At 44.1% G+C, this 72089-nt stretch overlaps 4 protein-coding genes and 3 pseudogenes across 4 annotated transcripts; 3 read left to right on the top strand and 4 right to left on the bottom strand.

The window, feature by feature from the left end:
- Positions 1-21977: 21977 nt before the first annotated feature.
- On the top strand, positions 21978-24221 carry LOC133896350 (pectinesterase-like). The gene is made up of 3 exons (XM_062336938.1): positions 21978-22963; positions 23084-23244; positions 23335-24221. The coding sequence occupies exons 1-3, from the start codon at positions 21978-21980 to the stop codon at positions 24033-24035; spliced, it is 1848 nt and encodes a 615-aa protein (XP_062192922.1). The 3' UTR covers positions 24036-24221.
- Positions 24222-24901: 680 nt separating this feature from the next.
- LOC133894863 (pectinesterase-like) lies at positions 24902-30301 on the bottom strand. Its single transcript, XM_062335045.1, has 2 exons — positions 29053-30301; positions 24902-25999 (listed from the first exon to the last, which is right to left on the bottom strand). The coding sequence occupies exons 1-2, from the start codon at positions 30008-30010 to the stop codon at positions 25281-25283; spliced, it is 1677 nt and encodes a 558-aa protein (XP_062191029.1). The 5' UTR covers positions 30011-30301; the 3' UTR covers positions 24902-25280.
- A 1677-nt stretch (positions 30302-31978) lies between these two features.
- On the bottom strand, positions 31979-40773 carry LOC133895142 (uncharacterized; annotated as a pseudogene).
- Positions 40774-42069: 1296 nt separating this feature from the next.
- On the bottom strand, positions 42070-43176 carry LOC133895654 (uncharacterized). Its single transcript, XM_062336118.1, has one exon. It carries the CDS (start codon positions 42876-42878, stop codon positions 42399-42401), a length of 480 nt encoding a protein of 159 aa, XP_062192102.1. The 5' UTR covers positions 42879-43176; the 3' UTR covers positions 42070-42398.
- Positions 43177-46606: 3430 nt separating this feature from the next.
- On the top strand, positions 46607-47592 carry LOC133896091 (4-coumarate--CoA ligase 5-like). Its single transcript, XM_062336604.1, has one exon. It carries the CDS (start codon positions 47165-47167, stop codon positions 47414-47416), a length of 252 nt encoding a protein of 83 aa, XP_062192588.1. The 5' UTR covers positions 46607-47164; the 3' UTR covers positions 47417-47592.
- A 41-nt stretch (positions 47593-47633) lies between these two features.
- LOC133896089 (uncharacterized) lies at positions 47634-71147 on the top strand (annotated as a pseudogene).
- On the bottom strand, positions 49633-59663 carry LOC133896090 (cyclase-associated protein 1-like; annotated as a pseudogene).
- Positions 71148-72089: the final 942 nt, after the last annotated feature.

Below are 72089 nucleotides of genomic sequence, written 5' to 3'. Positions count from 1 at the left end.
AGAGAAGATGCGCTTCGGCGGCATCAGCCCCAAGCTTAGAGGTGATGCCAAGGCAAATCCCCCTCGCCCCGCGTGTTTGTCGCTTTGTGTCGTCTCTCCCTTCCCCGACAGCTATGGAGGAAGGAGGAGCCTAGGAGCATCGTCGGATCCACCACGGGTACCTCTTCGTCGTCCTGCTTGGATTGGATTTGTGAGGCTAGAGCTAGGCATAATCTCACCATCGCAAAACCCATCATCGCCGGCCACCTTTGCCCCTGCAGATCAGGCATCCTTAGGCAAACGCAAAGCCTCTCTCTCTCTCTCTCTCTGATGTGGTAGAGCAATAGATTTAGATTGAAATCATCCCTTTGTACCATCTTTTTTTTTGCAACACTGCTGCGACAGGTCTCCCCCTGCCGAGTCATCGCATAGTGCCCACCTTGCTACGCTATGCGGCACGCTGCAACGATGATTCATCAGTTGTTGCCGTCGTTGAAGGTGCGCATGAGCTGGTCGTTTGAGACATTGTCTAGGATGACGGCTTGGTCGGTACCGCGCTGGTTAGGCTTATGTGAGCTCTAGGCGATTGAGGAACACACAGCAAGTGTTCGACGAAATGGGCATGTGCTACGTCATCGTCTAGGGCCTCACGCTTCACAGGTAATACGTTGTAACTTTTTTTAAGAACAACTTACATATTAAATATAGTGATTGCGAAGGGGACTTCATGCACATAATTGTTATGCTTCATGTGGATTCTTCAATGAATGGAAGGTTGAAATGCTACTGTCTATGAGCTTTCTATTTCCAGAATTATATAGCTCAAGATGTTTGATTAACTCTGTCATATCTTTTAATACATTTGCATATGTTTAAGAAAGTACACAATTAGAATTATTTAGAGGCAACAAGTTCAGATGCTATCATTTAAAAATTAGATTGGCCTTGACTACTGATTTTATGGTCATTTTGTCAGTCTCCTACAGTTTGGAAGTTCCATGCAAATGTTGCAAAAAAGATTTCTAATATAGTCTTTTGGCAATAATTTACTGTTCCCTCATATTGCAATGGCGTTCTAGAATTAATCCTATCTTTATCCCAGTACAAATATGTCGTTGTATTTTGCGCTTGGCTGCTAGAATTTAGTCAAGTACTACTATGTTTAAAAGGACACCGTTGGCAAAATGGTTAGTATATATATTTTTAATAATGCAAAATCAAAGTTCATAAATTAAGTGAAATATTTCCAAAACAGACAATTGACAGCACTAAAAGATAGCAAACACCATTTTCTACAGGGAGACTTTTCTGACGGCAGTAAAATTTCAAGGTTACTACATTTTGTCAATTAATTAAATATTGCTTACTTTCATTACTACCTCAGCCTTTGATCTTTTACGATAGTTTTCTGCCTTCCTTAAAAAAAAAGATAAAACCATCTTAGCATCAATGTAGTTTTTTCTAGGAAAAAACATTTTGTTACACATTAGTTGAACTTTCCACTAGACAGTTTGAATATAGAGTACATATTTTTCAGATTATACCTAATGTGCAGTGATTAAGAAAGGTATATCCATATCTGTACATATGGCATTTGTATTCTATCTTCTTTAGCATATTCCTGCATTAATTTTTATGCTTACAATACTGAATATAGGTGCTATTTTTCATGAAAAATTGAGACTCTAGAGTGGTTTAGTCTTAATCACTATCATTTTACCTTCTTTTATTCAAATGTTTAGTCTAATATATGGATGCAAAAAACTGAAACCAACATCATCTCTTGAGATTAATATCTGCCATTAAGCTCCTGCATGATCACATTATGTCATTTCTAAACCTGAGACTAATATCCAGTCTGTATGTTCAACTATTCTATATTTGCAATTTCTTTTTTTACTTAGAACAACACTGTTAATTTGCAAGGTACTGCTTCTCTCCTTTCTCCTAAGCAGCAAAACACTAGTGTCATTACCATGTGCGGTTGGGGACAAAGGGATTCTACCCTCCAGATCGCTCTCATTTGATTTGATTCACAATTTTCTTAGCCTTACTCTCCGCAAATCAAATCTACACAGCAATAAAAAGGTGTTGATCTACTTTCTCCACCTATGTTATGCTTCTCTTCTTATACAAACTATTCTCTAATACTTTTTTTCCCTCGATCATGCAGATCTCCATCACCACCTGCAGATACTCGAGTACCTGAGCATTTGAGTTCTCGGTCTTTACAACCAGTACAAGTGCCACTCTGCTGCAATGTTCATTACTCATTCGCGCTTAGATTTGTAGTATTCTCTTTTTAACAATAGTTAGCCATGCAACATTCTGATCTTGATACCGTGTTGTGCTTAATAGCATCAGACTATGAATTAGACATATATAATAAGTATTTTATATGTAAAGTAAAGGTACTATAAGACTTTTATCAAATTTTATCTTACATTTAACGAGTCTGGAATCGATACACTCCATGACCCTTGCTACAGTTTTAGCATTATATTTGTTGAAGGCAGCCGTAGCGAAACACGTTATTCTACCTAGTTAATCTTACTTCTCTCTATCCAGATCAGCTAGCACGACACATTAAATCGCTAGATCCTCCACTAGGACGTGGAATGATTGGGGTGTCTCTCAAGTTCATAATTGAGGCTACGCACCGACGTGGAGCTAGCTAATCCGATACTCCCACATGCGACAAGATTCTAATTTTTCTATCAGTTTAATAATCTGATTGAACTTGCTTTAACTGAAAGTTCCGGGAAGACCATCTCGCGTAAGGGCCTGTTTGTTTCAGCTAGAGATTCTGAAAAGCAGCTTATAAAAGCTGGATTGTGAAAAGCTGGATTGTGAAAAGCTTTTAGACTGTAGATTCTAAAAAAATTTAATGGACAGTTTAGTAAAATGGACTTTCACAATCTATCAAAAGCTGAGAAAAATCAGCTTCTCAGATTATCACAATCCAACCAGCAGATTTTAAAAAGCTATAACCAAAAACTGCCTGTTTGTTTCAGCTTCGGATTATAAAAGCTGAAAGCCAGAATCCAAAATTGAAACAAACAGGGCCTAAGGGCCTGTTTGTTTCAGCTAGAGATTCTGAAAAGCAGCTTATAAAAGTTGGATTGTGAAAAGCTGGATTGTGAAAAGCTGGATTATGAAAAGCTTTTAGACTGTAGATTCTAAAAAAATTTAATGAACAGTTTAGTAAAATGAACTTTCACAATCTATCAAAAGCTGAGAAAAACCAGCTTCTCAGATTCTCACAATCCAACCAACAGATTTTAAAAAGCTATAACCAAAAGCTGTCTGTTTGTTTCAGCTTCGAATTATAAAAGCTGAAAGCCAGAATCCGAAGCTGAAACAAATAAGGCCTAAGATAACCCAAAAGCTCTGCTGACTGCTGGGCAAGTAGCTAGTCCTGTGGCATGGCTACGCTACGTGGCGCCGGCGCTCCGTGACAAGCGGGCCAACTCGATCGACCACGTCTTTCCATGGGCGATCTGCTGCGCGCAACCAAGCGAGTACCAAACCACGCCTCCAGAAAACATTACTTATTTTTCTGGACTAAGAGGCCATATTTGTTTTTGCTTTAGACTATCACGATCTAGATTTTGGATTCTATAGAGAAGCTTGTTCTCACCAAATTGCAAATTATAGGATTTCTTAGTATAATTTAGTTTATATATTGTGAAAATCAGCTTTTTAAAATGTGATCTTTGTTTTTTCTTTTACTTTTGAGACTAGAATTTGTACTCAAAATAAAAAACAAACGGTGCCAAAGTTCGATTGGCTGCATCCCATGTCTCTCGCCACCACACGTGATGCTCATGGAATTTTTTTAATAATATTATTTTACTGAAAAATTACAAAAATAATAGTTAAATTAAAAAATTACAAGAATAGGTACATGTTACCGATAAAGGATCTATTGGTATTTCGTATAGTAATAGCCTACGTGACAATGTGCTCGGGGGCTTGTCGGCATTCCGAAAGACGACAGGTTGTGGGCCCATCTAAAGAGTGGTGCCACATAGGCAGTTCGTGTAGAGTAGCAGCATATCGGCATTCGAAATGCCGACATGCGAGCTTGTCGGCACGCGAAATGCCAACGCGCCTGTCGGCATTCCGAGTGCCGACAAACCTTTATCTATTCCACGACTGCCGATTCCTCTCCCACGCGCGACCGAAAGAGCGGGCGACAAGCAGCGACGGCGACGAGCGGGGCGCCGTGTGGCGGGAGGCAGCATGGCGGTATGAGGCAGGCGGGAGGCGGCAGCGTCCGGCGAGAGCGGCGGCAATTAGCGGGCGGGCGGCTTCGGTCGGTGTGCAGCGGTGTTGGTAAGTGTTTTTTTTAATTAGTTAGAATTAGTTACAAATTTAGAGTAGTTAGGAAGTAGTTGTAGTTAGAAGAATTAGGAGTAGTTAGAAAATTAAAAAAAAAATAGTAGTAGTTAGAAAAGTTGTAGGTGATTTAAGAAAAATAGTTGAAATTAGGAATACTTAAAAAATAGTATGAAAATGGGTAGAGATTATTAGAGAAATATCTATTATAGTATATAATTTAAAAAATAAGGATATAAAATTTAGAGTAGAGTGGAGTAGATATGGTCTAGAATTAGCTATAGCTAGAAAATATAGTATAGATAGTTAGGAAATGTGGAATAGTTTATTTTTTTAAATTTCGGTAATGTAGAATTAAAATAGGTTATTTAATAGCATCTTGAAAATTGGATATTATTAGATGTATATAATTTTAGTCGATGAAGGAATTGCATATTTGAATTGTTGTGGATTTTCAATAGTTAGACAATATAGGCTAGTTTGAAGTTGAATTGTTATGAATATGTAGTACAAATATTTAATAGTTGTAGGATATTTAGAATAGAAATGCAGTAATTGTTTTTGATAGCAATACATTTAAAATGGTATAGTGTGAATAGAAAGAGTAGATTAGCGGTGATATTTGATAGTTATGTAGAATACAAGTAATGAGATTAAATAGATTTTGTGATCGTAACTGTTGTATATTGGTTACAATTATTTAATCTGACTTAGTATAGTATAGTTGTTGAATAAGGTATGTCGACCGTAGTAGGGTTCAGGGTTTTTATGGCCTTGGATATGTCATGTATTATGAGAGTGGGGTGGATCTGAGTAACTTTCAGTATGTAGACACATATTTGTATAGTTTGGGAGAGATTCGACAGCCCCAAGTGTTAGGATAGTTGTATAATCTGCTGCAACTTAGTCCGGCACATCAGCAGTTGACAATGAATATTCTGATTCCTAGACGTCGAGGAACCGGCTGATAGTGGGAGCTCTTGGAGGTTACATGTTCGAAGCAATATCAGCAATTTGTGTCACTGGGGTTGAGACATGGTTTTTCTCACTGCATCCTTGTAGAAGAGAGCAATGTTCGACAGAAGGTGGACCTATCATCATAGAAGCTGTTAGTGAAAATATTATCCCTGAGGAGGTGCAGGAGAGTGTAGTTCTGGAGGTAACCTGCAGACTAGTGCAACGGTTGAGATACAGACTTCAAGAGAAGAAGTTAACAATGGGGAAGAAAATTAGGCCACGATGCGTGCTGATTAGGGAGAGCGGGACAAGGCACTAGTGGATCAGATGGAGGCAGATAACAATGAGTTCCGCACATTTGTGAACTCTGGTACAGGAATTCTAGAAGAATGGACGAATTTTGCATTGGACAAGTTGAAGGTGAACGATGGACATGAATCGGCATGGGAGTATGATTCCATTGTGGTGATCAAAGGCCAAATGTTTCATGACAAGGTTCTTCTGTAGCATGCAGTAAAGAGATAGTGTTTCTCGGAGAAGAGGGAGTTTAAGGTGGCAATATCTAATCTCGGACATACGATGTCAAATATTTAGCTAAAGGTTGCACTTGGTAAGTTTATGGATTCTTGTCAAGGTGTGACATAGTATGGGTAGCATCTATTGTTAAGCCGCATACTTGCAACTTGAGCCGACATCTGCACGCGCGCAGGAATATGAGCGTTGATTATGTTGCAAATGTGATGTACCCAGAGATTGTGAAGAAGACTAGTATGTCTTCGTTTGGAGTTATGCATACTATCAGCACTAGGTTTGGGTACGAGATTTCATATGACATGGCATGGAGAGCAAAATAGAAGGTGTTAGAGAAGAGGTTTGGTGCATATAAGAACTCATACCACAACTTACCTTACCTGCTAGAGGTTATTCAGGGGAGGAACCCGGGCACCTGTATTGCTTTTCATGATTTTGTCAATCAGGATGGAGATCGAGTTCTTCAACGGGCGTTCTGGTCGTTCGGCTGTATGATCGAGGCATTCCGATATTGCCAGCCAGTGATGTGTGTGGACAAGACATTCCTCACAGGCAAATACAGGGGGCAAATACTCACAGCTATCAACGTAGATGGTGAGAACTAGGTTGTACCTTTGGCCTTTGCATTCGTCGAACGCGAATCTACGGATAGTTGGTTGTGGTTCTTGTAATGGGTTAAGAGAGGTGTTGTTGGTAATAGACCTAATATGTGTGTACTCCACGATCGTCATGCAGGCTTGTTAAATGCTATTAACACATTATAGAGTGGTGCGGGCGGGGTATTACCGTGGTCAGATTTGCATAGCTGTTGGTGCATGCGGTATCTCAGAGCAAACTTCTACAAACAATTCAGGAGTGAGGTTGATGGATCTTTTTAAGAAGCTGTGCAAACAGAACCAAAGGAGGAAGTTTGAAGTATTGTGGGAAGAGCTAGATAAACTAATTGGTAAGCATATGGACGGAGTATTGAAGAAGCCAGTTGTACTAAGGGAGGAGGAGCCTGAGGGCCTAGAGCCTTTACCACATGAGCTATAGAGTGTGACCAGGAGAAGGAAGGGTGGAAGGAGGGTTAAGTGTTTCTCCGATTGGATTAGACACGAAACACTAGAGAAATTGGCACTCATTGCGGATACTGATGGTTCACGTTTTGGAATTATGACAACTAACCTCGCTGAAGTTTACAATTGGGTGATGAAAGAGAATAGGTCATTGCCATTGGTGGCAATTGTGGAGAGAGTCACTCGTGGAATGCAGTGGTATCTCCGAGAGCGTTATAGTAAGGCCGCACTACATATGGGCAACCCACAAATAGTGTACACGGAGAAGATAACATCTTACATGACGAGAAGAGCAGGAAGGGCTAGTCCCACATAGTTCATAATGTTGGTAACCGTCAGCACGTCTTTGAGGTGACGTTGTGTGACAAGGGCAGACTGGGAATCGAAAGGCAGGACATTACAATGGAATGCAGGTTATGGCCAATGGACAACAAGTGCAAGTGCATATGCAACAAGCCATCACTGATGCATTTGCCTTGCTCTCATGTGCTAGCATGTTGCACGAAGGGTAGCATAGAGTCGGAGTATTTTGTGTCACCGTACTATCGCAAGGAAGCAGTAGAAATGACTTGGTTCGGCGAGTTGCTTGGGTGGCGGGTGGTGAAGGACTTCACGAAGCCACCTGAAAATGGTCCGTATTGGATTCCAGATCCAAACAGCAAGGTCGACACAAAGGGGCGACACAAGACTTGGCGTATCAGGAATGATATGGATAATGCTGAGGGAGCACGTGCCCGCAAGGTGTGCCTGGTATGCGGAGGTCTGCATTCAAGGGGGCAGCACGAGTAGTATCCAGGTTAGGCGTGTCCCGGTACACTAGCCGAAGAAGAAGAAAAATCCTTCGAACGAGACTATTATTTGAAGCAATACATGACTGTTTTCATATTGTATTACTAATTGGATGGCGCTCTATGTTTGTAATATTCGTCTGTCTATGTGTTGAACCCTTGTAACATTCAAACAACATGAGTATGTGTTGTAATATTTTAAGCATGTTGTATTATGTACTATTTGGAGTTATTGGACAATATGAGTATGTGATGTTATATTTGGACCATGTTGTATTATGTTTTATTCAAAGTACCTGATAACCTTTGTATTTGGTGTAATATTTAGACCTCGTTGTAATATTGCCAACTTTTGAATGTACTCATAATTCTTTGTAGATAATGAGTTGTACTCTATGATGTTTTTTATACGCCTGCTATGTTTCTCCTCATATTATGTTTTATTTATGTATTATTCTTTGTGTTTTATTTTTCCTGAGTTTAATTTTTATTTTGCATATTCTTCATTGCATTACTCTGTGATTGTCGTATTCATTATGTTATGCAGTATAATCTTTTTTCTTTTAGGTATGAAGGTCATCGACCCTGTGATCGATGCGACGCATCAGACACACTTGGACAGCACAAACCTGTACCCGTCCTTGCGCTTGCGTACTCCGAACCACTTTCTGCAGGTTTGACTAATGTTGGATCCCGAGGTAATAACTTTGTGCATTATATTTTTTGTAGGTTGAGGGCATCGGGTCTCCTTCTTTTGGTCTGTCTCCTTGACCCGAATAGGGAATGGGCCCTCCTGTTTCCCTTGGATAGGGCATTGCTGACAGCATTGGTCATCCGCTGGCGGCCTGAGACGTACATTTTTCACATGCCCGTAGGTGAGATGACTGTCACGCTGTAGGATGTCTCCATGCTACTGGGATTGCCCTTGGCGGGGACTGCAGTGTTCGGGCCGGACTTGCACGCTGGGTGGAGGGACGAGCTCTTGGCTAGGTTCCACAAAGTCATCCCTGAGGGTCAGTAGCCTGAGCAAGTGGGCTTCGACTTGCCCCATAGTCCATCAAAGGTCTGGGTCCAGCAGTTCTGGGTGGATTGCCTGACGCTAGAGTTAGAGGACTAGATAGTGTGACGGCACCTAGAGGCGTACCTGCTATGGCTGTTCGATTGGGTCCTCTTCACCAACACACACGCAGACACCGTCGACAAGCGGTTCCTTTTATTCACACAACAGATTGCGGACAACCCCCTAGAGCAAGTCCCTCAGTTCAGTTGGGGCTCTGTAGTCCTAGCGTAGACATACCGGGCATTGTGTGAGGCTTGCTGCAGGAGGAGTGAGTCCAGGTCTATCACAGGTTGTCCATTGCTCCTGACCCTGTGGTTGTACGAGCGCTTCGACATAGGGTGCCCGCACCTGAGCTCGTACGACGCTTATGATCAGTTTTTCTACTTCCCCGATGAGTTCAGCTTGCACGACGCAGTGGACAACCATGTGATGGATTCGCTCTGGTGCAAGCACGACATAAGTATTACAAGTTAACATATTTTTTTTTCAGTATTGTTATTTCATGACGCATATATGCCTGACATTTTTCTTTTTCATGCAGCTGAGGTTGGCAAAGGGGACGACACGCTCTTCGTACCCTCAGTTCGTTGCCGCATTCGACTAGTTACAGACGGATAGGGTGCGCTAGACACTGTACGACCATGAGGCGGTCACGATGCGCGCGCCTATTAGCCTCTCCGACTTGTGCCACAAGGACCAGGCTCTCTGGCTTACACAGTGACGGTTGGTGTTCGATGTCACGATCGAGCCCTACTACCCGGACAGAGTGTTCAGGATGTTCGGGTATCACCAGCACTTCCCCCTGTCGTGATTACGAATGGACAACACTCACTTGTAAGTATATGCTGGTACAAGTTCTTTACTATCCCTGTTATCTGTTCCGTAATCGTAACTTCGCCTTTCAGGATGACGAGAAAAGTTCAGGTCATCGCGTACGATGCAACTTGGAGGGGTAAGTTGCAGGCGTGGGTGGACGTGGCTGCACATGTCCACGTCCCCAGCAAGCCTTATGAACCTAGGATGGAGGACACATACTTGAGCTGGTTCCACAAGGTGACACAGGTTAGGTGCTTCCCTGTGCCTCCAGAGCCACCGTAGCACGAGCCTGAGGTCACCGACACGTTCGCTATGGAGCCGGCGGCGACATACCACGCAATGGTACGTGAGGATTTTTCATTGTACTTACTTTCATTCTCATTATTAAATGTGGTCGCTCGGGCATAGCAGGCAGACATGTGCAGGGACGTCGGCACGGAGTTACTAGACTTCGTGGACCGCTGGGAGTCGGTCCCACCGCGGGTTGACCCAGGCGAGCTGATGGCCGATCTGCGTCGGCTGGCATGGCGTTGCCTCGATGGGTTTCGACGTGCTTCGTGCTAGAGGGTATCAGACATCGTCGAGCCTACCACACAAACAAGGTCACTATCACGTACTCAGGCTACGCTGACACGCTTCCACACGAAACCCGCCTTGTCGTCTCAGCCACCACCGCTGCATTACATGCTGACTCTGGGTTTCTGCTCGGGTACTTCAGTTCCAGGTTCGTCACTATCAATGGTATCACTCGGGATTGTATCTTTCAATTCAACTATATTGTGATCCAGTGACCAGGTGCATCACAGAGCAACTGCCAGACGGAGGACAGTAGGCGTGCGCATCAAGTGCGCCCATGGCCATGGAGATGCCCCTTGACTGCGCCATTAGACTGTACTTGTACATGTTTTATGTTATTTCTATTATGTGATTGACATGCCATGTAGGATATTTATGTTGGTACTATGTTATCAGCCTTGGTTTTATTACCTGTGTTCTCCTGCCTTCCAAAACCTTAGCATCGTGCAATCTTACCAGCTTTCAAACGTATCTGCGTACCATCTTGACTGCAATGACACAATAGGGGTACCACTTATAACTGTTACATAACAAGGTACAATTTATTCAATTATAAACAACACGTACAATGAAAAATTACATAAGTGTAACACAATACCTCGGGATGCATTGATACTACTTATACTGACCACTACGATAGTAGATACACGTAGCATAACACGAATTGACAATACCCTCATATACTACAACTACGATAGTACGATACACATAGCATACTGCACATGAATGCCCTATGTGAAATACATTGGTGGAAATAGTACAAGTTAAATGCTAAATCAACACTTGGGTCACCGCTAGAACACATCCATATTACTCCCAGTTGTTCCTCCGACCTACCATGCGAGATGGGATATAGCGGCTTCTTACGTTGCTGGCTCTCTCTTGGCACAATTATTCTTGTAGTTCCGCGATAATGATGTGCAGGTGATGGATGTATTCTTCAATTTGTGGTTCCAACCGTGGGTCAATCCAGTATTGGAAACCACAATCATCTGTCTGAAAAAAGTGGTATATGAGATAAGTAAATGGTATAGTGAAAATCGCAAAGAATGTGCGTTTATTTGGTCTTACCCTAAAATGTGGACAATGGAAGAATCGACGACCTACGTCACTGAAATGCTCATAAACTTAGACTATAGCATCATCTCCATGCCGACATGGCGGCCAAAACGCGCAAGGAAGAGCATTGTGGTTTTCGTAGTAATCTCTACCATAGACGTCTAAATGGGTGTGGAGGCGGTGGATCGATGGGGCCATCGAGAGGATGAGGATGCGCCATTATCTCGATTAAATACGAGGGTAGCAAATGTATGTGTAGAGAATAGATTGGGTTTCGTTTATATACAAGAAGTTCCGGAGGCAGTGCAAAGACGTTGCATCATTTGAGAGCCTATGGCCTAGATTGCACCGGCCTATTTGGGGTATCACTAAAAAGTCTATCCGCTAGACTGCACTGGCCTATTAGAGGTACCACTGAAAAGATGTTGCGGTATTTGAGAGCCTATGGCCTGACTGCACCGGCCTATTTGCGGTAGTACTGAGAAGTCTATTCGCTAGACTACACTGGCCTATTAGGGGTACCACTGAAAAGTCTATCCGTACATGTCTACGTTCTATGTATTGCATGTTCAGCCGTTACTACTTACCATTAAGGCATGCTTCATTTAGCGATGGAGTACTGGATGAGAAGCCTCCATCTTTTCCACCAACCGAGTAGATATTTTCTTGCACCCGTCAAACTGTCTTTCCATAAGGTATGCTTCATTTAGCGATGGAGTACTACATGCTATTGTAACTTGTCGTAGAATGTGTACCAGCAGGATACAAGTCAGTGCGTATTGCCTTACGTACTATACCTATAGACAAGCAATGAATGCTTACGATGACCCTTATTTATGATGTATTTTACTTTCTTCAATGAAATAGTCAGGTTTTATCATTCTACCAATACGTTTTTTTAAGCCCAATGCTTTCATAAGATTCTCTGTCTTCTACATAGAGAGAATAATAACTCATTACTGAATTTTTAGAGCATGATATGACCACACCAAGCAATAGCTTTCACAAGAAATCTCTACCAAGCATCAATGCCATAACTTTTTCAGCTTTCACAGGGAATCCTATACTTCAGCCCCCAGCCAAGCCCATGCACTCAGTCCATGCACCAACCTCCAACCACTATAAATAACTCCACCCCATCACTCTTTTCTCAACTATATCAACTACAATGTCTTCATTAGCTCCACCAAAGAAACATTAGGGGATTTTCATCCCACAGGGGGTTGAACCATTGATGTGCTTCTGTGGTAACCCTTGAAGGCTTCACTAGTCCCAGGACATCTCCTACACATATGGCTACTCTTCTCCATGTGTGCCAACTACAAGTACGACAAGCCTCGACATGGACCATATGAGTATCCACCGGTATAGCAATTTAAATCACTCATGTGACACTTTCCATATGATTTTATGCATTGTCTTACTAATCTCGCATCTTATTTCATTTGTCTAGTCTCCTCCACCTATCTGTGACTTCATAGAATGACTGGATATGAAGCAAAATGAGTACTAGAAGCAGTGGGTCTAAATGACCATGTGGTGGAGGAGGAAAGCGTAAGAACGCTAGGAATACGAGCAATAGCAGGAGGAACTATGACTGAAGCGTCGGGCCGAGGAGCGCATGAGTAAAGTGGCGGAGGAGCATGCCGCGGCTGAAGCACACGTAGCAGAGAGGGAAAGGAAGCAGGAGGGGGCCTATCGCGCTAAGGCAAGAGGCCCCGATGCCCTGCGAAAGGGAAAATATCCTAGGTGCACTCAGTAGAGAGCATCTATTATAACTCGACTTACTTTCATTCCCTAAGGCATGTTAGATTTAGCAGCGGCACGATATTACGTTAGTCTTTAGGTGTACTATACATGCCAACATTTATTGTCGTCATACCTTTTATGGTTAGAGTCCATTCCCGCACCGACGATAAACCCCATGTAATATTTTTCAGCGCATGTAACATTCGTGTCTGATTCTATGATAATTGTACTCCCCGATTATTATTGTTCGATTAATAGTTTTTTGCCAGTATTCTTATAACATAAATTTATTAAAAACAAAAAAATCAAATTCAAATGGAAAAGTAGTTATCAACAATCCTAATTGTTAATAAAAATCTATAAAAAGAGGCATGTCGACAAATAGAATACTGACAGGCCTATCAGTATTCCATTTGCCAATAGGCAAAATCGGCTCTTCACTCCCACGACACCCCTATCGGTGTCTATCCGGGGTACTATCGGCATGTGGAATGCCGATATGCATTTTGTTCGCTTTCCACGTGCCAACAGGGCCCCAGGCTCAGTGTCATGTAGCCTGTCGGTATTCGGAATGCCGATATGAACCTTATCGGTATTCCGCGTGTCGACAGTTAACTATTCTTGCAATTTTTTAAATTTAACTATTATTTTTACAATTTTTCAATAAAAAATATTATTAAATAAAAAGATTCGTGCTCATGCAGGCCTCCAGACTGGACAAACGTCGACTAGTGGTAGGTAGCTATAAGGTCACTCCCCATACCTTATTTATTAGATGATGTATAAAAGAGAGTAAGAAATTGCTTTAAGAGTAATAAATTTCTAAGATGATGTCTAAGAAATTACTTTTAAAAAATAAGCTTGCAATGCATATATGTGTTGTTTTAGTCTTTTAAGAATTTTAAGGTAATTTATTGTCTCACAATCATTTAGAATTACTCAAAAAGCTAGTTTCTTCTATAAGATCACTTCCAATACTTTGTTTCTTAGTGATGCCTAAGATAAGAGATAGTAAGAAATTGATGTTAAGAAATAAGTTTTCAATGGATGCATGTGTCTTGCTAATTTATTAAGGTCTCCTAAAATAATTTATTACCTTCAAATCATCTAGAATTGTTAAAAGAGCTAGTTTCTTTCATAACAAATAGGCTCATTCTCTTTCATCTTTAAATTATTTGTCACATCATCTTTTTTTAGATGTACACCTAATTAATGTCTAAGAAACTAGCATTAGGAGTGGCATAAGAAACAAATTCATTATCTCACATCTGTAAATTGCTTGTCACATTATCTTTTTTTTAGTGGATATCTAATTAATGTCTAAAAACTAATATCGAGAGTGGCCTAAGTATTATTGGCCTCTTTGGAACGCAAGATTATTTTAGAATCCTATGTTTTTCCTGTAAAATTAAATTGATTTTTGTGAAATTTCTATACAATTCTTGTAAAATTTCTACGTTTCAAATGGAGCCCTTGGTCTGCATGGATTGGAACGCTCTTGATTCTATGCATGATATACCAATAATCACGCAGCAGTTTATTCGTATTCCTTCGAGGAAAAGGCAGTAGTATATTCGTGTTTTCTTTCGGCAACAACAGACCGGTTTCTCTTCTTTTTTGCGAGGAAGAGCAGCCCGGTTGTTCTTTGCCATTTCTTTTGCAACAGCTATCATCCTGGACTTCTTTTGTATTGACACCGATGTATCGTTTGTGCGTTGATGTGATACGGAGGAGTACCGGGATGTTTTCCAACTAGAGAGCGAAATGAACGGTCCGAAAATGACATTATCGCGCATGAGTGTTTTTTTTGCGCAGAGAAAATCAAAAGGCTTGGAATCACTCAAAGGGGGGGAGGGGGGGGGGACATTTGCTATCAAGCAAATATTCACTATTTTTTAGAAATCCCATTACAATACGTAGAAGCGCAAACATACTCACACCACCACATACACGTACTCACACAACACTTATTGAAGACGGGAGCTGGGAGTTTGCAGATTGACGAAGTCACCGTATACGTCTCGTTGTCGATGGGTATATCGCCTACCATCGGAAGAAAATTCTTACTAGCGAACATTTTTCTTTTCAAGTATTGTTGAGTGCAAAATTGAAATATAAACTTAAAATTAAGATGAGTTTACGAGTTCAAAACAATAATTTCAAGTTAGTTTTGGGGTTGTAAAGTATTTAAAATCTAAGTTACAAGATTGTATCTATAATTTGAAACTTTCATCTAATAGAGAGTGTTCATTAGTTAACTAATAAATGGATGTGTTCAATAGACAAAAGCTCGAATGATTCTATCAGAAGAATGGATCTGTGACCTCCTCAATTATAGAAGGCCTCCCCACTTTCTTCTTCACCCTCTGGCTAATTCATCACTCTTATTCTTCTTTGCTTCTGAACTTGACATCGATGAGCTATGCACACCTACACTTAGGGATGAAAGCGGTACGGATAATTCCTAAATTCGATCTGATCCGAATCCGATTTTTAAGAATATGGGGAGGAGTTTTAGTATCCAGACGGATTTGGATTATCCGAATCCGAGTGTGTGTAAACGTGGATTAGAATTTGGAAATGGCAAAATCCAATGGATATGGATTATCCGACAACTTAAAACGGATTATCAAAGAGTTAAATCGGATTATCCGAATTTTGGACCAAACCAGCCCAACATGCCATGTCATCGAGCCTGCCCAGCTAGCTAGTGCACATGCCCAATTTAGCGGATGCTCCCCAAGGCCAGCACTACAACTGCACCATCGCTGGATCATAGGCCCAATTCATCAGGATCACATGGCACATGCCCAATTTATGGCTGCATCAAGAGCCTGGTCAATTCATCAAAAACAAGATCCAATTTGATGAAGTCGGTGTGGCCAGTGTGCTCACTGAAGCTGAAGTTGGTGTCGCCCTGGAACAAGACCCAATATGTCGCTGCAAGTCTGCAACTGCACCGTCTTTGATCATCCGATTGCTTTGATCATCGCAACCTAAAGTAGTAACATGCGACTATGAAACCTTAGCGGCTAACGCTGGAACTGACTGCCGTCCTACTCACCCTGCTGCCATCCTTCTCCATCTGGAGTTTTGGATGCATCTATCATGTTGGCTGTTGGTTTGAGGTAACACGCAACATGCTCCGAATTTCTAGATTGCATATGTGATTTGTGCATGCCTGTGAAGATTGGAATAGAATGTGCATGTGCATGTGAGTGAGTTCAAGCAATACGTAAAGAAGAACACCTGGAGCTCTGGATTGCATGTTTTTTTTGCCATGTCAATTAATGTATACCTTACTGAAAGTGTTGTTGCCTAATTATTAAATGTTTTTACTGTTCCATAGGAAACACCTGAAAATGACATCTAAAAGAGATACAAGTGCAGCAAAAGGAAGCGAAACTGTGGCTACATCACCCCCAGCTTTAGGTCAAGGGCTTACAACCATGGGTAATGGCGCTCAAACTGAGGCTACTAATGTTGCTATTGTTATTGATCTTGAGGCTATCAATGCAAGAGAGAGATAGAATTGGCAGAAGAAGACCACATCACCAGCCTGGGATCACTTCGGTAAGTATGACAAGTTAGTTGACGATGGTGGCAAGATCGTTAAAGAAGAATGGGCTAAATACAATTACTACTCCTATGAAGCTAAGAGTAATAGCACAAATGGTACATCGGTGTTTTTTGAACCACACTAGGAAAATACATAGGGAGATACAAGGCTAGCAGCTGCTCAAACTAGAGAAGAATGATTCTAGTATCATCACTTCTTTCGAACCTTGTAAGTATGATCCAAAGGTCTCTTTAAGAAAACTTTATTTGGCAATAATCATGCATGTTACCCTTTTAATATTGTTGAGCGTGAATATTTCATTGAATTTATCAAATTCATGCGTCTAAGTTTTCCCATCAAGAGATGCATCACTGTTAGGAAGGATATAATGGGTATATTTCTAGAAGAAAAGAAAAGGCTATATCAGTATTTCAAAACAGTTAATTGCCGCTTTAGCACAACAATGGACATGTGGACATCAAACCAAAATAAGGGGTATATGTGTGCCACTGTTCACTGAGTTGACAAAAATTGGAATATTTAGAAAAAGGATTGTCAATTTCATGCGTGTAGAAGAGCTGCATACTGGTGCTAACTTGTCTCAAGCATTTATTGGAAGCATATTCAAATGGTTTATAAAAAAGAAAATGTTCTCTTTTACTTTGGACAATGCAGCTGCAAATGAAATTGTTGTCAAGGATGTCATTAATGTATTGAAGAAGAAATCACCCCTAGTTTGTGATGGTTTCTTCTTTCATGTGAGATGTGCAAATCACATACTTAATCTGGTTGCTAGAGATGGTTTGCAGCAAATTGGAGATGCAATTTGGGTTATTCGAATATTTGTAATGACTGTGAAGTGCTCTCCCTCGCAGTGGGAGGATTTCATGAAATGTGCAGCGTAGTGTGATTTGGATACAACTAGGGGCCTTTCACTGGATGTTCAAATGAGGTGGAATTCAACCTACACCTATTGAGGGATACCATATATTCCAAAAGTGCTTTTGAGAGGCTTTATGAAACTGACAAAAAAAGGTATGCACAGGTAAATCCATCGGTTGAAGATTGGGATAAGGCACAAACACTTTGCAAATGCTTGAGAAAGTTTAATGATATACCTGAGCAATTGCCAGGTACATCGTATCCAACAGTAAATATGTTTTACAAAAGCTTTTGTGAGATAAAGGCTTCAATTTCTGAGTGGTGTAGTAGTGCAAATGACACTATAAAAAATATGGCAAACTCTATGAAAACTAAGTTTGAAAAGTACTGGAAGAAGTCAAATATTGCTCTTGTTGTAGCTTTCTTTCTTGACCCTAGGTACAAGAAAAGGGCAATAGAGTTTTATATGAGAAAGATATATGGTTCGGTGTTGTATCATGGTAAAGTAGAAGAGTTCGCCGTTGTTGTCAAACAAATGTATCAAGCATATGCTTCTTCTTTTTCAAAGAGTGTCATTGGACCTAACTCTAGTGCCAATGCAGAACCAAAGCATGGCCTTGCCGTGCTTCTCATGCTTTTACCAGTTGTTGGATGCCTCCTATTTGATTATTTTATTATTAATAAATAGTAGAACCAAATGATAATGTAAGTTCCAATTTCAATGGCAACGGTAAAAACAAAACTGAACACTATGGGAGAAATGTGTTGTGGAAAACATTAATATCATTGTTGTATAGTAAGCTGCAAACCCTATCATTGTACATACTGAAATGGAAAATAAAATATATGGAATGAATCTTTTTTGGCTAGATCTTGTAATCCGCGAGGACCATGGTTCATTGTTGTTGGTCTTGATAGATGTCTCTGCCATGTGGCTCTACATAGATTGTGCATACATTACCTTTGAATTGTTTTTGAACCTACGTTGAAATAATGATATTTTGGATAGTGATTATTTGCACATTAACAAAATTGTGTTAGGAAATCACAAATAGAAAAGGCCATTAAACCATGAAGGTATAGTGTGCCCATAAACCATGAAGGTATATTATGACCGTGCCAAGATTCATATCTAGGGGGGTGGTAGTTATTGGCACAACATGTCAAACAAAGATTCTACATCAAATAAAATGTTATCTGAATTCATATAACAGTGAAGATTGACTTTGCACCGATCTTTTCAATCTTTTCTCCAACATATGAGTGATGTCCTTCGTACTTTTTTATGTCATTAACATCCTCTATCTCTCTTTTGGCTAGTGAGCATCTTATGGTTGTCAAATTCTTGTCATCCATCCACACCACCCTTTATCTTGTTAAAACCATCAAATTCTTAGATATATACACAATCACCATCAAGTTAACCGGGAGAACCACCTTTCTCACCCTTCCTTTATGAAGGTAATTAACACCACTTAGCACCACCTACTTAACTCGTAGGTAAGGTATAGACTAATGAACTTGTCTATGTGATTATGGCCTCAAGTAACCTGATTGTCCTACAATCTTGGCATCATCGTAACTTAATTGTTATCAAATTCATCGCTTTCTCCCCTGAGCTTGTCCGAATCTTGGGACGAGGTTCTTTTAAGGAGGTAGGTTTATCATAGCCCAAAAATCTCTTATCATGTCAAGGAGTACTCATAAGTATTATGAGCACCATATTTGAATGTTTGTGCAATAATGGAATGCAATTGAGTTTAAACATAAATTGTTAAATTACATGAGAAATGGTACCTTGTGAAGGAACTTCAATTTTGACCACAGAACATGTGCTAGGTAATAATTTTGTAAATTAGTAGGCCGCAAATGATGAATTGTAGTGTTTCCCCCCTAATTTTTGGGAACTATTAGGCTCTCTAAAAATCCAGAGAAGTTCTAAAATTAGTCAAATTCGAGGAATTTTAATCCATATCTATATTGCCAAATCAAGTAAAACAAGTTAAAATTGGTTGCTAGTGAACTCTAGTTTTCCACAAAAAGTTTTGGGATTTTTCTCGAGCCCTGGCTACCTTGGTCAATTTTACGAGGAAGGCTAAACCAAAATTCGGAATAAAAACAAAGTTACATAGTCTAGTTGTTTTTCACTGGGCTACTCACGGTGTCCTCTCTATTAGGTGGGCCCAAAGCCTCATATGCCCCACCTGACAGCCACCCCTGCCCTGCACCCTCCTCCACCTTCCTGTATCAATTCCTTTCTCTCCTTTATATATTCACTGAAGGGATATCCATCCCCTTCTTCATCTGACCTCATTGCTCTCTCCATGGCAATCATGGAAGCCAACTTCCTGGACCACCCCCGTCCACTTGGCCCCTAGCCCTACATGTGATGCTACTCCACTCCCAAGCCTCCAAGCATTCCAACCATCCAATTGGTTTGCACATGCATGGTGGATTGCACGAGATCAAAGTGAAATACAACACCTCCCATGGCCACTCTCTCTGCTCACTCTGTCCAGCGCGGCTGTAGCAAGCCTCCTCCCCACCCTCTCTGATGCTCTCTTCTGGCCCTCTCCACGCGGGCTTGAGGCATTGTCACATGCTCTGGCCTAGTCTGCTCCCCATCACCGTTCCTCACTCTCCCAACGTGCGCTTTGTCCTGCTGCCGCTCTGATTGAGAGGAGAATCGGACGTTGTAACTCTGGACATGCTTTTTACCGTCCATTAGCTATCAGACGGTGGCTCTATTTTGGCTGATGTGGAACAATGAAATGTGAGAGAACGGGATGCTGTTTAGAAAGATAGAGATTCTAAACTTTGAACCGTGTTGTCTCTAAACTATGAAGTGTGCTTTATGGTTGGCTTGTGTTCTGCATGTGTCTGTGGTTGGCGTCGCTAGCTGGCTGTACAACTTGCTAGCTTCTCTCTATGTTTCGATGCTGCGTCCAGCCATGAAGATGAAATTTTGTTTACTTTATATTGATTTGATGGTTGTACATTGTGAATTATTGATCCATGATTAATTCTCTACGTATGTGCGTATTATCCGAATATTAAAGTTTGGTTCCGCTCCGATTCCATACCAAGTCTGATATCCGAAAATATCCGTATTCGTATCTGTATCCGTGCATTATCCGCTCCGCTCCAAATCTGGCAAAAAAAAAGGATTAGGATATTGGAAAGGTATTATCCGATTTGATCATATTCATTTCTACCTACACTGCCTTACATGTCATTGCCTAACAAACCGTCTCACATCACAATTACACTTAAAACTGCCTCCAACTATTTCCACCACTTTTGGCTGGTCATCCCTAGCTCAACCACCTTCCCGCTCCTATGCACCAAATATTGTGCCACCGCCAGCCACTCTTCCCATATCCCTACCCTTGCTTACCGTCGCCACGATCCAATCTCTTTAGATTGATAGGGAAATTAGTTCATTTTTCCTTTCTAACCTAAGGGATTTATGGTCTAATTCGCTACATTCAGACAAGCCCTTAGAAAGTTGTGGTGATTCAGTGAACTTCATCCTAGCTAATCTTACCCTATCCTTAACTTTCTCTAATTCGATAAGTATTCATTCATGAGCAAAAGAAAAAAAAGGGATGCAAATGTAATGAAAAAAAGGGAAACCTTGATAGCCAAAGAAAAAAAATGGGCCAACAGAGCCCAAACGAAAAATGGTGATGTCTTATAGGCTAATAAGTAACAACTACCCAAGATTGCACTTGCACAGGTAGGATTCGGTTGATGTTACAGTTTGTCTAGGTAGGAGTTGAACTCGTTTTTCAAATTATGTCAATTTTTTTTTAACAGGGCCTCTTTACTTGGCCTTCTTTGAAGACCTTTTTACAGGAGGTGCGACATCCGGTGGGCTCGTCTGCAATCGGCAGCTTTGCCACTACGCTCCTTGCGTGTTCGCAAGTTATGTCAATTGACAGCGCGATGGAAACAAGTCGATTGGATTATTTTGTTTTCTTACCAAGATCCAAACTTCGATTGATCTTGCTTGTAAAACCTGACGAGGCGCTTTCCATATTCCACATTCGTGGATTTTTTTTTTGGTGGGGGGGGGGGGGTGGGGGGGGGGTTGATCTCATGACCCATCATTGGGAGGAAGGAGAGGCCCTAACTGACGAGCTCGAGCTGACGAGGCACGAAAGGCACACAAACTCTGACAGTCTTTCATGGCAATATGCATTGACCTGCTTCTGATACTCGACTCCGGGATCCGGCCATGAATGTACAACACGTGCATTCCTATAGAGCATGGGAAGGAGGAGGGAGAAGCGTGTTCGTTCTCAGAAGTAGAACGCGCGCAATTCTGCGAACAGGCAAGAATAGGCAGCTGGCCAGTCATGTCGAGGTCAAGCTAGCGGCCGTTGTTGGTGGCTTGTTGCGTGGCAAGAAACGGGAGCTTCGACCATCTCCTAAATTAACCAGACTTCCTCAAATCTCTCCGCGCCATTGTTTCTTCAGAATCACAGATAAACATGGCATCTGCCTTCACTGTTCACTCCCTCGCTCTTTCTCCATCCTCTCTGCTTTTGGCCACGTAAGGGCAGAGGGAGAGGGAGGGAGAGAGAGAAAGGGACAGAGGCAAGAAGAAATCGCCGACCATGTCGACGGCCTTCTCGGACTTCGGTCCGCTCACGGAGCGGCGGCGCGCCGAGAGGCAGCGGCAGCAGCGCAGGCGCGCCATGGTCGCCGCCGGCGGTGCGTCGATCATACTTATCCTCATTGTCATGGGCGGTGCGGCAGTCGCGTACAACGCTAGCTCCAAGGACAACGACGGCTCGTCCTCCTCCTCCTCTTCACCGTCCGGCGGCTCCGGCGGCGGCGGGTCGGGGTCAAACTTGCTCAGCGTGTCTAAGAGCATCAAGGCGATGTGCGCGCAGACCGACTACAGGGACGCCTGCGAGAAGAGCCTCGCCAAGTCCGCGAACTTCAGCGCGTCGTCGCCGAAGGACATCGTCCGCGCCGCCGTGGCAGTGATCGGGGACGCCATCGAGAAGGCGTTCGACCGGTCGGGGCTGATTACCAGCGACGACCCCCGTGTGAAGGCCGCCGTCGCGGACTGCAAGGAGATATACGAGAACGCCAAGGACGACCTCGCGCGAACGCTCAATGGCATCGACGTCGGCGGCACGGACGGGCTCACCAAGCGCGGGTACCAGCTCCGCGTGTGGCTGAGCGCGGTGATCGCGCACCAGGAGACATGCATCGATGGGTTCCCCGACGGGGACCTCAAGAAGAAGATGACTGACGCCATGGAATCCGGCAAGGAGCTCACCAGCAATGCGCTGGCCATCATCGAGAAGGCCTCGTCGTTCTTGGTCGCGCTCAGCATCCCAGCGGCTAGCCACCGGAGGTTGCTCGAGGACAACGTCACCGTGCCGAAGCCGGACGAAGAAATTGAAAACCAGCCGATGGTCAGCCACTCGGGAGGCGACGCCCCACAGTGGCTGAATAGGCAGGAGAGGCTGCTCAAGGGCAAGTTCCAGACCAGCCTCACGCCCAACGTGGTGGTGGCCAAGGACGGCAGCGGCAAGTTCAAGACCATCAACGACGCGCTCAACGCCATGCCCAAGAAGTACACCGGAAGGTGCGCGCATGCGCATGCGTGTCGTACATGTGCATGCATGCATGTTCATTTCTCGTATCAAACCCAGCTGTGAAAGATTGAGCATATGCCGATGATTCTTCTGCTCTTTGCGCGAAACAGGTACCTGATCTACGTGAAGGCGGGAGTCTACGAGGAGTACGTGACAATCACCAAGGAGATGGCGAACGTGACCATGTACGGCGACGGCGCCAAGAATACCATCATCACCGGCAGCAAGAACTTCGCCGACGGCCTCACCACCTTCAAAACCGCAACCTTCAGTAAGAAGAAGCGTCACCGTTTGCGCGCCTCATGCACTTCGCGTTTCCTCAGTGACAACACGCGTTCGCGCGCTTTTAATTTGAACGCAGATGCGCTGGGCAACGGCTTCATTGGCATCGCCCTGGGGTTCCGCAACACGGCCGGCGCGGCCAAGCACCAGGCGGTGGCGCTGCTGGTGCAGTCTGACAAGTCCATCTTCCTCAGCTGCCGCATGGACGCGTACCAGGACACGCTGTACGCGCACTCCAAGATGCAGTTCTACCGCAACTGCGTCATCTCGGGGACCATCGATTTCGTCTTCGGCGACGCGGCCGCCGTGTTCCAGAACTGCATCCTCGTCCTCCGCCGGCCGATGGACAACCAGCAGAACATCGCCACGGCGCAGGGCCGCGCCGACGGCCGCGAGACCACGGGCTTCGTGTTCCAGTACTGCCGCTTCACCGCCGAGTCGGCGCTCAAGGACGCGTCCCGCCCCGCCATCCGCAGCTACCTCGCCCGCCCGTGGCGCGAGTACTCGCGCACCCTCATCATGGAGTCCGAGATCCCCGGATTCATCGACAAGGCCGGGTACCTGCCGTGGAACGGCGACTTCGGGCTCAAGACGCTGTGGTACGCCGAGTACGCGAACAGGGGGCCTGGTGCCGACACGGCCGGCCGCGTCAACTGGCCCGGGTACAAGAAGGTGATCAGCAAGGAGGAGGCCACCAAGTTCACCGTGCAGAGCTTCTTGCACGCCGAGCCGTGGATCAAGCCTACCGGCACGCCGGTGAAGTACGGCTTGTGGGCGTGAGAAACTGAGAACATACTTTTTGGCGCGCATGTGTGACTCCGAGGAGACCAGAACATGCGACACTGACGGAAACAGAGGAGATGATCCGATCGTTATGCATGTTGCGTGGTAGGCTACCAAGTCTGGAGCTGCTCAATTGGTGGGGGCTTGTTGAACGATGAAGAGATGTTGCGCTACTGAATTACTGACCATCATGTCCCATGTACATTGTATGACTTGGACTGATTCACTTGTATGTAGTGCTTTGGAACTGTACATGTATCAGATTCGTTTCAGTATACCAGACCATCTTCGTTGCAGAAAAGCATTCCATCTGTCTATTATATTGTTATTTGAGTATTGAAATAAGTCATCGTATTCGCTTTCAAGATCACGAAATTATCACGTTAATCAAAAAAATCTAGACCATTCATTATTACAAACATCTAACCGTCTAGATTAAATTAAAGAATCCATATCAAATATGATTAATAAATAGCTAAATTTGGAATTAAAAATTATGAAAAATTAGCAGTTCGATTTACATACGGATTGGGAAGTAAAATATCTAAATAAAGAGTTCAAATAAAATAAAATAAATTATAATGAAAATTAAGGTTAGAATAGAAAAAAGAAAGATCCATATCAAATATAGCCTTAAAAAAATCAAATTATTATAAAAATCAAATACCTAAATAAAGAGCTCATATAAAATACAATTAATCAAATGTTATCATAACAAAATATCTCAGCAAGAGTAACCACGCTATTAACTTGTGCAAGTTATCTAAATAAAAGGTTCTGCTCAGCCAGCCAGCTTTCCCAAAGAACTGATTTGCTATTATAGGGATTTCACAATGTCACGACAGAACTTTTACAACGAAAAATGCATGGATGCGGCTATGAGCGCCTAGTAAAATTTAAATTCAGGTCAATTTCAGGGGAATTCAGTCGTGATACAATGGACTGGAGGTGATCTCCAGGGTTATCTGAACTCTGAAGAAAAGGCGAGCTGTTGAAAGCAGAAGTAACAGATGCAGTACTGATTGCAGGTTGCAGCCCCTCTGTCCTCAGAACAAAACAGAGCACAAACCTGCAAAGAAAACTGAATCTCCGCCATTGCCACCGACTTGTGTTTAAAATCCCCAACCAAAAACTAATTAATCCACCATTTGTTTCTTACATTTCCCTCCACAGATAGTATAATGTATTGTTCGATGTAGTATGATGGTAATAGTAGCTCTAGATCCCTGGCACCACCAGCACTCAGGACGTGAGTCCGGCCGTGTACTTGACGCCGGTGGTGGGCAACCACATGTTGCCCTCGATGAACTGCGCCACGGTGAAGTTGCCGGCCTCCGAGGGGCTGGCCATCACGTGGAACCCCGGCCACTTCACCCGCGCACCGACGCCGGCGCCCGGGCCGGTGTTCATGTACTCCCCGTAGTAGAGCGTGTCGAGCGCGAACTCCCCGTCCCACGCAAGCCACCCCTCGGGGCGCACCACGGCGCCGATGTATGACTGCATGAACACCACCCGGGAGTACTGCTTCCAGGGCCGGCCGAGGTAGGTCTGCGTCGGCGCCGCGGTCCGGTTGCCGTCGCGGCCGGCGGCCAGGAGGTCGTCGTGGGCGGAGACGTTGCAGAACTGGAACGCGAAGCCGGTGGTCATGTTGGCGTCGAGGCGTCCCTGCGCGGTGACGGAGTTCTTCTGGTCCGGGAGCGGGAGCCGCGCCAGGAGGGTGCAGTTCTGGAAGACGGCGGCGGCGTTGCCGAAGACGAAGTCGACGGTGCCGGTGACGCGGCAGTCGCGGTAGAACTGGCGGAGGGAGTGCGCGTAGAGCGTGTCCTGGTACCCCTCGAAGGCGCAGTGGTAGAAGACGGAGAGGTCCGAGTCGCACCGCAGCGCCACGGCCTGGTGTTTCGCCGGGCCCGCCGTGTTCTCGAACGTCAGGTCCCGCGCGATGAAGCCCTTGCCGTTCACAGCTGCATGCAGGTGACAGAACCGGGGTCACGTCAGATTCGTGGCTGCCCGTACTACAAGTACCAACTCTGCTGCTGTTGCTGCATCAAACTAAATGATTGGATTGAACTGCTCGTCAGGTCAGTACTCATTCAATAAGCAGGTCAATAGAGGCCTCCAAGCTCCATGCACGCATGTGATCGGCACCTGTTCATGCCCCTTGAGTGCAGAACAGGCGGTGAGGTGAGTCTCGTCTGATTGGGGGAACAAGGGCCCACAGGTCATATGGACAATGACGTTAATCAATTCGGTCATGCAGTGCAGCACCAAACTAACGCGCCCCTACTAATCTAAGCATAAACCAGCTGAAACAAGGGAGTTTCAGGTGCACAAGATTATATTGCTGAATATATATACAAACTTAATCTGATCCTTTACGCCTAATCACAACGGTCTAAGTTGGAGGTTAGAGTTCCAATCTCACTTATGTAGTTTTTTATTTTAACCAAGTCAGATTAGACCTAAGCCGACCTAAGTGGAATGAGAGAACACCTCCAACATGGGTCATCACTCATATCAGATCCGAGGAATATGATTGAATTTAGGCATATGTTCATCAATATGATCTTTTCCACCTGATATTTCCTCAGCTAGTGCAACGTAAATGTTTGGCACACCAGCCTGCTCACAAAGGGGCGAGATAACAAAAGCTGCAAGGGTTCATGATCCAATCCATGTGACTGGACAAAGTCGGAGATAAGAAGGCGAGTACATGCATATGCTAATCCGCAGGATGGCTGGATGCCCACAGAAGCAAAAGATACAGACTCTCGAGGAGCACCAGAGCCTGTTTCCTCGAATTGTTGTTGTGTCGGTGAGGTCTCGGCCCGCTCTGCGACTCGTAGAAAAAGAGATATTTAACTTTTTACCACTAAATAGCACGTCTTCAAATGAGACTCTTCATTGTGCTTTATAACTTGTCACTGGAGAAAGATAACTTCTTACTCATTTTGTCACTTTCACTGCTTGATCAGTGGCACCAAGGTCATTCCCTTTTTCCCCCTAGCTGATTCTTATCCCACCCTCTCTTCCTCTCCGTCGTTGATGCCATGCCCTCTACAGTAAGCTCCAGCTTCTCGGCCATGCTTGCGCCGGTGTGCCGCGGCGCGACTAATCCTCGGGGCCCCTTGTAGATGGAATGTGATCTTTTGACTTTATCAACTGGTGAAGTCAATTGACTTCAAATTAACGTGAACAGTTGAATTTAAGTGGACAGATCAGATCTGATACTACACTATATTTGCTACACTGTTTATCCGTGACTATACCGTGCTAAAGTCAGAGAATTTTGATCCCTAGTAGATGGCATTGTGGCACCGCGTTTCTATGCGCCAACCCTCGAGCCTGGTGGCGAAAGTAGACGCTCATTGCTTCTTCCTCCTCCAAACCCTCTTTTATTCTTCCTCTCCCTCCTCTCTCTATGCAGCACCAATAACGGGTACCCCAGGTGGATCCGCCCTTGCTGGTGCCGGTGTGCCCGCCCTGGAGGTGCACTGGTTCTTGACCGGAGTGGCGGAGTCTAGAGTTCGGCAAGGCCCCCCACGCCGCCCATGGATATCGCTATAGCTCACGATCGGGTTCATTTAACTCGTGGCTGCAGGGCAACCACCCGAAATCCAGAACCAGCGTTAATGCTGCACGTTGCGTATTTAAGGCGAGGAGGATGCATGGTGGCAGGACTTGCGAGTGTACAAGTACCACACTGACAAGGGCAATATTGTATGGAACGGACGGAGCACAAGTGAAGTGTGAGGCACGAGAACCGTGCGCTCCAGTCCGTTTTAAGACGGTGCGCCAAGAGACGCTACTAACGTGACACTACCGGGCCATTGCCCGCAAAAAAAAAAAAGTGCCACTACCAGCCCTCGGGTCGGTTAGTACGTACCGATCAACTTCCCGTGCTTACCTGCGACACGTTACCACGCCTACGTCGCAGTTGGGAGTTGTGACTTACTGATATGCACCGCGACGTGACCGTACCACAGTCCACAAATCCAACAGTGGCCATCTTACGTACGTCGACACCAGCGGCGGATCACCGGGGCTTTACCCGAAGCACTTGGAGCCCCTCCCCTTAATTTTTGGTGTAAAAGAGGAAAAAGAAGAAGAAAAAAAGAGAGAAAAAGAGCAAACGAAAGAGCCCCTACTTTAGTTCTGGATCTGGCAGTGGTCGACACACGTCTCATCGTTCATCAAGGTGGTGATAATGTGAGCCTAGTGAGCTTATCTCAGGTGAATCTACCTCAGCGAAACGTACAGAGCAAGCGCTAACACTAAGAAGCTAGTTGAGTTCACTTCATACTTCTCTTTTTTTTTATAGAGCTCTAACTCTCACATCTATATTAGACTTATATTTATAGTCTAAGGTAAAGTGATTTAAATCTCTTTTTTTAACTAAAATATAAATAGGTGACTCACTCGACCATCTTCGATGTATCCATAGTTTTAGCTTCACGAATTTTTAAAGTTAGAAATACTCAACTTCAAAAATTCTTAAAGCCGGAGCTATACCAAACATGTCTTTATACCGGTCTTTGCTTTGACCGTGCACTTGCTTACTACTATATCTATTCTCTTTTATTTTACTTGTCGTTTATGACATCGATACAGTATCTAATAAGCACGTTTGATTATTATTTTTGATTCGATAAAAGTTGATAAAAATTACTAGATGATATTAAAGTATTTTTCATGATAATAATTACTATTATTTTTATGTGCCAAATCTTAATAGTTTTGTGCATATTAATGGTTAAAGTTTCTAAAGTTTAACTACATGTATTATAGAACGATATGCGTGTCACCACAATAAGATGGTCAGCTCCTACGATGTATCCAGTTATCCACGATCAGATCAGATGGCTGTTGTTTAAACGGTTTAAACTAACACTATCAAGCCTTGAACTTGTTTGTTGAATGATGCTATGCACGTTTAAATCGACTCCGGCATGGTCGAGTTTTGACGAACTAATAATTAGGAGCACAACGATAGAGCAGCATAGGATGACGCACTCACCGACGGTGGCGCTGCGGTACGTCGTGTAGCCGTCGACGTAGTTCCGGTGGCCAGAGATGACCGTCGCGCCCATGCCGTCGCCGACCAGCATCAGGTTCCACTTCTTCTTCTTCACGTCCACTGTCTCCTTGTACACGCCCCTCTTCACGTAGATCACATACCGGGCCGCGCTCTCCGCCGGCGCCGCCTCCACGGCCGCGCTCACCGTTCTGAAGTTCCCGCTCCCGTCCTTCGCCACCACGGCGTCCACTGGCAGGCCCCCAGGCCCCACCGGCATCTGTAGCAACCGGCGCTCCCTGGCGCGCAGCCAATGCGGGGCCCCCTCGGCGAGGCCGCGCCGGTCACTCAAACTGACGCGGGATGACGTCGCAACAGCGCCGGCTTCGCCCGCGGCAACCTGGCCGAGGCCGTCGGTGAGGAGCGACGTGACGGCCTCGAGACCGGTGGCGACGAGCGAGCCGAGCACGGAGCCAGTCTCGTCGAGGCCCTCCTTGCAGGTGTCCTGGTTCCCGAGCGCGCCGCTCAACCACGACCGGAGGTCGGAGCGGGCGTCGCCAGTGCCGAGGCGGCCGCCGGCGGGGGCGCCGCCTGCCCCGGCGCTGGTCGGGTGCGAGGCCGGCGATGTGGTGGACATGGACCACGACAGCTCGTCGGAGGACAGGTCGAGGAGGTCGAGGCAGTCGGCGACGGCGGAGGAGAGGCGGAGGTCGCCGCCACCGAGGATGCCGCCGATGGGGAAGGACGAGATGATGGACGCCACGTTCTTGATCGCGTCCAGCGTCTCGCGCAGCGTGGAGACCAACCCGGGCGAAATGCTCTTCGACCCAGGCGATGCTGGAGGCGCGAGCGCCGGCTGATGCGCCGGCGATGGTGTCAAGGGGTGCGCATTGGTAAGGAGGAGTAGCAGGGAAAGCACGAGGAGGAGCTGCGCTATGGCGTTCAGAGACGTCGATGCCATGGCTCGCACTAGCTAGCGAGAGGGTGTGGCTGTGTGCTCTGCTCGGGACAAGGGTTTATAGAAGTGTTTACCCGCTCTTTTCGCAGTAATTGAATCCATGATGGGGAAAAGACGGTGATGACCAGACGGATAGGAGCTCGGACAAGTGGAGAACATGGCGCCGGTCTCTCGAGCTAGGACATGGTGTCGTGAAGAGTGCACCGAAACTGAGCTGAGCACTGATCAACAGTTTTGGTGTGTGTGATGTTGCTGAACGGGTAAGGTCGGGAGTCAGGAGCCAGGACTCACTCAGGTGTAAGGACAGGAACCGGAGCTACGCCCACAGGAAAGAGGCTTTGGATGCTTGCTCTGCACTAGTAGCTGTTACGGGTGCTTTTCACGCGTAGCCATCACTCAGTTGCTTGCTTTCGAACTGACCAGTCCAATTAAAACAGACTAAGCCATACCTGATAACACGTTTTACGATTTGATCGATCACCCTTTCATCGCTTATCGCCCGCAAGTAATTCAGACTTGCATGCAGTGCCCAAAAGATCAAGAATCGCTGCGCCCAGCAGCACTAGTACTTTCCAGCCACACTGGCACTACCAGTCCAGAATCCAGATCGACCGTTCCCCGGCCTCGCATTCTCAAGTATCTTCCTTGCTGCAGACTCAAATATCTGACCCATCTTGTGTTCAGCAGTTAAAGAAGCGGTACATACAAGCACTTGTGGTATGCATGTGGCACTCGTTCCGTACGCGTCTTTGCGACACTGCTCTTTCTGATCATTCTCACGTTCTCTCGTACCATCTGCCCGCCTCGCTTGGATCTAGCTGTGCGCGATTGTTCCATCGAAATATCGATCCTTCGGCGGGAAGCAACTGATACGAGCGCCGGCTGGCCCCGCAGCTCGCCGGAAGCATATGCATGCATGCGCACACCAGCATTGGGCGTGTAAAAGCACACAAAGCGTGCCGCTTTCTCTGCTAGCCGCGCTGCCAGGAGCCAGGACAGAGGAGACCAGTAGGGGATGCTCACCTCCAGTGGGAGAAATAGAAACTGAATAGTTTCCAGAAAAAAAAAACTATTACAAAGTGCCCGGCCGGCTCCAACGACAGCAATAAACACGCGCACGCAGATGGTTTGAGGAGGAGACTGATGTTTCACTGTTTCGAACAGGCACACTGCCGCCACCGCCGCGTCAGTTGAGCGCCGACGTCGCTATCGGAATGGAGACCTGAGAATGAAAACGAGACGGCTGGCCGCGGCATGTGAGGTGCTGGGCAGCCACAGTTAAAGCCCCGAACCGTGGTCGCCGTCCCGCACAGGCGCACAGGCCCCGCTCCCGCGCGCACGCGCACCGTTGTGCCGAGCACCGCGCACCGATTCGGGTGCCGCCGAGCTGAGCCAGCCGTGCACCCGCGCGGCCAACCCGCCCTTCCACCCGTAGCCGCGTGGAATAAATCCTTTGCCATGTTCGAGCCCAGTCCGGCAGGCCGCGCGCCGCGGTGCGGACTTAGGACCCCGGCGTGGCCCCGCCGATCTGCGTACCAACCAACTTCCTTTATGATTTGGGAATTTAGGCCACGTTTGGGCAGCATAATTCAGCTTTTCTTGGATGGTTGGATTCGGAACTTTATGAACTGATAATTGCACAACGCATTGACAGCTGAGAACTCAGCCTGCCCACCCAAGCCATGTCAAAGAAATCAAATTCTCACTTTCGCAGTTTAGAGAGAGCATGAGATCAGTCTACAGCATCGTTCTCTTTGAGAGTATTACATGACCAAAAATCCATGTAGTTTTTCACATCTGAACAAGTGCAGAGGAAAAAAGTAATGCACGACTAGGTCATGCTTGTTCAGTTACATGTGACACCATATCCTATGATCTTGATTTATCAACATGCATATTAGACACGACCCATAAACACTTCAAAGGTTGTGTGAGACAATAGAACAACAGGTAGTACATCATCTCTAGATCCTATTGGCATCCACCTTCTGGCGACGCAAGGGCCTATGACGCCCTGCTATCGAGAAACAATGCCGCACCACCGATGTCCTCCTCCTTGGTCCACGCCATCTTCGTCTCATCGAGCCTGAACACCCCTGGCAGCTCGGCTGAGTTGCGACACAGACACTAGCTCCCCTCCTAGCTCCACCAGGTAGCAAAACTCTCTCCCCTCGTGGTCGGCGTCAAAGACTTCCATCTTGGCGTGGATTAGTTCGAGCTTGTCGAGAATTGTCCATGCACTTTTAGGGTCTTCACTTCCTAGATCAAAGACGCCGAGCTTGCCCTTCCTCCCGAGGTAGTAGAATTTCCCACAAAAGAAGACCAGATTGTTGTGTGCTACCGGGAACGACACTTGGCACTCAAACTCGTGTTCACTCTGTGCCGCCATGTATAGACGTCGATGAACTCATCGTTCTGACTGCTAATGACCCCGAAGAACATGCAATCTGGAGAACTCAGAGCTGACAAGAATGAGATGCCATTGTATTTTTACCTCAAATATTGATGGATCTTCTATGAGATTTTTTTAAAATAATAGTATTTTATTGGAAAATTGTAAAAATATAATTCAAATATCTTAAAATCGCAGATATAGGTGCCTAGTCGGCACTCCGTTTGCCGACTGGCACCTATCGGCACTCCGAGTGCCGACATCCCCTGTGTCACACATGTGGCCATGGATCGAGGGCCTATCGGCATAGACAAGTGCTGACAGGACTTGTCAGCACTTGGTGTGCCGACAGGTCCCCTCTCTCGTAGCCAAGAGATTTATTATGAGGAACCATCCAAATATTATTCTAATTAATCATTAAGTTGATTATTTATATAATTATGACTATAATGATTAATTAGAATACCGTCCTGATAGTCCCAACACGTGTTTTATGTCTAAGATCGGAATACATGCCTTTTCAATATATAACATCACAGCAAAGCTTAAGAAAGAGCGAGTAATTAATATTATATTATAAATTCTTAAGCATTCAACTATTTACAATAATTTACATCAAAATAGATAAACTATGCAGCGGAAGAATTAAAACCTAACAACAACAAAAAGACTGGTGGAACCATATGCCCTTAGGCTCCACCCAAAACCTTACCACACGAGTAGACGACACTACTCTTGCCTGTCGTCGGTATTGGCGGATATAAAATAACCAGAAGCTAACATTTCCTCACCTGCAACCTGAAAGAGCAGCGTGAGTACGAAGGTAGTCGCAAGACTTAATCTATATATGATACATATAATAACCTGACTTCAAGGACTATGCATTTAAGTATTTATCAAGAATAGGGCACAAGGTTAAGTAATTTCATATGTGGTAGCAATTTTGAGACCTATTTGTGAGCACCTATACTTAACTAAACAACCCCTTTCTTTTTCGGTAAACACCAACTGAAACATAAATGTAAGTGAAAACATAATAAACATATATATGAAAATAGAACCATCTCAACTGCAACCCAATATACCAAACCATCACCCCTCATTCATGGCTCTATGATCGATGCAGATGGACGGAAGCATGCTCATAACCGAGAGCATGACAATTCGAATTGATTTTACACCATGCAGGAGAGTACTTCTGGACCCATACGAAACGAGACCACCACCCACACAACCTGTCAGTTGCGAGTGATGATTCACATATCAACTGTTCATGTACCCACCCTGAACCTTTGTTCCAATATCAAGTAATGTGGAGGCCACCTAGATCCCATGCGTAACATGACTTACCGGCACAATCGTAGGCAGCCCTAACAGCATTCCCACTCATATCTCGACGCATAGGTCAAATAAACACAATGACTTATGGTACTTGGCTTACGCGTCCTATATCCAGGTATGTGGTAAATACAGAAAAGTGCTAAAGTCAACGGCACCAACAGACGATGCTTAACCGATGCCAGCGGTCTATGGCATCCAGACTCCTCTCCCAAACTACCCCTACTACCGCCCACATCTCGTCTTATCCTCACATCTCATACATCTCAATATCATCATTGTATTTATGAATAGTAAGTAATTCTTAAGCTCGCGAACAATGATTGGACCATTGCTTGACTTCTACCGATGACATACGCATTGGTAAGCATATTGAACAGACTTGTAATTAGTCATCAATAATGTTATCAATGCTATAAGCATATGGATAGACAACAACTCAAGATAGAAGTGATGCAATCTACATAGGCTCTACCCATATAAGCTTGACATCGACTCACTGAACATGCAACCATATATAAGCAGTAATTTATCAATTTAGACTTTATTCAGTTTGAACCAAATAGTGCAATATGCTTAGATGCTTACCTTGCTGCTTTTTTTCAATTTGGAATCAAACATCAAACCCCTTCACGAAGGCCTGTTACACTCTGGTTCGACGATCACTAAAGAAAAAATGCATCGCAATAAGCATATGATGGAAAGCCATAAAATATACTTTATAATTCATGAATTTTTTTTCCTAGTTAGAACAAGTCATAAGAAGACTAGCTTCACCAATTTTGGACTTGTAAATAATTAACTGTGAATTAATAAAGCTTTAACCTAATTAATTTATCTCAAAAAGCTAATAAATTATTTCATGGCTGATGATATTTTTAATAGGTAGAGGAGATTATTATGAAACCAACAAAATTAGTTTCATAATTTTTAGAGCTACAAAGAAATTATTATGAATTGTACAAGTTTCAGCAAGAAAAAAAACACATGATAAACAGTACAATCCGGATGTTCCGGGTTCAACTCGGAACTTCCGGGTGAACCTCCGGGTGGGGGTCCTTTGGTATTTTTGGCTATGGTCACCCAAAACCTCTGAATGAGACCAGAAATGCTGATTTCCACCCAAAACCTGACGGCTTTTGGGATAGGGATTGGACCTAGAGTATCATTTTGACCTCCTTTACCGTGTAGGATAACATTCATAAGCTAAAAATGACCGAAACTCAGCTATTGCCTCTAATGGTGGTGGAGACCATTGTTGAGCTCTTTTGAGCTCGATGCCGGTAGATCCACCCATGGGAATGAAATGGGAGGGGGTTAGGGTGCTCACCACGTCCTAGCAAGCTTGTGCCTCAGTAGTAGGAGTTCGGGAAGGGCCGGAGCTTGAGATGATGCCGGGAAGGTGGTGGCTGGCTTGAGGAAGAAGAAGAGGTGGCCGAGGGGCTCAAGCTCGACAAGGACGATGACTGCCAGCGGGCTACGGTGAAGGAGCTTACCAAGATCGTCCTCCTTGGCCTCCCCTTGCTCCTCCTTGATCATCCTCCTTTCTTTGGCTCGATTGGGGAGGGAGAGGGTGTGAGAGTGAGAGAGAGTGAGGGAGAGGGAGAGGGGATGTTGCCCCTGCTGTTGGCGTGGGAGAGGGAGAGAGAGCACATAGATGGGGGAGAGAGAGAGGGGGGAGTGGTTGGCTAACTCTCATGGGACCCACATGTTAGAGAAACTAATCTGTTTTAGCTGCGAATTCTATTCTTTCTCTCCTGAATTACTTTATCTCAACCGATTGACTCTAAACGAAATGTTCTAGCGTTCCAAAACAAACAATTAAATATAATGCTTAAGAAGCATGATTATGCTTAATTACGTGATTACGAATTCAGGATGTGACACCTATCAACCGAGGTGCTAATCCCTAACCTCTTTATCCTCTAGGTCACTGCCGCCACCCTCTTGTCTCCCGAAAGAAAGTGAATGGGAGAGAGAGAGGTGGTCATAGGCCCCGATAAGAATATAGGCCTTTAGTGCCGAGAGGTCATACATGGCCACCTCTCGGCACTCCGAGTGCCGAGAGGACCTACGTGTCCACCTGTTAGCACTCGGAGTGTCGACAAGCCTCTACGCACGGCCGACTACCTCCGTGGTGTTAAGCTAGTAGGAGGCTACACCACTTGTCGGCAAACGGAGTGCCGATAGACAATTTGAATGCCTACAAGTGACTAGTCGGCACTTGGACTCTTGATAGGTGCCTAGTCGGCACTCCAATTTCCAACTAGCACCTATATTTGTGATTTAAGATATTTGAATTATACTTTGCAATTTTCCAATAAATACTATTATTTTTTAAAAAAAGATCCTTCTATGATGTCCCCGGTCAATGGATTTACAATGAAGATTCTATCATCTTCAAAGCCAACTAACACCACCAACTAGCCATCTTTAAATTGAAGGAGTGGAATATGTGTCATTATTCATTGGTTTTGAATGTCACGACTCGTAGGGTGTACTCCTTGCCACGTAAAGTGTCGAACATCTTGCACATCCCGTCTTGCTTGGAGCAGTACATGAGCTAGGGTCAAACCTTTGCTTGCTCAACTTGGTTGGTGTTGGGGAATGGCCCCAGCCCCTATAGCCGTTGGGAAATGCCTAAGAAATATCGAGAATAGCCAGGTGTATAAAAAGTAAAAAAAACAATGCTACAATACATGCTACAGTGCAAAAGGCATGGTAATAATTTCGTCATAGCATATCACGGGGAGAAAGACCATTATACCCTTGCTTTTTTGTAAATATCTAATGGTAGAAAGAGAATTTATACCTCTCCTTCTATAAAAGGAGCCCCTTGGGTAAGAATGTAACCCCTTTAGTTCATTTGTGCGCTCTTTCTCTCTCACACACACATCTCTTAGTTTTTCTCCCTCTCTATCTCTAGTTCTTCTAGGAGAAAGGGGTAGCACTACCACCTAACTGTTGTTCAATGCAACAACAGTTGTAAACCATGCTCCATGACTCGCAAATGGCTAGACCAAAGAGAGGTTTGAGACAACCGGCTCCAGCAATTCTAGTGGTTGATCATGCCATAGCACCTTCCTTCACCTCCTGCACAAAAACTAAAGCACCTTCCAATAACTTGTATCAATAGCAAACTCATAACCACAATTGTTAAATTGTAGAAATTGCAATTAAAAAGTACCTAGAATTCTCAAATTGTTTTTTTCCCACTCATTACCACGATCTCAACTATTTAAAATCCAGTAAAATGATTATTTCGCCTTCGACATTCCCTACAATGAGCATTATAGACTACCTAGATATATGAAATATTCAAATATGTTTATCAACAGCCATTACCATGCAAAAATGACACATGTTAAAAACTAACGTAGTGATCCTTGAAATGTACATGTAGGTAATTAACTAATTATTACAAAGAAGCCTTTTATGTCTTAAACTTGCTAAAGTTTAGAATAGACTTCTTGAGAGCATAACTTAACTTAATAATAAAAAAATACAAAAAATTGAAGAAAGAGAATAATACAAAGGAATTTCTTCATCATGTTAGATAGGATTATTCCAAATTTCTGTGCAACTATCCATTCCTTCAGAGTTTTGTAGTAAACTTTCCATAATGTTGGACTTCGTGTTAGGATTCATAAAAAATTATATGGCACATGCATTCCTTCTTTCTAAGAGGTTTCAACTTTTTCCATAAGATTTAACTACTTTGAGTTTCTTTCCTTCCCCCTTCTTCCTAAAGGGGCATTAGCATGTAGCGGAGTGATAAGCTATTATAGCCAAATGATATCAGCAATATGGGAAAAATGGGGATGGGAAGGAGAGTGTATCAAGTGACCCTCTTATGGACATGTTCAATGAAGTAAGTGATTATCTAAAGTTGTGACTAAGACTATTCAAAAAATGGTACAATAATAGATCATGAGGCCATGAATGAGGATCCCAACAGAAGTTAAGAGAGAAGACAGTAAAAGAGTTGCACATGTTTGAATTTACTGGAGGTGAAGTTATGAAGGATGCTAGTGTGTTTCTGAAAATGCCAAATCAAATGGGCATGATTTTCACGCTTCTAGAATTATCCAGGAGGGAATTTTATTCTAAACATGCTCTGAAAGTATGCGTTCTTTCTTTGGAAATGAGTTTCCTTTCTGCTATTGATTTTCATGTTAGAGCATTGTTTATTTTCTTGAGATAAAAATGACACACTAAATGTAAAAAAGTTATTAGTGACGGGTGATAACCGGTATTAGTGACGGGTCATGTACCCGTCACTCTTATCGCGTCACTAATAATAGGTCATTAGTGACAGGTGATGATCCATCACTAATGAAGTTATTAGTAACTGATTATAACCGTAAATCATCACTAATATTCAATCATTAGTAACGAGTCGTAATCGTGACCTGGCACTATTGACTGAACATTAGTGACGAGTTGTAATCTTGACTCGTCACTAATGAGTGATGAACATTTTTGTATTTTTTGGACACAAAAAAGTCAAAAAAAAAAATCACTCGAGCCATCCCAACGCAAGCCCATCCCATATGCCTCACAAGCCACACTTTTTTTCACATTATTTTTAAGTTTGCGTTCCATGAAAATCGAACTCGTGATCTTATCACCTATGCTATCACGTAGTTGTGATAGAAATCGGATATTTTATCCTTTTAACATTCTTTACCGAAGGTCATTAGTGACGCGTCACTAATAACAGGTCATGGTTATGACACATCACTAATGACTAATTTTACCAAATTTCATCGAGGGTTATAATTTGATATGTGATCTGGAGTGCATTCGATAAAACGGGCGTAACTTTTGCATACGGACTCTAATTTTAACATTTTTTGATTCTACGGACATCAAAAAAAAGTTATATCTGTTTCTCTCTCACTTCGTCGGGTTTAGAGAATTTTTTTTTAGGCCAAAAACGGCTTGAAGGATTGAGTTATCGCCTCTGAAAGTTTCTGCAGTGTTTTTGGAATACGCGTTTGTGTCCATAACCGTCACACCTTACATCAAACTTGAGTAAAAATGTATAATATTTTCTATTCTAGTGCTACTGAGGTGAGAAAAAAATAAGAGAAAAATAAAATAAAAATAAAAAATATTTGCGAATACTATCATTAGTGACGGACTATAAGTTGATCCGTCACTAATGACTAGCATAGGACGATCCGTTACTAATGAGTAGATCATTAGTGACGAGTCAAGTTGTAACCTGTCATTAATGACTGGCCTAATACGATCCATCACTGATGACCTTATTATTAGTAACGGGTCACAACTTGACCCGTCATTGATGACTGGCCTAAAATGACCTGTCACTGTTGATCATATCATTAGTAATGAGTCGCAACTTGATCCGTCACTAATGACTGGCCTAGGACGACCCGTCACCAATGACCACTCATTAGTGACGGATCTATATCTAATCTCGATCAAAAGAGATATTAGTGACACATAGTGACACCTGCTACCTTAAAAAAGGGGTGGAGATGTATAATATATAAAGATAGTGAGGCACTCAACTCAACGTTTATTTTTTGTAGATGAAGCACAAAAAAGATAGTGATTTGGAGCTACTACCGCCATTGGACATACAATTCAGATGTCTAGAGATGAATGATGTCTATTAAACTAGCTGCTATTGTTTTGAATTTTCTAAAGTTGCCTTTGTAATGAAAACCCCCTCTGAAAGTGTAGTCGGCATAAATTTGGAGATTATATTATCTAGCTTTTGATTTGTAAAAATGCAAAGCTTCTGGAAGTGCACTTATCCTTTTTTTCTCTCTTAAATATTAGGTATTGGTCTTGAATTTAACATAGAAAAAATGTTACACGTTGGGTGCTATTGGCACTACCAAAGAAACTCCAATCGACGACCGTGTATTAGTGTCGGTTTTGCTAGCACCACCTTATCACTACTAGTTCATAACCACCAATGACAAAAAATTGATGATATTATGTGAACGACAATGATACCATCTATCACTGTTAGTTCATAACACGAACCGGTATTGATATATCACTGCCAGTTATGACTAAAACCGGCAAGGATATAAACTTGATCACTGATGTTTGATGCTATGAGCCGACAGTACAAAATAAGACATTAAGTTTAGAAGTTATAAAATTAGACTAAGAAGGCAACTACAAAATAAGTTTATGACTACACTAAGAAATATATAATTACACTAAAAAGGTAACTACAAAATAAGTTTCTGGGACGTTAGGCCACATTTGGGCAGCATAATTCACCTTTTCTTGGATGGTTGGATTCATACTTTATGAACTGATAATTGCACAACGCATTGGCAGCTGAGAACTCAGCCTGCCTGCCCAAGCCATGTCAAAGAAATCAAATTCTCACTTTCGCCGTTTAGAGAGAGCATGAGATCAGACTACAACATCATTCTGTTCGAGAGTATTACATGACCAAAATTCCCTGTAGTTATACACATATGGACAATTGCAGAGGAAAAAAGTAATGTGCGTGCATGTTTAGTTACATTTGCCACCCGTGTCCTAAGATTTTGATTTGTCGACGTGCTGATTAGGCACGACCTACACACGCTTCAAAGGTAGTTTGAGACAATAGAACGACGGGTAGTACATCTTCTTCCCTAGATCCTATTGCCACATCCACCTTCTAGCGATGCCACGGCGTATGACGCCCTACTACCGAGAAACAATGCCGCACCACTGATGTCCTCCACCTGAACACCCGCGGAGGCTCAGCAGAGTTGGGAACACGAACACCGGCTCCCCTCCTATCTCCATCAGGTAGCAAAATTGTATCTCTCCCCTCGTGGTCTGCTTCGAAGACTTCCATCTCGACATGGATCGATTCGGGTTTGTCGATAATTGTCCATGTGCTTTTAGGGTCTTCACTTCCCAGATCAAAAACGCCGAGCTTGCCCTTCCTCCCGAGGAAGTAGAATTTCCCACAGAAAAAGAATGGATTATTGCGTGCTACTGGAAACGACACTTGATACTCAATCTCCTGTTCACTCCGTGCCGTCATGTATAGACGCCGAGGAACTCACCGTTATGACTATTGACGACCCCAAAGAACGTGCAATCTAGATAACTCAGAGACCATGAGAACGAGACACCATTGTAGTTGTAACTTACCTCAAACATCGATGGATCTTCTACGATTTCCCCAGTGAATGGATTTACAATGAAGATGCCATCGTCTTCAAAGCCAGCTGATACCACCAACCAGCCATCTTTTAAGGAGCGGAATATGTGTCGTTATTCATCTATTTCGAATGTCTAGACTTGTAGGGTGGATTCCTTGCCATGTAAAGGGTCAAACATTTTGCACATCCCGCCTTGCTTGGAGCAGTGCATGAGCTATGGCTAATCCTTTGCTTGCTCAACTTGGTGATTGTTGAAAGGAGGCTTGAACTTTGTGTATGGTCAGCTGCAGGTGGTGCATTGCTCTATTTATATGTACTAAGATCATCTCCAACAGCTACCTTAAATTTTCATCCTCAAAACACTATTACAGCATCCCTTATTTTTTCTACTATAGCAGCACTGTAGCACTGGATAGAGGATCCGTTGGAGATGGATTTCCAGTGCTACAGTAGACCGCAAAAACACTGTAGCACTGGAAAAGGGAGATTTGAGGTCTCTCTTTGGAGATGGCCTAATGGCTTGGCCGTTACGAAAGCCAAGGCATGTTGCTGTGATCCAAATGCTCTACTTGATAAACATTTGCTTTAAGTAATATACGGACCACATAAATTAAACCTGCTAGCTACTATTGATGGCTCGTATGTAGGTGTCTCAAGATTGTTTACCGACCTATGAAAACATAGTGCATCTCTTGTATTTGTGGTTATAGTTGGAATAAAATACATGTGCTGCTGATTTAGGATGATGTAGAATAGATATCAATCATCTTTACTTAGTGCTGTTGATGTCCTATGTGGGGTTTTTTTGTTTGGATAGGTCTGACTAGTAAATGGTCCCACCTTTTTATTAAATGATTTGCAACTATATTTTTTTTATGCAAAGGTGTTGGCGTGATGCACTAGCATAATTGGTAATGTCTGGTGCTATTGTACATGAGAAGCTTCGTGCATGACTATGACATGTGAGTCCTTGTAGAGCTTCACTTTCATAATGCAATGTAAGCTGTAATTAATCTTAAGTAGTAGGCTATTATATGGATCAACTCAACTATCACAATTAATTAGCCAAATCTCTAGTTATATTGTATTTAATTATCTTGTTCCTCACAATTTTTTACGCATGAATATTTCAATTTGTCACATATGCAGCTGGTTCTGATATCAAGCAAGCTAGCTGCAAACAAACCACAATACTCCCTCTGTTTTTTTTTTCATTTTAGCTTGTAAAAAAAACACAAACACCAACAATTGGGTGCGCCTTCTCTGACCTTGCACTTCGCACAACTATAAAAGTGAAAATTGAACATCTCAAAGATGCCAACGAAATGATAATTTTTTTATCTACAAACTCTCAATCATCCGCTCAAAATAAAATCATAAATTGTACTATCCCAAACTGAAAACATATGCAGAAATGATGGAACAAAAAAAATGCCCATCTAAATCCGTTCACTTCTACTTGGCAGCCTTGTCTTGCTATGCACCTACGAACATCCCTGAAGGATTAGGGGGTCCTCTCCCAGCTGTTCCCCCGGATGTACCGCAGCTGCAGCGACACCTGCCGCTCCATCTGCAGCTGCCTGTAGAAGTTGGCGATGAACTGCTCCGCGCGGCGGTCGATGTCGTCGTCCCCTGCCGACGAGGACGGCGACCCGCCGCTTGACGTCCTCGCGCTGCTCGTTCGCGACACGCTACGCGTCGTCGCCGTCCCCATGCTCGCCGACCTTGACGTCGTCCTGGACGAGGCCGGCGACGGCGACACGATGCTGCCCTCGACGTCGAGCAGGCCCGGCCGCGGCGAGTTGAAGCTGATTCCGCGCCGTGGCGTGGCGCGGCCGCCGCCGCGGGCGATGGAGGAGAGCAGCATCCACCGCGTCGCACTGGAGGAGAGCAGGAACCGGACCTTCTTGATCGCTTCCCGGAGGCTCCCGAGGATCGACGACGGCCGCTTCTTGGGCGGCTCCGTGGACGGAGAGACGGCCATGGATTGCTGGTTGGCGTGCAAGAGCGCTACCTCCTTTCCTTTCTTCTCCGTGTCGTTGATGATTCTTGCGTCGAGGTGGAAAACAAGAGGCCTTGTTTCCTTGCCTTGGGTGTGCTCGAAGTATATATAGATGCAGACGTGGAAAGGCCGCCGATGTACAAAAAAAAATACTGGTTTATCACCAGATCAACACTGCCATCATTTCTTAAATCGAAAGGAATTGCAACCGCTCCTGACAAAGGCTAAATTATCCAGCTCCGGTCAAGTGACAGCCAGCCAAGCCAACACACATGCTCAGCGACCAGCAGTGAGTCTCTGAAACATCGGATGTGCTGGGCACGGCGATGCGTAGCACAACGTCGGATGCGGCGCCGGACAACGCGGGACCAGGTCGCTCAGACGCTCACGCCACCGCGTCGGTTCCACCACGAGTCCACGACTTGCTTTGCGCGAGGAGTGCTTCGGCGCCAAGTATAGCCAACGCCCAGCAGCAGGGGTGCTCATGCTCTGCTCGGCGACGGTGCGCGTGCGCCGCGCGCACAAGGAAACCCGTTCGTGCGATGCGATCTGACGGGTGCAGATTGGAGGCGGAATTCCGCCGTGCCGTCTCCAGCTGGTCGCGTGTGCCAAGCCCCACCTATGCAAAGAGCGTCGCTTAGTCCAGTCAAGACATCACGTCTTTGCTGTGAAAACCAGCTCAAGTTTGCTATCTTGTTGTCGGCGAGTTAATTAATTTACAGGTAGCACTAGACTTACAAGAAGCCGGCCGGCATAGGAAGCCTTACTATTTTCGGGCGAGCGACTGGAACAAGGAACGCGAAATTTTCATTACCGTTTACACGCATAGTTTATCAGCACTATTTATCTATATTAAGATTTATGTTAAAGTTGTAGTTGAAAAATTCATATGATATATAAGAAAAAATTAACGGATAAATAAATATCATATAAGATTGATCAACTGCTAAAATAAACCATAGATCTAGAAATCATATAAACTTGCATTTCCCTAGAACAAGAGTCGGTGCTCGGAACATATACCGAACCGTATGTGAGCGAGTGTTGAACGCTTCAAATATGCTGTCGAAGCAAAGGGAGTGGTTGAAGGATGGATGACATCTCACAGCAACTAGAGATTTTAAGACGACGCAACGTGTTAATTAATCAGATGGTGACGAATACTTTCATTTTGTTTACTTGCATTGTCCGGGTCCTCATCTAATCGTCTTACAAAAATTCCGGGTCCTTCTGCTTCATGGGTCCCACACCCGTTCGCTTTCTAGCTGATATTAGATTCCATTTGTTCGACCTTTATATTATATATATATATATATATATATATATATATAATCCGAAAATTGTAAATATATATCCGTTGTAAAATTTTATAACTCTATACTCATGTCGCCTGTTGCAAGACTAACCTACTATATGAACCTGTCACCCTTCCAACTGATGACATATTTTAAAAAATAAAAATATATCGTTTCAATGCTATTAAAATTCAAAGCACTATCGAAATAATCATGAAAGATTCTAAAAAAAATTACAGTGCAGAATATGCTATCATCTAGCTCTAAAAAATTGCGATTCATGACAGGTAGTCTGTCGTCCTTTTAACGGGCGACAGAGTATAAGTTGCAAAGTTTCAAAACATACATATAGTTGCAAATTTTGGATTTAAAAAATCCCATTTGTTCGGCGCTTCGGGTTCATCAGCCCATGCGTGGAAAAGGCCTCACTTCCTCTAATTTAATTGTAGCCCAAATTCTCAGGAAGCTCTAGGCATACACTCATGACGAAAAGTCGGTTTCATCCCTTCTCTCTAATAATCTCTACCACATACATGGCACAAGGAGAAGAGGCAGTCATGGCGAGCAATAGGTCCTTGGATGATTATGATGATTGGTGATCAACAATTATATATATATATACACACACACACACACACACTCATGACGGAAAAGTCGGTTTCATCCCTTCTCTTTGACGTCGGTGAATAGGTCAGGCGCTTTGCTTCCTTCTCTGGTGCCCTCGATGTCGTTTCCTTTTTTCTCTCTCTCTCCATGTTTCGTGTTACGTAAACCCTATGTGCATGGGCACATTGTAATCCTATGTGCTCTGTGCCTTTTTAGAATTGAAATTGCTTATGTGAGCCCAAGCTTACCATAGTTTATTTTAACTTGTATCTATATCATCACTTTAGATACATTTTTCATCTATACTATCAGGTGTATCAATAACAAGTGAAGTCTAATCTTATATATCAGTGACACATATAGATGGTATTGATAAAAAAAAAATATTTAAAGTGGTAGTATAGATAAATTTTTCTTTTTTTAATTAAAAAGGCGGTCCGGGCAGGGAAGAAGATGGAAGTGATCCGATGGAGGCGATGGGTGGTGAGCGAATGCTTGGGCTCCAACACATAGGCCAGATGAGGCACAAGAGAGGATATTGATTTTATGTGGGCCAAAGTGTGTAAGTAATTGTTATACTCATATATATTGGTTCGGTGAGTAAATTGTTGCTAGCTCGATTAGTGCCGGCGGTGGCAAAACAACCTTGGAATTGGAAACGGAAACCGCCCCAGGAGGATTGAAATGTAGAATACCAGGTTTTGGTATTATGATATACTACCTCTGCTCTTTTAAATGTTGTTTTAGCTTGCAATAAATAGACCAAGATGGTTATTAATATTCTCATCTTTCACATATCAACCTCTCTTGATTGTTCCTATTTCCAAAAAATATCACCTAACCCATATCAATCCACGGTACGTGCTAATCTAATCTTATTCTAACTTCCAAAAGCTTTAATTATGAGCTATTTGGAAAACATCACTAGAAAACTGAAAACAACATCTATTTAAAAACAAAATCAAATTACTACAATGATATCTATTTTAAAAATACCTATTTAAAAACGGAGGAGTATTAAGAAACGGGTGCACGATTTCCTCCTTCCCAACGCATTATGCCTGCTGAATTGCCTGCCGATGCTGTACAAGAGAGGCAAGAGTGGGGGCTGGTAGCCATCGGAAACGATGGAGCCACACGAGCTTGACTCGTGCCCCGATTCGGACGGGCGCGATTGGGCGAGGCCCTGATGCGACCACGCCGGCACCCGCCGCCGTCGCCGCCTAGATCCGCAGGGGCCACGCGAGCACGCAGGCCGCAGATGCTTCCCACGCACACATGGTTGGTGAGCACTAACCTGACCGTGGCAGTGGGTGCTTCGGTCCGGCTACAGCTCGATCAAACGACCACCAACCATCACCGAGTCGCACACCAGCCGCTTCGTTCCAATAGAGCTGGTCCACGGCGCAGCTGCACGGACGGTGCAGTTCTGTGCGTACAGCGTTTTTTTTTTTGTAAATACTAAATAGTAGGATGGCACGGTCAAAAAAATAGAACGGATGCGATTCGTTGCCACGCTGATCAGACGGCTACCACAACGAGTCCCCACTTTCGAATTAAAAAAAATGTGTTCACACCATGTAATATATACACTTAGTAGTGTGAGATGCTTTGTTCATGGTGCTTAGCTTGTGGACTAATATAAGTTGCCAGCAAGCCTGTGCTCGATAGTAGCTAGACCTGGTCCAGTCATATACCATTTGTCCTATCAGTTCAGCTATGGAGCTCCTTCCACTCCTCACGAGTCGGGAACCCTCATCTTATAACTTTAAACGCGGTCACGTTCTCAGCATCCGCGGTGTAACGTGGATATGTGTCCGGTGCTATCTACATCAGTTTTTTAACCGTAGCCGTCCGATCAACAATAGACATCTGAAGTTGCTACCCTTAGCTCGTACGCGAGCGAAGGAAGTAGAACTCTCTGGTGTGCGGTGTGTGAAGGGAGGAGTAGAAATATCTAGACCCTGGAGCTACGACTCGTCATCAATTCTGGTAGCAAGCCCTCCACCAGCACTGCAACTAATTTCCCAGGCTTCAACAAAATCATCCGTCAAACATCCACAGATTAGAAGATCTTTCAGAAGCTATCTAAGGTATGTTTGATTTGCTGTGTTTTTCTGCATCTGTTCTTCTTCGGCACCAATTTCTCCCCAAACACGACGGCAGGCAAGGACGACGCGTACCTGCCTTCCACCGCCTATCCACTGGCAGCTAAAGCCGACGCGTACGCACCTCCCATCGGCCAGACCTGCGACAAAACCCGCGTACTTCACCATTCCATAGCTCCAGCAGACCAGCACCACCAACGCAGCTGAAAGCAAAGGCAGCAGCAAGCCTTTTGCACCACCACACCTCCGCCAGAAGAAGATGGAGTCGCTGCCAGAGCCGCATGCCGAGACGGTCTTCCGCTCGAAGCTCCCAGACATCTCCATCCTGGACCACCTCCCGCTCCACGACTACGTCTTCGAGCGCCTGGCAGACCGCCGCGACCGCGCCTGCCTTATCGACGGTGACACGGGCGAGACGCTCACGCTCGGCGACGTGGACAGCCTGTGGCGCCGCGTGGCGGCTGGGATGCACAGCTCCCTCGGCGTCAGAAGCGGCAGCACGGTCATGTGATAGAATATGCTATTGTTAGTTTGGTATGATTAGATTGTATCTATTCCTAACCAACCGAGTATCACGTATATATGTAAATCTATCTGCAACTGATTCTGTTTTGGAGTATATAAAGAAACGATGCCACACCACGTCTGGTGATTGAGCATCTTCTCCTCAAACCAATCTACTCTATTATTGTTTACAATATAATCATACCAAACTAACAATAGCATATTCTATCATCATGCTGGTGCTCCCCAATTCCCTGGAGTTCGCGCTGGCGTTCCTCGCGTGCTCCCGCCTCGGCGCCGCCGCCACCATGGCCAACCCGCTCCACACCCCGCCCGAGATCGCCAAGCAGGCGACGGCCTCCGGCGCCACGGTCGTTGCCACCGAGCCTGCTTTCGTCGAAGTTGCGGGGGCTCCCTCGCGCCGTGCTCGGACAGGTAGCTTAACACGAAACTTCCTTCCATCGTGCTCGTGAGTCGTGACTAGATGACGAGTTGACGACTAATACGCGTTGAAATTTGGCCAAAACCCAAATTCTAATTGAGGTATTTAACAGCCTAGCCTATAATTTTGTTTGAACAGGGTTATGGGATGACAGAGGCAGAGCCGGTGCTCTCAATGTGCATGGCATTTGCCAAGGAGCCGTCTCCGTTGAAGTCCGGCGCTTGCGGCACCGTGGTGAGGAACGCGGAGCTCAAGATCGTCGACCCGGAGACCGGCCTGTCCCTCCCCCGCAACCAGCCCGGGAAGATTTGTATCAGGGGCAAGCAGACAATGAAAGGTGTGCAATATTCCCTGCACAAACCAATGAACAATTTTGTCTGATCCAATATTCAAGCAAGAGCTTGAAGGTGACACGCTACCGGTCTTGGTACGTGCAGGGTACCTCAACAACCCGGAGGCCACGGCGAACACCATCGACAAGGAAGGGTGGCTGCACACCGGCGACATCGGGTACGTCGACGACGACGAGGAGATCTTCATCGTCGACTTGCTCAAGGAGCTCATCAAGTACAAGGGGTTCCAGGTCGCGCCCGCGGAGCTCGAGGCCACGCTCATCGCGCACGCTGGCATTGCCGACGCCACCGTCGTCCCGTAAGTAGCTAGCACGCGGCTCGTTGTGCTTCCGGCCGGCAAGAACTTTCCTACGCGTTCTCAAGTTGCACGAGTTCTGAACAATGTTTGCCTATTTGCTCCGACGCAGGATGAAGGATGACTCCTGCGGCGAGATCCCGGTGGCGTTCGTCGTCACATCCAACGGCTCCGAGATCACGAGGACGAGATCAAGCAGTACGTGGCAAAACAGGTGAGAAATTCACCTTCCCTTGCTAAGGATATTCTAAAAAATCTTAGCATCGAGGGGAACTTAAATGCTGAAATCTATTTTTTTTAAACTTTATTTAGGTGGTGTTCTACAAGAGGTTGCACAAGATCATCTTCATGGAGGCTATCCCGAAGGCACCATCTGGCAAGATTTTGAGGAAGGACCTGAAGGCAAAGTTCGCATCCGGATTTTTCAACAGAGTGGGAGTTTCATTTTCATTTAATGAGGTGTCATATCAATATTTTTTATGATGTAGCAAGCTAATTAAGAAGAGAGAGATCAAAGTAGTTTCATCTAGATGAAACTATCTGGACATGAATTCCAACAGCTAATGAGTCTTGCATGAAGAGCATATGAAATCACAAAATGAAACTATGTATTGGAGAAGAGTGTTTTAGCCATCAATTTATTGCTATCTTATTGACGCAGCACTCTTGGAAATAAATTATGTAACTCCCCATTGGGAGTAGTCGGATGACTTGTGATCCTGAGCTGTTCGTGTGTAAAAGGGACCCAATTTTTGTCCTTTTGTTTTGATCATGCTAAAAAGACATACAGAAAAGGTGTAAGTAAGAAGCAGTCAACCACATTATATACAAGACATATGTTATCTGGATATGTGAAAGTTCAAGATGTTATGTAATGTACTCAAGATGTTATTCCATTAGTACATTACATGTGTTACTTGCAGCTGCACCACAATGAAAACATTTGTTTGTCTGAAAGTACCAGATGATTCAATAGAGCTGTTCCAAAATTACAAACAACCCTGCCTGATATATCTGATACGGCATTATCCCATATTAGGATTGCAAAAGAATACATTCACGGGAAAAAGAAAAGGCACAATAAGTGAATCAATTATCAAAACTGACTTGTTCTAATCTCCAATTACCATGCTCTCTACAAAGTACAAACCCAGATAAGTTAGCTGGAGAAAATTGTAAACTAACAAAAATAGAAAAGACAGCAACCGTGCAGCTGGTCACACGCCAGAGTGAGATACTGGTGATGTTGTAAATTGTCCATCTTTGAAAGCGTGAATATACTGCTGGGGTAAGGAATGCTCGATCTGCAATTTTTGAGCAAGATGAGAGAGAAGTCAGTATCAGCATATATTTCATCTCATATGTACAAACAATTGCGATTATCTTGCGTAAGTGAATGAGCAAATGTTCAATGCCAGCCAGGAGTTATATTACTCTTATTCAATGAGACAGGGAAATCTATGAAACAAGTAGTAGTTGGTAGCTTGACAAGGGATAGGCATCTTCTATTTAAGGTTGGGTTTATACACCGGTATATGTTTAATAGCCAAGATAAGCAGCTAGGTAAAGGTAAGTCTGCGGCAGGGGTTTTTTCAAAAGCTAGGTAAGCAAGGTCACAAGAGATACATTAAATTCAAGGAATAGGAGAGATAGAAAGTGCGGGGGTAATAAGTTGATTTATTAGTTTTGAGGATAAATAGATAGGCGTGAGAGTACTTTACTGGTTGAAAAAGAGACAGGCATAAGGGATAGGCAAGGGTAAACTGGATAGCCAAGTTCAATGACTGAGAAGTAGAGGGCTAGCACGAGCTGTGACCATTGCCCATAGTAAGCCAGCCAAGAGTACCCTAACTTAAGAAGTTCTCTTAGCTAGCGCATGTCCATTAATGTGACCACCGCATGCTCCTGCATGAGTTTCATGAATGGTTTGTTTTCGAATCCATTCTTTTTTAGGTATACTATCTTGCCTCGAGAAAGGAGCTCGCAACAAAACGAGAGCTTTTTGATAGCCCGTTCACTCGACTACCACGCTTAGTTAGTCTGTCTGCAGGGATGGGAGTGGCGTAGTCTGTCTGCCCTTCTTCGTAAGTAGCTGGACTTGGATCTTCGTAAGCAACTGGAACTATCAAAAGTCAATGTCAATTGGCCTTCTAAAGGCTATAGCCCTGTTTCTTTTGAAAAAACGAATTTCGAGTTTCGAAGAAGACAGGCCCCCAAGAAAGCCACTCCGCCTAAAGAGTCCTATTCCTATCTATTTACTAGTTATATCATCCGCAATTGCCTGAATCTCAAGACGTTCCTCAAACCAATCATATACTTTATTGAGATAGGTAACTAGCCCGACTCCCCCTCTGAGAACCGTATATGAAAATTTCATCTCGTACGGCTCAAGCAGAAACACACAAATTTTCAACGGATATTAGAAAAAGAAAATAAAGGTTCAAAACTTCATCAGCCACGGGATTGGATCGATTTGCCTTGAAGATTTGAAATAAGAAAAATCCAGAATTTCTTCTTTGTGATCTCACTTGGATAAGCCGTATTATTGAACCAGACAAAACAACAAGCGATAAAACCAAAGACAGATAAAGCAGCTAAACTATAAGACAAGTAAGCTTCTCCAGACCATACAAACGCACGGCGAGCCCATGCGAAGGGTTTGGTTAAGATATGCCAAATTCCGCCAAGTATACAAATGGAACCCAACCATACATGTCCCCCGATTATATCTTCTAAATCATCCACACTAACAATCCATCCTTCTCCCCCAAAAGGGGATTTTAGTAAATAACCAAATATAACACCGGGGCTAAGGGTCAAATTGGTAATTTTTCTTACATCTCCCCCCCCTGGGGCCCAGGTATCATATACGCCGCCAAAATAAAGAGCCTTGAATACTAGAAGAAAAGCACCTATACCTAACAAAATTAAGTGAATACCCAAAATTGTAGTCATTTTATTTCTATCTTTCCATACATAACCAAAGAATGGAAAAGATTCTTCAAGAGTCTCGGGTCCCAGAAGCGCGTGATAAATGCCACCGAAGCCTAAGACTGCGGAGGAAATTAGGTGAAGTACTCCAGATACAAAGTACGGAAAAGTATCTAGAACTTCTCCCCCCGGCCCTACTCCCCAACCTAGAGTAGCTAAGTGCGGAAGTAAAATCAATCCTTGTTCATACATGGGCTTTTCTGGTACGAAATGGGCCACTTCAAATAGGTTCATTGCTCCGGCCCAGAATACGATTAATCCGGCATGGGCTACGTGAGCTCCAAGTAGTTTACCGGACAAATTGATAAGTCTGGCATTCCCAGCCCACCAAGCAAAGCCAGTGGTTTCTTGGTCATGACCAGCTAAAACGAAAGTTCCATTAAAGAGCGTTTCCACGTGGTAGAACCTCCTCAGGGAATATAAGATTTTCATGAGGCTGATCCTGAGCTGCCATCCACGCACGAATACCCTCGTTTAAAAGAATATTTTTGGTGTAGAAAGTCTCAAATTCAGGATCTTCCGCTGCACGGATTTCCTGGGAAACGAAGTCATAGGCACGTAGGTTCAGAGCCAGGCCAACTACGCCAATAGCACTCATCCATAAACCGGTGACGGGTACAAATAGCATAAAGAAATGTAACCAACGTTTATTGGAAAAAGCAACACCAAAGATTTGGGACCAAAAGCGGTTAGCAGTGACCATTGAATAAGTTTCTTCAGCTTGAGTTGGGTTAAAAGCGCGGAAGGTATTTGCACCATCACCATCTTCGAATAGAGTGTTTTCTACGGTAGCCCCATGAATAGCGCATAGCAGAGCCGCGCCTAATACTCCGGCAACTCCCATCATATGAAATGGGTTCAACGTCCAATTATGAAATCCTTGGAAGAAAAGGATGAATCGAAATATAGCTGCTACGCCAAGCTCCGACCAGGATTCCTCGATGGCGAGTCATCTCCATACTCAAAGGAAATTTGCTACAATGCTCGTTTCCTATGGATGGATGATCACCATAAGGCAAAGCCGTCCTGGAAAGCACTTAGTTTGGCTCGTGTGCGATCGGTATTGACACTGTACTGTGTACTGTACTGTAGTAGGTACAGCCGATACACGCCCTAGACTTCCACTGTCGAAGTTGGGTTGCGTTCCAATAGGGTAAGCAGCGAGTTGCGGGTTAGCCATTAGTTAGTCTTTTTAACACGGCATTTACCGTGGAGGAGTCTAAGGGTAAGGCAAATTGTGGGATGAAAGAAACCAGCCCTTGGATCGAGCCTAGCCAAGATAACCAGAAGATCTATGATCTGAGGACTTGTGATGGTTTACTACAGGGGTTAAAGAGGAGGGCAACAAGAAGGCGGTCACCGACTGCAACTAATAGGATGGCAGCTTGCCTCGGACCACCGTGGAATTGTTGGAACCCAAGAGGCAAGACCTATTACAAGCAGTAGCCCCAGAGTACTACCGGGAGGGTACTTAGCCGGAGTCCGAAAGGACTCTGAACAGACTAGCAACTGTGGCAACTGGGGCAGCTATGCCGACACGACGCGACGCCATACCGGACAGAAATACAGGTATGAAAAGTTTTCGTCAAGGAAAACTTTGGACGATGAACGGAACAGAAAGGAATGGAACGGATAACGAAGGGAAGGAAGGGGGTGTCAGTTCGAGGGGACCTAAAAGGTTTCCCCCCGAACCCCCCTTCCAAAACAACAGATCGGATAACGCAAGGAATTGCGTTAAAAGCCTCCAATTTTATTTCATAAAATTGAGTTACTGAACAGGGGAGATGGTTTCCCCCTCCCCTTGTAAATCCCCTCCCCCTTCCCGGCAAGCGGAGCGGCTACTAACGCTTCGAAAGACTCGACTATCTTTTCTAAGGAAGAGTCTTTCTTCGCTTGGAATAAGGAATTTAACTCTTTACTTTGCTTTTCCTAAAAGGAAAACAAGACTGTAAGACATACTTCCGGCCCCGAAAGGCCTCATTAAAGGAAGGCTTTCTTTTCTTTTAAAACAATAGGAAAAACCTCCATTCCGTTCGCTTCGGGATACACATATTCAGGGTGGGAATATGTATTTCCCTCCGTTCACTCCATTGAATTTCGCTTTCGACTTTCATACCTGTCCGGGAGGTAGAGCAGAGAGAGGACAGCCCTCGTCTATACGAATGGGATAAATAGCTCAGTTCGAGGGGCTATCCACTTATAGACTCTTTCTCTTTATATATAAGAATATTATTAGTTAGTGTACTATTAAGGAGTAGAAAAAGACACTATTTAATTTACGTGAGAAGCTGAACACAGCCTCCCTCTCAACGATGTCACTAGATAGGGACACGCATTTCTGCCAGGCCGTAAAATAGAAATGAAAACAATCTCTCCCTCAATAACTATCCTTTAGTTTCCTAAATCCCTTTTGCCGCCTCAAGTTAAGTATAATATCTGAAGTAGTAGATGCTACTGAAAGAGGTATGTCATAATCATAAGTAGTTACTTCTTCCATTTTGACTGTAATAGAGTTCAAGTAGTTGATAGCGCCAGTCTAAGTAGTTATCTCTGTTCTCTTTCGGAGATGTAGTAAACTATGCGTAAGCTGTATTTGACTATGGATAAGGAATAGTTCTTGCCTATCTATCCGGAGTATTTGCCTATTCCTAAGTAGTTATTCACTATCCATAACCTTTATCAGTATCTGACCTCTTGGGCAAGCCAGAATCAGTAATTCTTAAAAGCTAGTATCTTTACCTCTTTCTTTCCTCCGTCTAAGGCCAGTCATTTTCCTTCTCTGCGGTTGCTTATGGTGAGTGCTAATTCCTTCCAATTGCAGTCCTTCGAGGTTATATCCTGGTATATGAAAGAGAAGATCAATTCCTTAGGAGACAGGTATCGATGCTTGCCAGCAGGAGAAAGATCACTAGGTTCAGTCTCTGATCTGATCAATAGGGTTCCCTAGGTACATTCCGTTTTCTGGAAATCCAGCAGGGATAGTAGCTCCCTTTTCGAGGGCAAAAAAACTCGTTAGGCTATCCGAGATTTTCTCTTTTTTCCAGCTTTTTGGAGTGAAAATAAGGAGTGCCCGGCCATCTAAAGTGCCAGTCTAAGTTCCCCTCCAGGCTGCAGGGTAAAGGGCAGACACAGGTTCAGAGCGAGGGGAAAGGATCAAGGGTGCGTAGTATGCTTCTTACCCGCCTTATCTGCTAGGTCTAGGATTGGTTTTGTTAACTAGAGATCTTTTCCTGGGCGTTTACACCTATTCCATTTTGAAGCTAAGCTCATTTTCGAGTACTAAGCATAGCATATATATTACTTGCTACTTGCCAATATGTAGATAAGTGAGTGTAAAAAGTCAATGTCCGACCGTGGCTATTGAATCGTCGAGGTTGTGTTAGTGAGCTGCTCTTTGAGTCTACCTTTTACCCAAGGATGTAGTTGTCTATGCATAAAGAGTAGTTGCCCCTCAGAGTGTCGTCAAAGTCTTGAAGGAAGGATATAGTGCCAAAAGGCATGGTCCTTATAGTGGATAGTACGAGTCAGGGGAAGACCATTCCCAGTAAAGATACTTTTTCAATCCAGTTTTGAAGCTCTTTTATTTCCAAGGGCAATGAGGAAGGATTCTCCCCAAGACAGGACTCTTTGTTTACATTCCAAGGTGGGAATGGGTGAGAGGTAGTCTATCTCTGGCTGGGATGAGAGTCTAAAGTAGTATTCTTCTTCAGTGGAAGGCTCTGGGAATCCCTCTTTTAGTTGGCAAGGTCAATCTAGCAGATGATAGGTCTAGAGAGAGCTGGCTTTAGGGGTTATAGGGCAAAAGCTATATCAGCTGTTAGCAAGCAATCGTCAGGGTCTGACGGGGATGTATAAAGGTTCGTGAGATTATAGGCAGTAAAGCGAGTATCAATCTTGACCTTTCCGGTATCTGTATCTGGCTCAATGGAAGCTGTAAAAAAGTAGTCTCTTGTTCTTTCTTAATTGAAAGCAATAGAGGGTTAGCCAGTTTACTTTCTTGGGACTCCAAACGAGCCAGTTCCAAACACTTCTCTTTATTATTCAACGAGTGGAACGTAAGTGACACGAGCCAGTACGCGAGCGTAGGAATGGAGCGAGCAAGATTCCTTTGGACTTACTTTTGTTTTGCATATTATCATATATAGTCATAGAGTGCATTCTGAAGTGATCTGTCCAACTAAGTAGAAAAGGACAGACGAGTGGGCGTGACAGACCAGCACTCTAACCTACTGAGCTATTTCCCCAACTTTCAATTGCTAAAAACAGCAGTTCTAGAAGGGACATAGCCCTAAACTGCATAAACTCTTGTTTGAATGCCCCTTCATGTTATCTTATGAAATTGTGAGTTGATTGTTTCTCAACAGGGCATGATAGTGGTACTAACCCATTCAAAGAGCGTTTATCCCGCAACATCTGTCAAAGAAAGAACCGTTGTCCACCAAAAGGAGCTAGCAATCTCATGTACTCCGCTTCCCATTATTGGCTTCCTTCCCTGGAGACCGCTCGGGCGAAGGCAGAGCATGGAATGATCGTAGGGGCATCCTTCCTAGCAGGAAAAGACGTGTGTGACTAAAACCAGGAGGAGAAATCCTTTTTCAAATGGCGACAGAAAGAAAGGAATCAAAAAATAGAAGAAAAAGTTCACTGTGCTGGCAAATGTGGAGAATAGCCATCCATCTTTCATCAATGAAATTGTTCCGTATGGGTAGTAAATACACATATCAGAAGAGCCAACCCGAAAGCACTTGCTTCAAAGAAGAAGCTGTTACCAAGAAATTCCTGTTTCAAGTCAGTATATCTCGATCAAGTCAAGATGATATGGGTCGCCCCTTCTTCTTGCGCCAAAGATCTTACCATTTCCGAAGGAACTGGGGCTACATTTCTTTTCAATTTCCATTCAAGAGTTTCTATCTGTTTCCACGCCCTTTTTTTGAGACCTCGAAACATGAAATGGACAAATTCCTTCTCTTAGGAACACATACAAGAAAAAGGATAATGGTAGCCCTCCCATTAACTACTTCATTTTCATTTATGAATTTCATAGTAATAGAAATCCATGTCCTACCGAGACAGAATTTCGAACTTGCTATCCTCTTGCCTAATAGGCAAAGATTGACCTCTGTAGAAAAACTGATTCATTCGGATCGATATGAGGACCCAACTCCGTTGAATGGCACCTTGCTCTGACCTGAGCTATGCAACAACGAGATCCCCCTTGATCTTTGCCGGATGTGCTTGACGGTCCCCCATAATACGCTAACTTGGGGACTTTTTAGTCCATCTTTTCCAAGAGTCTCCGCTAGTTGAACCGCGTCCAGTAGACGACCTCTTCCGCTCATCCCCTTCGTCAGCTCTTTGATAGGGATACTATAACCTAGGTCCCTAAACTTGGAATGGATGGCGGAGCGTAGGTGGCAGGCAGTTATATGGATACGGTGCTTTACCCGTAGACGCTTCTCCAGCTCTCGCAAGAATTGTATGGGAGTCGTCCTCGGGGGGACTTCCCGAATGACCGTACCGGGGAATTCTACCGTACTCTGTGCAGCTATGGTTGTTGATCCTGCGGAGCCTACCCAAAGGTTCAGGCCGGATTGTAGGAAGTGGGTGATACGTTTTTGTATTTCTATGAGAAGAAATACGGCACCCACGATTCCCAGTCGTTCAATGTCAGTTCCGCTTTTCTTAATTTCAAGCAACATTTGTTCACCCCACCGTCAACTATTTGTAGTCTATAAAAATAAAACAGAAGAGGTTCGGAAGCTAAATGAAAAAAGTTGGAAGTACTCGCCCAATCACCGTCACTGTTTTCATCTGGAACAAGAGCATTGATTTCGCTTGATTTAGCTGTTGTTACAGATGTCTCTAAAGATTCCTTGCCTAAGTAAAGCTGGCAGCCAGATGTGTTATCTATTGATATGGTCGGTACCGAGCCCTGTAGTATCATAAAAAACATTAAGATACTTGCATGAATTGATGCAAATCTGATGTTTCAACGGCAGAGCGCTACTAAGTTTGGAAAAAGATCTACCTCGCATTGGACCTCTACACTGTTGCCGTTCACAATTTCACAAGCCGCTACAACACCCTGGTTAAAATACAGGACGAATTAATGAAGCAAACAATATTCACTGGAAGTGTTGACAAATGTACCTTGAATAATACTCCCACTTTGGTGCACTTATCAATCGTTATGTTGTTCACTCTCCCTGCACACAGATGCGCATATAGACACTTAGCTGGTTATTGTTTGCACTTACAAAAAGGATGCATCATTCATGAGTTATTAGTTGCACTTTGGTGGGAAGTACCTTTGACTTGCAGCACACAATCCTTGCATCCATATAGATAAATTGAATGTTTGGTATCACAATCTTCAATAATTAAGCTCTTGTTCCCAATATGATGCTCAACCACCCATCTGATAGACAATGGTATGAATTATCAATTATGTGATATTATTCTTTCTCATAGATGTCATTATGAGGGTTCATTTGCATTTCTGGATATAAAGGAAAATGGTACTTACTTGCGACCCATTTGGAGCTCCAATTTAGCAGGATCTTTGGTTGAGCTAAACAATGGTGCATTGCAAGTTTCTTTTCCTTCAGCAGTTACGACCCAGTTCTGTCTGTTCTATTCTTGCTCTTCATGTCATCTGTCACCTTCTTAAGGCCTATAACAAGGGATGACGCACTAATCGTCACATATGTTTACTACATAAATTGGGCAGGTGTACAGCCTGATCAACTGAAAATCAAAAATGAAAATTCACATCGAGCTGACCTTGTGTCACTGCTTTCCCTGAGTTGATTTCAGCAAAAAAGGCTGACATTCCAGATTTTGCTTGGGACGATGAGACTGAAGAGATAGAAAGAGATGCAGGGGACGGAGCTGAAGGTGCCTTGTTAGTTGCACTTCCTGGTGGTTGCCACACGGGGCCCAATGGGTAAAAGTTCTTTACGTAGTCACCCAAATTGGGCAAGTAAAGCTCTTTCAGGGCTTTAGTCCACTCCACATGATCAGGATCCTTATTTTTGTATTCCACAAGCACCTAATGATAATGTTAATTAATACTAATAAAATTGAGCCTATACATGCTTAAGTAATCAACTCTATTACAATTGATCTCTGAATAAATTTAGTAGGGGATTCATGTTGTGATGAACGTCATGGTGTTATGTTAAGTAAGGCTGTTAGCTCTTTTGAATCATTAACTCTGATTTGTTTTCACTTTCAAGAACAATCATGTTTTTTTTTCTTGAATATTTATGTTGAGAACAAAAGATAAATCCAAGCGTTGAGTTTTTACTGTACTGTTTACGAATCTTGTCCTACAACTTTGTTTTGGATTGATTCATCTCCTGCTTATTTGAGGTCCGGTACTGCTATACTGAAAGTCTGAAAGCATGTATGTAACTATTATACTTCAAGAGTTCTCAACTGGAGTAACATTCCTTACTGCTGTAGAACTCTGCCATTTGCCAACTCTCCTCTACATGAGCAATTGGAAGAGGCATACCTGAAGAGAGATCCACAAACCAGTTAGTCCCCAACTTTAACATGCATGAGCAACTGAAATGTATTGGCATTTGTTGATGCCCCTACCACATGAACGTATCAAAAGTGGAACTTGATACTAACCGCAACCTTTGCCCGTGTAGCCAATCCAAGCCAATGCAGTGGCTTCCAAGATCGTTGCGTTCAGAGGCCGCATGAACGCTGACATGGACTCCATCGTTGGTTTCTACCAAATTGATTACACACACATACGAGACCAATCGAATGATTGATCAGTTCAACGATAGATGTATTCACATTGCGCAAACAGTTGACGATATCTGCTAAGATTTCGCTGGGATTCGCGGTGGCGAAGATGGAGCGAACAAGAAGCGCACCTAGGTTTGTTTGGTCCTGACAAGAAGGTCCTTCCCGACCAAGAACGCCTTCTCCACCAATCTCGTCACCTCGCGACCTCCGCCCCGATCTTGCCAGCAGCCGCGGACACCCTCCCGAGGGCGCCGGCGACGAGCTCGTCCAACGCCAAGATCGCCGGGTCCTGCGCCGACGCGTGGTCGACCAGGCCGCGCGGAGCGACCGACGGGTGCGCCCCGGCGTTGAGAGCCTCCAGCCGGGACACCGCTGACTCCAACCTGCCCACCAGGGCGTACTCCATGGCGTTCGCGCGTTGGGCGGTTGGATCTCTAGGAACGGAGGAAAGGGAGGATGGGCATTGGAGGAGAGGAGCGAGGTGAGTGAGGAATTGGAGAATGGATGAGCAATGTCGCCGGTTACTCGCCACGGCAGCCCATTGGATAGGGAGGGAGGGAATGGCGGAAGCTGATCTGACGCCGAGACAGCCGTGCCGCTCGACATCTGTACGTACGTGAGCCAGCGGAACTGCAGCAAGAAAGCGCTTGGCAGTGACAGGACACGGCGAATTTGAGCATGATTGTGGAGAAAGAATTTGGATATGAATTCGTAGGATTAATTCAAAACTTAAAGATTCTATGAATACCACTTGTTCCAACATTATTTTATAATGCCTTAGAATTCATTTGAATTTTCTTCCTACACCAACATTCGCTTGGACCCTCAGCGCCCCCGACAAGTTCATTTGGAAGTGGTCGTCGTCTTCAATTTACTCTTCAGCCAGCACCCAGAGCCTATCAGGCTTTTTTCATGGGGCAAACAGAGATTTTGACGCCAAACAACTATGGAAAACAAGAGCTCCCAACAAATGTCGCTCCGCTTCTTCGTTTGACGGGTCCTGCATGGTCGTTGTTGGACCTCAAATCGTTTACAGCGACATAACCTATCAAATAGGGATGGATAGAGCAATTCGCAGATCCACTCTAAGTTCAATTCAATCAACTAACTCATCTTTTTTATTAGATCAATATGACTAATTAATTGATTAAATTCTACTAAAATAGACCTATGGATACTCACATATCGCTCCATGTCCATCCCTATTGCCAAACAATGGTCCTTGTGCTAATCTTTTTAATTAGAGGATGAAGGATTGGCCGGCATGGAACTATGACTTGAAGGGGAGGTTCTCGGTGAAATCGGCATATAAGTTGGTAGTTCAGAAACGAGATGATAGCCTCAACCGTGATGCATCCTCTTCTAATTCAGATGCGGAAGGAAATGATAGTTTCAAATGGCATCAAATATGGTACCCAAAGCTCCCAAACAAGGTGAAAATGTTTATATGGCGCCTAGCCCATAATAGTTTACCAGTGCGATGCAATACTGTAAGGAGAGGCATTGAGCAAGACACCGTGTGTCCGGTATGCCTACGGCTGGATGAGGATTGCAGTCACTTATTTTTCAAGTTCAAAGGTGTCAAACAATGTTGGTGGTCCATGCTCCTTGAGAATGAACGTATCATGGTGGAGTTGTGCAATTCTAAACCAAAGCCATCCACCAAATCTTGCAAATGGAACAGAAGATGCAACTCCGGATCCTGGTATTGCTATGGCGATAGTGGTCGGCAAGGAACAAAGCCAATGCAAGAGAAAGGACGCTAAATGCAAATGAGATATGTAGCTCGATCAGTTACTACTTGATGGAATTTGAGAAACTTGCCAACATTGCTAAACAAAGTGCATCAAGACAAACAGACAGATGGATTCCACCCCCAGAGGAGTACAACAAAATAAATGTTGATGCCTCATTACATGCAGCTTCAAGGACGGGAGGATGGGGTTTTATCGCGAGAGATAGCAAAGGAGGTGTGCTTGAAGTTAGAGCTGGCTGTCTACCGCTGGTCGATTGCGCTTTGCATGCAGAGGCGCTAGCAGTTCAACACAGGCTTGAAAGAGCCGCACAACTTGGCATGTCCCACATCGTGGTGAAGACGGATGCATCACTGCTATGTGAAAGTGCATCTAGGTCTACTAAATGGGTTTTGGTTTATTAATGACAAAACGATTAAGGAACTAATATGTTTATCGAAGCTATGAACAGATCTTAGTCTCAATTGTGAAGACTCACGACGATTGACGCCTCTCGAAAAGAAAAGAAAAGCAATGTGTAGTACTCAATAGGATTTAAATTATTTTATCTTAAAATTGAGTCTAGGTTAGCCGTACTATTAAGAGGGTTGCATTTGTTAGCTTTTATGGTGTCTCAATGCTCAAAATGATCTTTTAGAACTAATAGTTGAGAGACATATTCACCCACGGACACTGGGAAATATTGGCAGAGTTTACTGAGTCTGGAGTCTCTGGTGTTCACCGGATACTCCGGTCCTCAGTGTTTAGGCCGGAGTCTCCGAGAAAGACTCCGCCAGAAGAGCCTCGGTTCCGAATATTTTTAATTGTCAGGAGTATCCGGTGTTCACCGGACACTCCGGTAATTGGTGAATTTTTTTTTTGCTGGAGTCTCCGAGGGAGACTCTGCCAGGGGTCATTCGGTTAAGCATTTATTTTTGATAGAAAAAGGCTGGAGTCTTCGGTGTTCACCGGATACTCCGGTAGGAAAATATTTTTTGCCGGAGTCTCCGAGTGAGACTTCGCCAAGGGTCGCTAGGTTAATATTTATTTTAAAAGACCGGAGTCTCCGGTGTTCACCGGATACTCCGGTACCTGGGGAGGCCGGAGAGTCCAGCAAGTCTCTGGACTTTCTCTCTGTGGTAACTAAGTCTGGGCCGAAGACTTCGGCAGTTTAATAGAATTGTAACGGCTAGTTCTGACACCGTTCTGACGCCGTTTTGGATTTCAGACCGGAGACTCTGGTGTTCATTGGATACTCCGGGGTAAGTTTGTCAGAACAGTAACAGCTAGTTTTTTAGGGTGAGCTATATATACCCCCACACCCCTTAGCATTTATTGCTTGCTGTTGCTGCTGAGCTCCACTTTCATAAAGTCTCCCAAGAGCATTTAAAAGCCCTCCAAACATATCTAGTGCCTAGTTTTGCGCCAAATTCGAGAGATTGTGTTTGGAGTGAAGTTGAGTCAATTGAGCATTGAGTTCATCATCGATCATACATTGTGATCATTTCTCTTGGAGCCTTGAGCTCCTAGATGGCAAGGCGTCGCCCATAGAGCACCCAATCATTGTGGAGTGCCACGGGAAGTTTATAATCGACATCGATTTGAGTAAGGAAATTCTAGCTTGATCTTTGTGGTCGCTAGAAGAGGATAGAGTTGGAAAAGACCTGGCTCTTTGTGAGCTCCTCAACGGAGACGTAGGCACTTCTTTGTGAGGTGGCCGAACTCCAGGATAATCTCTTGTCTCATCATTTGTGTAATTTAAACTAGTTGTGTAGTTTTGGGATTTTTCCCATATAATTAGTTTTTGTGATCATCTTGCTTAAGCATTGTGCTGATATTAGAACTAGTATCACCTTTTAGACCTTAGTTGTACTTGCTTAACTTCAGTTGTTCTCGAGTTCCTGTATAGACCGGAGACTCTGGACTAGACCGGATACTCTGAACATACCAGAGTATCCGACCTTCACCGGAGTATCTGGCATCTGTTTAATCCGCTGGTTAGTTTTAATTTTCAGAAAAGTCTATTCACCCCCTCTAGACATCTTTAAGTACATTCACTATGATAGGCCCTCAAATCTTCAGAATGGGATAGAAATCAGTTTGGATGCTTATTTAGGCATATACAAGATCTTATGGCTTTTGAGTTTAATCATTGTATGGTCATGATCTATAATAGGACCTATAACTAGGTAGCAGATAGTCTTGCTACCTTCGGTGCAGGTAGACCACTATCTGGATCTGACATGTTCTGGAGCCATGCATCAAACTTTGTAAGCAACTTGATCTTTGGCGATTTACCTAGAGCCAATGGTTAATGAAGTGATGCTTCCGTGTAACTAAAATGGTCCTTGTGCTTTGTGTAACCAAGAAACACAAACTTCGGACCATCTGCTAATGTCTTGTCCATTTAGCCGTGAAACCATACCAATTTAACTCCACATACGGATTCTTCATTCTCAAACTGGTGGTTACGTTCCAGAAAAGTAGTAGCAAAGGACTTGAGGACGGGCTTTGACACGCTGGTCATGCTTACAATCACAGTATGGCGGTTATGAAACCGAACGAAATGATAGGGTTTTCCACAATGGTAGTTCCAGTCAATGGACCTCACGGCGCGATCAGGGATGATGGTCAATTATGGACCCAAGTGAGCTTCCATGGACTATCACGCTTATTTGTTCGTACTATTGGCTCTCCTTATTCTTAGGTTATTTGTTAGGTCACTAGCCTTTTTTTTTTAAATTAACCTCTTGCTAATTCGTGCTTGGGAGACCTCTCTCTCGCTATGTAGGGTTTGTTTCTTTTCAGTGAAGGAGTTCTCCTAGCCCGTTTGTAACAAACTCGTTTCTCATTCTTAATGAAATACGCGCATGGCACATTTTAGAAAATATTTGTTTGTTTGGTTGTATTGGTTCATTAATTTACAGGTATGAGTAAGTGAATGAAGTATTAGAGCAACGTTTCTTATTTACAACTTATTACATAGGCCCCTCTACTTTTTGCAGTTTCGTATTTGTTCGTGAGCATATACCATGTTTTGATATTAGTGCCTGAAAGGAGGCAACTATTTCCCAAACATCTGTTAGAGTTAATTCATTTTTTCCCATTGTAATGTTTCATAATAAAGTTTGCAACTACAGCAATAAGCAATTCAAAACTTCTTCAGAAATTCTAGAAAAAGTAACTATCCCAACACGATAATGTTGGAAACAAATATTTCCCAAAAGAACACGTAACGAACTAAAAATAAAAGACTGTGTAAAGTTCCAAAATAGATATTGCAACATCAAAGCTCACAAATAACATTCGGAGGGAATATATACAGAAGCAAATCAAAACATTGACAACATTAAAAAAAAAATGATTGTTACACTGTTTAATTTTAGGTAATACAAAATTCTGAAAATATATTGTGTGACTTAGACTTCACCATTTTCTTCGGGAATCTCAATCTCTACATTGTCCTCCGCATCTCCAACCTAGTCCCTACTACTCACCTTCCATCATCTTTCCTTTATCCGTTAGTGCTACTTCAACTTTTGCTACGAGCCCTGTCCATAATTGAGGTAACTATGAAAGATAGTAAGATGGAGCAGATGCATGTTGTGGTGGCAGGGATTTTGGCAGCAAACTCCTTAGCGGTGAACGATGATGCCAAAGATATGGAGCTACTATGGTTCAAATTACAAGCTAAGATAATTAAGAGAGGAAGTATAAGGATGAAGAGAAATGCCACAAGTCTAATCAAATTCACCAATATGATAATGTAAACGTTGGATTGCATGGAGTTGGATGGATAATATGGGTTCTACTATCTACTGATTTTTATCACATCATACATATAGATATAGTTAGAGCATTCTATAAAATCAGATCGTACCTATTCCACTTTAGATCTCATCATATATTATTCATGCCTTTGTGTTTCTTTGGTAGTAAGTTCCATTCCACTTTAAATTATAAACACACCGGTATTTATACTTCCTAGAAAAACAAAACGAATAGTATATATAGTACCATGTAACGTATATTCAATTTGTACTCCACCACGAAAAAAATGACGGATGGTATAATACTACCACATAACTTAAAGTATATGCACTCTAATTTCACCGTGACTAGGCCATTATCCAATATTTTTTGGACACACTATAGCATGAGTGTAACAAACAACAAGCTATTTGGACGCTGCAAGCCTGCAAACTAACAAAACCACATGTGGCACCGGTAACTTGTCACGTTCCACTGACAAGAGAGACAAGGGCAAAGCATCAGATACTTCACCTCTTTAGAGCTCTTCAATCTAGGATCGACGTTTAAGATTGAATCTCAATTTTATTAAAATTCAATATTTTATAATTAGTTATACAATATTTTCTAATTTAGTAACTAGTTCAATATTTCTCCATTAGTTATACAATATTTTACAATTAATAATTATACAAAGTCACATTGAGTCGGAGGATACTGATCAGAAGCACCAACCCAACTGCCTGGAGAGATCTGAAATTCTGAATTCCGAACACACTACACTCCTCCGCTCCTCTGCGCCGATGGAGATCCCCACCGCCATCATCCACCGCCTCCAGTCCTCGCTCCGCGAGGCCGCCGCCGCCGCCCCCTCCCCCGATGCCGCGCTCGCCCCTCCCTTCACCTCCGTCACCGACGCCGTCGCGGCCTTCGATTCGGGCGCCTCCGCCTCCGTCCCGGCGGAGCTACGGTGCGGGCGCTGCGGCGCCGCTGGAGGGCTCCTCCGCGGCGTGCAGTCCGCCGTCTGCGCCTACTGCGGGTCTCCCAGGCGCGGGGAGGGCGAAGGCGGCGGCGGCATCGCATTCCGCGGCGGCGCGGCCTACCGGTGGCTGCTCGGCTCGCTCGGGCTCGACGGATCCGTGAGCTCTTCCCCTTACCTTACTTTCACGTAAAAATCCTGTGGATTTTGGCCCCAATGCTTAGGATTTGGGTAGGTAGTAGCGAAAAAATGGGATGTTTTCTAATGGTGATTAACCAAGGGTTTTTCTCTAAAAGGAGAGAATAAGGATTTCTCTGTAAGCGGATGTTGTAAATCGGAATTTTTTAGTAGAATTGTGTGCCGAATTATTTCTGAGGAAGTAACAGGAAGTTAGAGAAATGTGCCATGGCAAACGGGTCTATGTTAATAGTAAAAAACATGGCTTAGATTTGTGGAAATTTAGAGTGATCAATACTCAAGAGTTATGAAAGACATGCTCAGCTATATGTGGCTGACACTACTGGCTGCGAAGAGCGACACAACGGTGGCGATTAAGGCCATCTAGGCGGAGGCGGAGGTGGAGAGCGGTCGGAAGCTTCGTGTCCTTCGCACTGACAACGATGACGAATTCACGTCCATTGAATTCACCCGCCACTGCGCGGATCACGACGTCCAACGACACATCTCCGTGCCGTACAACCCACAACAGAACAGCGTGGTGGAGAGGCGCAATCAGTCGATCATCGCGACGACGCCCGTACTCCTGAAACAGAGGGGCATGCTGGTAGAGTTTTGGGGATTGGCGGTTAGCACTGCAGTCTTCCTGCTTAATCGTGCACTGACAACGAGCCTGGATGACATGACATTGTTCCATGGCCGAAAGCCGGCGGTGAGCTTCTTGCACACCTTCGGCTGTCTGGCGTACATCAAGGACGCGCGACCGCATCTGCGGAAGCTTGATGACAGGAGCACGCCCTGTGTCTTCATTGGCTACGAGCATGGCATGAAGGCGTAACGCCTCTACTATCCGAGCACCAAGCGCGTTCGCATGTCGCGAGATGTAATCTTCGACGAGGACACCGGATGGAGTTGGGAGGTGGATGCATCTAGGAGCGTGGCTTTGTCAAGCGACTTCATCGTGGAGTTCCTGGTGAGTCAAGTCCATCTCCCAGCAGCCAACGAGCCCACCTCAGCCGGAGGAGGAACACAGGTGGCGAAACCACCTGCACCAAAGTGGCGGCCGATGTGTCGCCCAAAACGCTGAGTGGCGAATCTACCGGGGAGGCGGACTTTGTCGAGGAGAACGAGACATGGACGATGGTGGAGCTGCCACGTGGACATCGCCCAATCGCGCTCAAATGGGTGTTCAAGCTCAAGAAAGACGAAGCTGGGGCTGTGGTCAAGCACAAAGTTCGCCTCGTCACCAAAGGCTATGTGTAGCTGCCAAGCATGGAATTTGATGAGGTATTCGCACCTATTGCCCGTCTGGAGTCCATGCGCCTGTTGCTGGCGCTAGCTGCCCAAGAGGAATGGCCAGTCCATCACATGGATGTGAAATCGGCCATTCCCAACGGTGATTTGGAGGAGGAAATGTATGTTGCGCAGCTGTTGGGGCTTGTCGTCGCTGGAGGAGCACACGGTCCTGCGGCTATGGAAGACGCTCTGCGGCCTATGACAAGCACCGCGTGCACGAAACGTGAAGCTCGACATCACATTGAGGGCTTTTGGCTTCAAGTAGAACGCGCACAAACATGTGACGTACTGGCGCGGCTATGGTAGCAAGCTGCTGCTCCTTGGGGTATACGTGGATGATCTGATCATCACGGGATTAGCAAAGGAGGAGATTCATCGATTCAAGGCGAAGATGAAGACTCAATTCAAGATGAGCGACCTCGGTTTGCTCTCCTTCTACCTTGGGATCGAGGTCCAGCAGAGCAGCGGTAGAGGCGGCATCACGCTGTGCCAAGCGCAATACGCCGCTTGAATCCTGGAGATGGTGGGGATGAGAGACTGCAATCCCGCTCACACCCCGATGGAGGAACGGCTCAAGCTCAGCCGTGAGAGCACGGCGGTAGAAGTGGGCGCGACGGAATACAGGAGGCTTGTTGGAAGCCTCCGCTACTGCATCCCACTTTTCTCTTTAAATTTAATGCATCCAGAAAATAAAGTCTCATATCTGAAACTTAATCCTGGCTCTATGGTTCTATCCGCAGAAAATTCAAGCTCATGAAGTTTTTCCCGCTTCCTTTTTCATTCAGGAACTTGTAGAATTTGAAAATGAGACTACGGGTTCAAATAAAAGCAATGAAGCGCCAAAAAGTGGGATGGTCATATCTGATCTGCTGGATTTGAAACTCAGTTGTCTCCCTGAGAATAAGGCAACATCTGCATGTTATATAAGCAAGGAACAGCCATCTGCTGTGTACACGCCAGATTTGTCTGGTGTTAACCTAGACTCATTTTTCATTGAAAGAAAAGAGGAGACAACTGCTGCTGCTGCTGCTCGTCCTCAAACTCATACTTTGGTGCAGGAAAAGCAAACAACAGATAGCAAAAGAACAAACCAGATAGAAGCTACTCCAACATTTGCAAACTGGGATGCTGAGTTTCAGTCTGCTAGCTCGGTAAGTGCCGCCAGTGACTCCAAACAACTTGATCTATTTAAGAGCACTTCAGCTGCTGAGTCTTTTAATTTTCCTGTTACTGGGACTGCCATCAACCCAGTAGTAGGTACTGGAAATGAAACAAACATGAAAAGTACCTTCCTAGAACATTCAGAAGATTTGGCTTCTGCAGATGGCACATTAGTTAATGATAACCTTTTTAATCAAAAGGTTGCCAAGCGTATCTTGGAGAGCAACAGCGGAATCGTTCCTGAAAATAGTCTTCCTGACTATGCTGAATCCGCTCTTAACAAGAATTCTCTTAAGAGCGATCGGTTGCATGAAAGGGATGATGATGGAAACCAAGATGATGAAGCTTTTGATGACTGGCAAGAATTTACAGGAGGTGGAAATCATGGCAGTCTATCAAGCGCAGGAAAAGGAGAACATAAAGAGGAGCCTTTAAAGAGAGAATCCACTGAAATAAAAACAATAGATCCCTGGCCATTAGGAAGCATGGAATCACCCAATGATGTTAATAGTGACTCCGATTATTGGCAAACATTTGCCTCTAGTTCCGGTCAAGGAGGAGGTTTGGTGAGACCGGTTGGTGAAACAAGCAGCACCTCATTTGAACATCCTTCAGAAGCTATATCTGTTGATTTATGGCCCGCTGGCAATGCTGACAAACACAACACTACAGAAATGGTTAAGGAAACAAATGATACTTTTGATGATTGGCAAGATTTTGCTACCTCTGGTCAAGTGCAGAGCGCTTCGTTCAATCAAGATGGAGACATGATGGGAGTCTCAACAATCAGCCACAATGAAATATATGTGGACTCCTGGTTCATGGGAGATAGTAGAGAAGCTAGAAATACTGATTTAGTGAATGAAAATAATGCCACGTCGAACGATGGGAAAGGTTTCACTGGTTTAGATCAATCACAGCAAAATTCATCTAATATAGGTGGGGAGATGATGAATCTTCCATTTGAGCAGCATGAAGCAACTAATCCTGTGCAATTGTGTGTAAATGACAGCAATAAGGAAGCTACAAACACAGCCTCAACAAATATAGAAAGCAATGCTTTTGATATCTGGCAAGATTTTGCCAAATCAGGTCATCAGCAAGAAAATATGTCTAATATTGAGAGAGAAGCAACTAGTGTCTCACCTGAGCCAGCTAAAGAAATTTATGCCATGGATTTGTGGCTAACCAGCAACATCAAGGAATCTAACAATAGCGAAGGTGTTGGTAGAGTTGATCACTCATCTGATGGATGGCAGGATTTTGCTAGTTTTGGTCAAGCACAAAGAAGTATTAAAATTCCTGGGGAAGGACACCTTGCGAAAGATCCGTCAGGCGTCAGGAACCAAAACTCTGGACTTGTGGGCCTCAAGTCATGCAAAGGAAAAGAACATCGAACAGATAAATGAAAATAATGATCCATTTGAGGACTGGCAAAATTTAAAAAATTCTGGGGAGACAAGTTTACAAGTTTTTTCAGACTTCCTTGCTTGATAAACCCTCGGCGTCAAGGCCTGATGCTCTAGTAGGGCTGGAGTTCGGGAGCTTTGTGCAGTTAGGTTCATCCCAAAATCAAAAGGATGAAAAGGAGAGCTCTAATGTAGCAAAATCAGTTCCATTTGATGGACACTTAAAAAGGTTTGTGATTTACCGTGTCAACCTGCTCGTGATGATATATTTTTGTTGCTATAATTTGGGAAGAACGGGACAATCAATTAATTACACTTATAATGAATGTCCAAATGCTCAAACTTTGTGGATTTACACATGAGGACAAGCTAGAGAATTCAAAATTTCTGAATTATGCTGCCTAAGTAGAGGGAAATAGGGAGTTTCCTCTCTCTCTCTCTCTCTCTCTCTCTCTCTCTCTCTCTTACCCATATGTTGTCGACTCCTTTTTCTTAAAACACTAGTTCCTGGCATCTCTATGTTAAAGCCTAAGGCTTACCTGTGGTAGCCAAAAACTAGAGTAAAAATTACTCCAAACGAATTTTGCCCATTGTACCTGTTTACCCCACTCAAAACTGCTTCTGATCACCCAGTACCTCTCTCGACCTTGCCTTTCTTAGACATTTAGGGTTTAAGTGATGATTGTTTGTTTACATGTTCCAGAATTTTTAAATAGATGATGATAGTTTGTTACATATATCGCGGTTCATGTCACATGATGTCATCTCAAGTAATTCCATTGTTATCTCAAGATATCTTATCTATGCATGACACATTTCCATTATGTGCAGCACGAAAGGAATGCAGCATAAGGGCGATGTTGATTCACTATCTGCAGTATGGACAACTAAAGGTCTTGATAGTGGTGCTATTTTGAAACCAGAGCCTGTTGATACAAATGTCGAAAAGTTGCTCTCTCAGATGCATGATCTGTCCTTTATGCTCAAAGATGAACTCTCAGTCCCTGATAAACCTGTGGATCATTCAAAGTCCTGAAGTTCACAGCAATCATTGTGCTTTGCAACTATCTACCAAGGCAAGCCCATGTTGGAGGCTTGAAGAACGGACAACACCAAATTACTCCCAACGAAAACACAAGTCGCAAACAACCTTGTTTTTTCAACAGAACGTGTGGCCTTTATCATTACATTGATCAGCAGAGGTTATAGTTTTCTTCTCTGTTGCGTCATTGCATTGATTGCCACAATCAGGTTCGTTCCTTGATTATCGCCGAGTTGAGGCGAGGGAATCATGCTTTGTGTTCTGGATGTGTATGTACCAATTTCAGGGCCTGTATAAATTGTACGCAGAGTACGAAAAGAGCTCATCAATCAATTTATTCTTTTTTTAGATTATTTGTGTTAAGATTGGTCTTGCTGCTGGACTACCCAAGAACATCAGGTCGTTTGCAGCTGACGATATCTTGTGGGCTATCTGTGCCACCACCGATCATATATGAAGTCTTCTTAGGTTGAATTCATGTCCATCGGGTCATGTTGCGATCACATGCAAACGACGTCCAACCCTGACGATTTTGGATGCTCTAGGGTGGATGAGCACGGAGGAAGAATTGCAGTAGGAGCTCAAAAGACAAGAGTGCAGGAAGCAGGACCGGGACCAGACTAGGGACAAAGAGGAGGAGCGAGGGCAACCAGCGGCAAGAGGAGTAGCTCAGAATTGCCGACTGAAAGAACCAGAAAAAACTGCATTTTGAAGTGTTGGTTGGGGCATCCTTTTCTAGTCTGAATGCACGCTTTATCAAACAGACAAATCCAAGTCAAAGTCAATGGCTAAATATCAGTAGCTAAATCTATGAACTAGTGGGGTATATGTATATTCATATCTTGTGTCAGGCTAGAGCCTCGAGCTAAGACCAAACTCAGCTTTGATTGGCTTCAAGCTGGAAAACGAGATTGTGCTCAGCTCGAAGGAATCTTGAAAGGGAAGAGCTTAACTAGAATACACTAAGCAGCATTTCAACTTCGTAGTTTTCCAATGGTATCTGTGTAGCTCGAATAAGCTGATATTTTTCTTTTGCACATGTCGAATATAAACGCAACAAAAGCGGGTGTCGTATGTAATCTGAACACAAAACAACATTTGTCTGCTCTCCAATTCCAAATCAATCGTGAAACTCCCTGCTTTGAGCTTCACGCATTCGGCGGTAACCGAAAATTTTCCTATAAAAATACTAAAATCCCTTCGAAGAAGCTCGGATTCTAATAAGATTATATTTAATTCGACCTTGTCTAAATAAAATATCTACCATTTCTCAAGCCGTACCCAT

The sequence above is a fragment of the Phragmites australis genome, chromosome 16 (genome assembly GCF_958298935.1).
Source record: "Phragmites australis chromosome 16, lpPhrAust1.1, whole genome shotgun sequence".
In the NCBI taxonomy this organism is placed as follows: Eukaryota; Viridiplantae; Streptophyta; class Magnoliopsida; order Poales; family Poaceae; genus Phragmites; species Phragmites australis.
The sequence above is the reverse complement of the archived record's forward strand: the minus strand, read 5'-3'. Positions and strand labels throughout refer to the sequence as shown.

What these genes read in the sequence shown, in the direction of transcription:
- LOC133894863 (XM_062335045.1), bottom strand. Translation starts at nt 30,010, where the DNA reads ATGGCATCGACGTCTCTGAACGCCATAGCGCAGCTCCTCCTCGTGCTT. An exon ending in GTACCGCAGCGCCACCGTCG is followed by an intron (nt 26,000 to 29,052) that starts GTGAGTGCGTCA and finishes ACCTGCATGCAG; the next exon opens with CTGTGAACGGCAAGGGCTTC.
- LOC133896350 (XM_062336938.1), top strand. Translation starts at nt 21,978, where the DNA reads ATGTCGACGGCCTTCTCGGACTTCGGTCCGCTCACGGAGCGGCGGCGC. An exon ending in CCCAAGAAGTACACCGGAAG is followed by an intron (nt 22,964 to 23,083) that starts GTGCGCGCATGC and finishes TGCGCGAAACAG; the next exon opens with GTACCTGATCTACGTGAAGG. An exon ending in CTTCAAAACCGCAACCTTCA is followed by an intron (nt 23,245 to 23,334) that starts GTAAGAAGAAGC and finishes ATTTGAACGCAG; the next exon opens with ATGCGCTGGGCAACGGCTTC.
- LOC133895654 (XM_062336118.1), bottom strand. Translation starts at nt 42,878, where the DNA reads ATGGCCGTCTCTCCGTCCACGGAGCCGCCCAAGAAGCGGCCGTCGTCG.
- LOC133896091 (XM_062336604.1), top strand. Translation starts at nt 47,165, where the DNA reads ATGGAGTCGCTGCCAGAGCCGCATGCCGAGACGGTCTTCCGCTCGAAG.